This window comes from Pholis gunnellus (genome assembly GCF_910591455.1).
Source record: "Pholis gunnellus genome assembly, chromosome: 12".
Classification (NCBI taxonomy): Eukaryota; Metazoa; Chordata; class Actinopteri; order Perciformes; family Pholidae; genus Pholis; species Pholis gunnellus.
In genome coordinates this window covers 9,440,983-9,512,743 of record NC_136539.1, presented here as the reverse complement: position 1 = coordinate 9,512,743, position 71,761 = coordinate 9,440,983, and the positions used below count along the sequence as shown (strand labels likewise).

The 71,761-nt window shown below is 42.9% G+C and overlaps 4 protein-coding genes across 4 annotated transcripts; 2 read left to right on the top strand and 2 right to left on the bottom strand.

Annotated features, from left to right (window-relative positions):
• Nucleotides 1-13,488: 13,488 nt before the first annotated feature.
• Nucleotides 13,489-28,968, top strand: dcbld2 (discoidin, CUB and LCCL domain containing 2). Its single transcript, XM_079170024.1, has 15 exons — nt 13,489-13,836; nt 16,565-16,789; nt 17,461-17,598; nt 21,382-21,433; nt 21,543-21,615; nt 23,830-23,963; nt 24,189-24,229; nt 24,387-24,602; nt 25,000-25,124; nt 26,172-26,322; nt 26,419-26,568; nt 26,659-26,752; nt 26,836-26,885; nt 26,953-27,087; nt 27,193-28,968. The coding sequence occupies exons 1-15, from the start codon at nt 13,734-13,736 to the stop codon at nt 27,588-27,590; spliced, it is 2,085 nt and encodes a 694-aa protein (XP_079026150.1). The 5' UTR covers nt 13,489-13,733; the 3' UTR covers nt 27,591-28,968.
• Nucleotides 28,969-29,111: 143 nt separating this feature from the next.
• On the bottom strand, nt 29,112-32,445 carry tmem30c (transmembrane protein 30C). The gene is made up of 7 exons (XM_079170026.1): nt 32,087-32,445; nt 31,715-31,831; nt 31,338-31,445; nt 30,607-30,697; nt 30,391-30,534; nt 30,098-30,310; nt 29,112-29,911 (listed from the first exon to the last, which is right to left on the bottom strand). Exons 1-7 carry the CDS (start codon nt 32,282-32,284, stop codon nt 29,724-29,726), a joined length of 1,059 nt encoding a protein of 352 aa, XP_079026152.1. The 5' UTR covers nt 32,285-32,445; the 3' UTR covers nt 29,112-29,723.
• Nucleotides 32,446-32,841: 396 nt separating this feature from the next.
• Nucleotides 32,842-60,376, bottom strand: cmss1 (cms1 ribosomal small subunit homolog). Its single transcript, XM_079169648.1, has 10 exons — nt 60,302-60,376; nt 35,526-35,662; nt 35,150-35,221; nt 34,921-35,053; nt 34,770-34,829; nt 34,575-34,677; nt 34,423-34,483; nt 34,235-34,322; nt 34,060-34,148; nt 32,842-33,141 (listed from the first exon to the last, which is right to left on the bottom strand). Exons 1-10 carry the CDS (start codon nt 60,348-60,350, stop codon nt 33,058-33,060), a joined length of 876 nt encoding a protein of 291 aa, XP_079025774.1. The 5' UTR covers nt 60,351-60,376; the 3' UTR covers nt 32,842-33,057.
• On the top strand, nt 51,903-56,262 carry LOC306704462 (filamin A-interacting protein 1-like). Its single transcript, XM_079170825.1, has 2 exons — nt 51,903-51,961; nt 53,389-56,262. The coding sequence occupies exon 2, from the start codon at nt 53,693-53,695 to the stop codon at nt 55,913-55,915; it is 2,223 nt and encodes a 740-aa protein (XP_079026951.1). The 5' UTR covers nt 51,903-51,961; nt 53,389-53,692; the 3' UTR covers nt 55,916-56,262.
• Nucleotides 60,377-71,761: the final 11,385 nt, after the last annotated feature.

The following is a 71,761-nucleotide window of genomic DNA, read 5'->3' as shown; positions in this document are numbered from 1 at the left end:
CAGTTTATCCAAAACTAAATTTAATAGGACATCAAAAACAAACGAAATGACTTCGTCAGGTTTCTCTTTAAGGAATGTTCCCTGACCAAGGGGACTGTGAGAATGCGTGATGGAGTGCCTGTTTTATAGAAATGTCCCATTTTGGGAAAAATACACTTATTTGTCTGTTTTATAATATTGGGATGAAACAATTGCTTTATAAGTTGACTATTATCACATTTTATCTCCGTATCTTTACCTACACTGAGTCAAGTCATGTCACAGCGAAGTTGCCAGGTTTTATACCATCATGTCTGTAGTGAGATCAAAACCATTGAGACACCATTATAGCTGTGGGTGCGGTAGACATACAGTACTTTTTACTTTGGACAGAGCCAGGTAGCTGTTTCCGCCTCCCTCCAGTCTTTATAAATGAACTAAACATGTCCCAACTCCAGCTCCATACTTATGCTTAGTCTGGTCATATGGGAGTTACCATAATTACCAATTATTGAATTACTTATCACATAATCAGGGTCATGTTAAAAATCAACTCCAGCCAACGGACTCGAGCCAATGGAGTAATTATGAGTTGGATTTTTCGGAATGCTTCGGTACTCGAATAACACAGAAGTGCCTACACTCACAGGACCAACTCTGGTCAGGAGTTATCTGATGATGTCGTAAACATGGGGTACTTCCTCATCGCTGCCCTCCATTGATTGATATATATGGAAAAGGGTAATTAAGCATGTTTCCCAAAATGTTGAAATATTTCTGCGTTTCTGCTGCCGTGGCCCCTGTGCACAGGTTTTTATCGTTGGAGGGAATCTTTATGGGACTGTAAAGTCACACCTGCTGGATAATCCAAAACACCCTACAGTCACACATATGTACAGAACCTCCCATACGCCCTCATCACACTTTGGTACTACCGCCTCATTCCTATACATCTGCATCCACAATGTGGCAAACAGACTCATAAGACTGATATACTGTGAGACATGTCAGAGGGAGGCAGACAGTCTGCGGACTCCTGTCACGCTTGATGTACTGTTTTCCAGCCTTCCAAACGATGTTCCTGTCCTCTGATATTGGTTTATCATCTGTCCTTCTCTCCTGTGGCGTTTGCTTGTAATAACACATTGTTTGTTTCCTCACTCACCTGACCTTTGACATCAGAAAGAAAAAGTGCATTAAATACTATGAATCTGCTTTCTTTGATTTGGTCTTGTCGAGAACTCTGCAATTCTTTTGACTAAATCTACTTAATAGTGTTCATAGCAAGGGGTCATAAAGGCATGAGCACACACATACACAAATGGCCTCACAAGTAACTTTTTTTATCCCCTTGGTGTGATTAATAGTTTTCATAGCTTTGTGCCAAATCTTGCACACTGCGTGTATTGATTTTAGCTCCAACAACCTATACACTCTGTTTAGGATTAGGATTAACACAGACTGCCCGACCCAAACTGTGGAGCATTTTGGAGCTTGACCGAATTGGGACATTTCTAACCATTCTAAAGTTTCCTTCAAAGGTTTTTCCAGAAAATGTAAACATTTCCGTCTATAACTGTGATGCTATATATTAACAGCGGGTGGTCTTTAGGCCGTTACAGAAGAAGAGGGCGTGACAAGACGACGTAATTAAAAAGAGTGCCAGTCAAATATCAAATGAAGGAAAACATAATTGAAATTTGGCTTTTCTGTTTTCTTCAAGAATGAATTTGAGAAAGGTTATCATCTCCTTGATGCTACACACAGATCCGACGATGTCATCTGCCGGCATTTTTCATTAAATCCACTGAAGAGATCTGCTCAATAAAAGGCTACAGCCTGCTGATGGTTAGCTTAGCTTAACAGCTGGACTGGCTCTGTCTGATGGTAACAACATTTGCCCAATACCAGCTCCTTATCTCATCCCTTTAACAAAGTCTTACCAAATAATAAAAGCCATATTCCCCACTGGGTGAAAGGCTAAGGCATTGGGCCATAAATACAGGTGCTTGGTGAAAGGCATTGTGGGTAGGGTATTCTGCAGTGAGGTGTTAGTATGTGTGGAATGTTCATAGGACTCGGTGTTGACCTGGGACAAACAGATAGCATGCTGGGATGCAACATATGGAGACAGGACAGGTCTGGCTTCAGCAGTTCGCCGTACCTCATATGTGGTACTCACCGGCAAATGTAAGACAATCAGCTTTGTAAAAGAGTGGGGGAACTATACCTCAAGAAAAAAACAGCATTTATGCATTCGGTACAAGAGACAAACATCATGTCAGTGACAAATGGAAAACAATACACGTATCAAAGTAACAGACGTGTGTCTGCTTTAACATTGACTAAAAATGCGTAGTGAAAACGTGATGACAAATGACGTAATCGATAGATAGAAGTCAAATTCAGCTCAAGCACGTTCTGACTCTGAGTCCGAAAGAGGGCCACATGCTGACAAAACAACCAAACCGCACACAATAAGTGAATTTACGGTCAGCCAAACTTTATTTCATGCTCTGAAACCCACCCACCCATTATGGTTTATGTCAACTGGTACACTCACACAAAAGCACTATTTAGTATCTGCCTTGTGACTGAAAGCACATTGAAATAATCTGTATAATGACTGTAAATGTTGGCACTCATGGTAGCTGGGGAGAACAGTTAAAGTACAGTCCATAGCACATATATTAAGCACATATTTATTCCACCCTACACACACTGTTGCCATCATTGATGTCAAACCATACGACACATGCCATGTATATTATATATGAAAGAAATGCAGTGCCAAAATGTATTTACAAACTAAACTTTACACATGTATTTACATAATGGAAGAAAAAGGATGTCCAATGAGTTTAAAGATGATAGTGACTAACCATCAGTGGTGGAAAAGGTATTCAGATCTTTGACTTAAAGCTACTGTGATGAACTTTTAACTGGTTATGAAACAGTCTCAATGTATCTACACGAGAAACACCACCGCTGCAAAGTAAGTAGTGACTAAACTTGGAGTTGTGGAGTAAAATTACAATATATGCCTCCAAGTAAGTGCATACAGTACATACAGTGTAGTACTAGATGTACTTTGTTCCTTCCCACCACTCCTTCGCCATCCTCTGCAAAGTTTAAATACACAGCAGAAGATGCTATTTGTTGGTTCCATTGCTGTAGATCTCAAACAGGATGGCAACGGTGATGAACTATTTACAAAATATTACTAAGATGTGTCAGTTGTTAAGCAGGAAGAATGTGTTTAAAGAACATATTGAACAAAAGAGGTTTGGGGAAAACCAAACCAAGCCCAACTGTGCCGGCGTCTATGCCAGAAACCCTCTCTCCAGTTCTCAGGTGGTGTAAACAGTTGTAACTGTCCTCTTCTCAGTTCGAGTGCAATCTCACCACCAAAACCAAAATATCTGACTCAGTCTGACTCCACTTCTCATGTGGAAGTATTAACAGATGAACCACCGCATTCATACAGCGGTAAACCACAATACTGCTCAAGTTACAGAAACATGAAGTCAGTGTTGTTACCACAGAAAATTACCATAAGGCCTGATTTATTTTCTATAGACCTTTAAGCTTTGAGAAACCAAGTTGGAATGGGATCCACCAACCTGGATATGAGCCAGACCAAGTCTTTGAATATCAAAGCATGTCAACATGTATGAGTAGAATCCCGAAATACAAGTATGAGCTTGAAAAGGAGCACGATTGGTCTCCTTTAGTATGTGTTTCCTTTTTATGAACACATTTACTGTGCCATGTTAAATGACAGTTGTTTTTAATATGTGTTTGTGAGGACATGTGGCTCTTTTTGTTTTTAAGATGGAAACACATTGTCCATGCCAAAATTCGAACAATTGGTTTTAATTTAGGTATTTCAAGTTTTCCATATAAAAAGAAATACTGGATATAAGATATACTACTATAGCAGGAGCAACAGGTTACTGTCTGACTTCCCTCCACTGTTTAGATGTCTGTTTTGTCATTCTCTATTAATCACTGATGTATTCTTGGTGTTGCTACGTGGGTAACTATACAATAAACCCTGCTTTGGAAACAATGTGTAGTGGAGGTTCAGTAAAACACATATTAAAACATTCGACCACACACACACACAGTAACACATACACTCACACATACATATGTAAATATGTTCCATATACAGTACAAGCTGGTGTGAACAGACGGACCTCCTACAAGTTGACCTTTGAACCTCAGAACAGTATAGATATTGCAGTCTATTTGCTCTGACTTGGAAGATGAAACACTGGTACCAGAACAAATGACTACTATGGTATGGCCGGCTGCCTCTGTCATTGGAAAACTGTTTCTTATTATTTAAGTTAAGAAATGAAAATTGTCCCTCAACTGATTTATTCTATTCTTCTTCTGAAGCTAGTTAGAGGTAACAGTTAAACCAGAGTATCTTTGTAAAGGAGAGGAAGAAGAATAAGATGAAGACGTCTTGGGCTGCTCGCCAGGGAGATGAAACCTTTTAGTGTGTGTTTAAAAAATGAGGGAATTTGGAAAAGTTTACATGGGGTGCTCATGCAGAATGAAAAAGAAAATACACAGCACCTGGACAAGGAATGTGTCCAGAAAGCCAAGAAGTCAGTCAGCTCAGGTTCAAGTATCTCAGCCATCAGTAAAGCTCTGGGCCTTGAACCAAGACTAGACATCGCAGAACAGTTAGAGAAGTAGAAAATAAAACTTTAAACTTTCAGCTTTAAACTCAACTCACTGTCCCAGATTCAAACCAGAACCACAATTTGTGAATCCTAAACCTCAATTCACATTCTGAGTGACCAGAGAGATGTGCGCAATGTAATGTAATCCATCGAAGCAACAGAAACGGAATCTCACTGTGCTAACAACAATTAAAAAAACGATATCTTTCACAAAGCATGTATTGTTTTTTTCATACATTTTTTCAATTTTTCTGGCTGCTCAGTGCAAAACAGTGATTTCACAACAAAATAAGCTACTAACTGATTTGAAGATATACCGATCTCCAAATTGTACCATCAACTCCCTCTAAAGTTAAAAACAATGTGCAGGTATACAGACAGCAACACAGATATAGCAAACCATATTCATACAGTGGCATTTACACATTAGTAGTTGGTGGCTGGGGGGCATATAAGCAGTACAAATTAAGACTGAAACTGACAATGTTTTTCATTATTGATTGATCTATTTATTAGTTTGATTAATTTATTAATTGTTTGATCTATAAAATGTCAGAAAATATAAAAAAATGTCTGTCAAGAGCTTCAAATTGTTAATTTTCTTGAGCCAACAGTCCAAACATATAGTCCATGAAGTTCAATAGCATTTATTTAACAATGATATACAACAGAGAAAAGCAGCAACTGAACTGCTGCTGATCAAATACAAATGACTGATCGATTAAATAAAGCTGCATGCTCGTGTGTGCGTGACACACGTGGGTGTGTACGTGTATGACATGTGGGACTGCCAACGCCAAAAAAGAAGCATGCACAACAGAAACACGTTCCTCTTCAATCGGAGTAAACACTGAGCGAGAGGTCAGGTCATGTTGGACCAACGCATCCCTCTCATGATCTACAATTCTACAAACTGCTCCTTCAGAAACCTTGTGTATGTCTGAGTTTTTACCTGCTAAAACCGAGGCGTTTTAATAAGATACATTTTCTAACTCTAAAACGTTTTCAGAAAGCTATCCACAGTGACATTTTTTGCTCTGTGTGCTACGGTTGGAGCAGCTGATTTGTGTGTTTGTGTTTTGAATGGCGGATGTACATTCTTTGGTGTTTCTTTGCTGAAAAGGTACAAGTGTGTATAACCCTGATGAACAAACACAAATTCCTCTGAGCTCGGAAAAACATTTGAAGAATGAGAAAAAGAGAAAGAGGAGGAAGATGTCAAACTATTCATTTAATGCAAACCGTGGAGCAGGAGACCACTAAACCTGTTATATTTCAGCTTTAAACTTTTTTTAACTTTCATCATTCTGTATCGTTTTCTTTGCGTTTTTGCACGTGTTTGTGTGAGCACATAATGTAGAATGGGCTCCTTGTCCCAGTGTTTATTGGTGTGTGTTCCCAGTGAGGATGAATCCCAGTTGAGGCAAAATGACACCCGTCATTTACAGTTACCCCTAGTTTGGAGGGTCTGCTTTTGATTATTTAGCCTTCAGATAAAAAGAGCTTGTTCCCAGAGCTCCCATTGAAAACTACTGCAAATTACCCAAGTCAAAAGACAACCATCTGTGCGCCGGGTCTGATTACTGCCGCATGTCTTGTATAAACTGTCTATTTGTATGAGGAGGTATGTACATACGTCGACTGTCCCACTGGAGGGTGCTGTGGTGTGGACAGGCAGTGTGGTTAATGGTTATAAGGCGGAGGACCACCAGCCACGATCTCCCATGAGGCCATGGGAAGGATATTGAGACTGACTTATCAAGTCACACGTGTTTATTTAATGGAACAAAACATACGGAACGTTTCCTTCCACGTGGCTTAAACCACAGAGCCTGAGATACTTAAACTGTGCTGTTCCTCTGCCTAACGTCTGTGATGATGGATGGAGGATGACACATAACTCACATGCTCTTGTGTATATGCCCAGACACGTGCACACAAACATAGTTACATGGATGGAAATCACTTGCTGATTCAGTCACTGTCACTGACTGAAACACACACACACGCACACAAACACACACATACACACACACACACACACACAGAGCTTCTACTGTCTGAATAACCAAAGCTATACGTTGATTATGTTGAACATGTCTGAGGTGAAAAAATAATCATGTGGATCACACACATCGTGTTAAGATTGGATCATATTTCTTTATAAATTGTTAGTTAAATCTGTAAAAATGCCACATTTGATATGAGTTCATCATATAGTACCACATGTTTTATATGTGACATCATGTTAGTCACACAATTCTTGGATAAATGTAATGGAGTAAGAAGTGTATCTGAAATAGAAATAGATATAGTATACAATCGTGCACAAAATGGAAATACACAAACAGTCATGTTTTCATGACCTTTGCGGACATTACATTGACTTACATTTATTTCCTGGAGACTAACCCAAAGTAACCTTTAACATAACCGTTACCAGCCTAACCCTAACCCTAACCCTAACCTTAACCTAATTCTAACCTAACCCAATACCAAGTCTTCAGCGTAAAATTATTTACGTAATGGGGACGTGCATTTTGTCCCCAAAATGAAGGTGAGTCCCCACAATGTGACTGTGTAATCAGATTTATGTCCCGACAAGGCAGGTTAAACGCGATCACAAACACAAACACACATGAATATCCATCAAATCTATGATAAACCTTAAACTCAAAGCTACAATCCCCCAACATTCAGGGAGAAGGGAAACAGGTGAGTGATTTGCACTTATTTGTGCCCTACACTGACTCCCAGTGGAGATGGTAGTTAGTGCACACATTTCACTCCCAGGAACAGAATAGATTATCTTTAAAAAAACCGACTTACAAGACAACAATAACTGCCACAACAACACATTAAATGAAATGTATTGCTAGTCACTGATTTTGTCAACACTGTATGTTTACCTGCTCTTGAGGTTACTTATTGGGAATAAACCAGTGAGAGTCGTGCGTTCAGAGCCCCCTCCGGTTTAAGTCACCATGGAAACTCTCGACCCTTTGGTCGCTGTCACAACCTTGGCTGAATTCTTTGAAGTCCGATCCTCTCTTTACAACTGAGTGTGTTAGAATACCAATCAGGTTTCTCCATGCATCTGTTGACCTTCCCAAGCTGACCGGTCGAGAACAGCTACATGCTGAGACTTCAAATGTTTGCCGGAAATTCCATTAATTTCTCTCAACAACTGATCAATAATCTTGTATAACCTCGTGCCATATGGTCTTTGGTTTGTGTCCTTCAGAGGTGGCCATGCTGTGTCCATTTCTACATAAAAGAGGGAACTTATATATAGAGGTATAATTGATTCTTACAACATTGCATTGTTTGACTTCTGTGTGCTGCTCAAACACAATGCCCGTTAGCGTTATTTAATCCAATCAGTGAGCAATGATGTTATGATTAAATGGTACACAATCAAAGAGAAACATATTTACTGCAACAGAGATATCCTCCAAAAGGTAAAAGAAAGTTTGATATTAGAGAGGAAATTAAGGAAAGTGTGAGCACTCTTCTATTTTGAAGTATTGTAGTAGGAGTGGTCTGATCAATACCTGAAGTATCAATACAACGAAGACTTGTTTTGAGTGTCGATACCAGCGTAAACCTGATGAATCCAAAAATCTAGATCAGTTCGATCATATCCTGGGCACCTGAAGTCCTCTTAGCGCTGGCATTATTTCATACTTTTCTGTTGCGCAGTGAAAGTTGCAATCAGAGAATTTATACAATTTAACGTTACAAACTGTCCTGTGTTTTAAAGTGCGAGGGAGTTTAGTTGAGCTACACCGAGGCCGTCCACGGGGAAGGTGAAAGAGACTATTTCATGAGAAAGCTCAGATCCTTCAATGTGTGCAGCAAGATAAAGCTTTTAACAGTCTGTTGTGGTAAGTGAATGAGATGATCTTCTTTTGCACTTCAGACCCTCACTTATGTGTATATATACATAATGTGTATGCACAATGTAAATCATTGTTAATATACAGTATGCTACAATATAATAATCATGTTATTGTGCGATACATGAACAGTGAATTTTGTTTGATATTATATGAGGATTGTGCATGTTACTATACAGCTTTCAGCAATATTGCCTTGCACTAATGTACGTTATACTACAGTAAATAACTGTTATTATACGCTGTATAATCAGTAGCAGTGACACGGTAGAGTCACCGTGATAGTTTATGGTATATTTAGACTAAATATATAGTACATTTAATTTATTTTATAAATATTTAAAATACTTATTTTATTATATTGGACTTTTATATCTCATTTAGTCTATTTTAGTTTTGACCGTCTAATATACTTGTATCTGTTCCTCTCTTGTTTTTCTTTTTGTGATTTCTGAGAAGTAGCTGCTGTAACACTGCAATTTCTCCTTTGCTTTAATGAAGTACCCATGCTTTTGTGAGCTACCTTTACAGTGCAGGTAAGCCTGGTTTTGCCTATTGTTTCCTGTTTCTGGATCAGCAGGTACAGACATGACCATGGCATGTGATGACTAAGCTCTCACTAACTGACTTCTTTCTCCCAAAAGGCCGTGCCAAGCTTTGATCAAATCATCTGACATGGGAAACGAAAGAAAAGACTTGTTAAAACTCCCTCACTATCGAATCCACACACAGTTTGTTAATCATGATAATCATGGTAATATGAAACACAGGCCTATAAAACAGGTAGTGTGATACAAATGAGGGAGTGATAGAAGGTTAGCATAAAAACGGCCAGCTGTTGCCAACTTGTTGTAATACTGTGTGACCACCGAGGGGCACAAGCTAGTTTCATCAGTCCTTTCTCACAGGGTGCAAAGCTTTCCCGCAGAGGTCCTCACTGTAACAGTTGATCACAGTCTTTATAATGACAACTGGTTATTATTCTGTAGCCAGTGTCATGAAAACCCCCGAAACAAAAAAAATGTCTTTGTGCTGGCAAAAGTGGCATTATTAATGTACAACAATGTTAAATGTGAAGAAGACGTAGCACAACTGAAGTAATGGTGGAATTCTGACCCATCTGTTAATCCGCAATATAATGCAATGTGTTATAGTAACCCTGCAACTCTTACTTTTTTAAACATCTAAGCTTATAATGTTGGATATTTGTTGAAAAATAAACAGCGTTATCTTATTTAGTCCAATACAACACCACCATAACTAAGACCACACAACCATATGATCATATCTACAGTTGAAGCGACGTGGAGTGTGAACCCTAATGTTCTACTTCTTATGTTCACATTAGCAGCTCAACAAACACAAAACAAAAACACACTTAACATTCATTTATCAGCTTGATGCCTCAGACTTTTTATTTTAAGAGAATTGCTTATAAACCTGATTATGAACTGATTAAATGTTTCAGAGGAAAACATGATTAAAAAGAAGGGATTTTCACTTTCCTACTGGCCTCTTTATTAGGTACACCACTACAGTCTAATGTAATTAAATAAAAGTGTTCTGCCAGTAAGCCTACTCGTATAATGTCTATAATGTTCCGTTTTTTGACATTCACATATAGGTGTTAACTCAATTATATGTTTTATCATTGAGGTCATGTAAGTGGGGGAGAGGAGTTTCTAATATTCGGCCTCCCTCGTGTATGAGAACAAAAACACCTTCGACTATGACGTCATATAAATTGATTTACACATTCCTGACAATGTCAACACAAAGTGAACATTAAACACTTTGTAACTTTGTTTATGGCAGAGCTGTTGCATTAATTAAATGGCAACAGGAGTCGACTGAGTGTATTTGTTCATGCATAGTCCATATAACATAAAATATTTCCCTATTTGGTGTAATAATGCTTTATGGTCATTTCTGTATTTTGTCACCATCAAATGTGCAAGCACGGGTCCCCACTTTTATGGGTTTTAACAAAGTAACAAAGAAAGACATTTGAAGAGGAAAATAAAGGTTGATTGCTTTGTTTACTTGTACAATTATTGCCATCTGTGGGACCTCAATCATTGAGGATGTAAAGCAAATGTCAACAAAAGACAAATGTTATAAAATCTACGATTTGCTGCAGGGATATTCCATTAGATTGAATGATGGTACCCTACATAATAGTATGTTATCTATATTGGACGTTTATGAGAATTTGTAAGAATGTCCCTCGGGGAGGCATCTTGATAAGCCCGTTGCTTTGAATATATTGGAGTTCCCCTTGAGCCCTTGTGCAAATGTGTCATAGAAATACAGATAGGGAATGCAAAAACAGGCCGAGGGCGTGTATGGGAGAGAATGTAGAAGTGGACAATTTCAGCATGAGTGACTATTTGGCTGCTTCTCTGCACACTTTCTTACACCCTCGTGGACATCTGCCTACAGTCTGCACACAGAGATGTAATAACACAGTCACAGACACACATCCAGAATAAAAAAAAAACAACCTCTGGATCATCCGACATATTACTCACAGGCTACAGGCTAAAACTGTGTTTGTTGCTACATGTTACTATTGGTTACTCTTGGCATTTGCATCACATTCAAGCTCTTTGCCAAGCGAGGGTGTATTGTAGAACAATAATAGGTGTCTTTACATAAATGTATTCTCAAGCCTGGACATATGGTGTGTGTGCCATCCAGTCATCAATCAGACAAAATGAGTTCTGTACAGTCTCACTTAAATACCTGTGTGTTTAGGTAGCCTTTTAACAGCCCAGTAGATTTTGGTGTGGAGGCAGAGGCTCACAGCTGAAAGGACAACACTTTAATGGAATAATAAAAGGGCGGATGGGATAATGAATGTATTAGCTCATACAGACCTTTATAAAACAACCAAATTCCAGGAACACACTGGAGTCATTACGTAAGTCCCAGTGAATGACCAACAACACAATGGTTAGGTTGATTTTACTGCTGTCATTCACCAATCCAGCAATGCTTATTTAAGTACAGCTTTATTAAGTTAGATTTTATAAGACTTCATACTTGTATTTGTCAACATTAAAGGGGGGAATGTAACAAAAAAACTACTTTTTATTACTTTTACTCCTTTGCAGTCATCAGATGGTTGGATATAGTACTTTGCAGATTTTATGCTGCATTGTTTTATTGTAGGGAGCTCAAAGTACATAAAGATAAGATAGGATTGAATCAACCTTGAAGGAAAAGTTTGTGCTTAAGATCCCCATTATACCTGTGGAGAATGAAATATACTATGTATTGTTACAATATAGGCCTATCATATATACTACACATTTACTATGTAATATCATTGCTTTAGAACATCTCAGCAAAGGACTGCCGGTAAAAATGTTTTGCTTGCGGACAAACATTTACCAAATGTTGCATTGAGTGCATTGTTCAGGAGGAAAACAGAGTATACATACGGATCAAGTAGGGCTGCGCAATTATTCACATTTTTTTGAAAATTGCAATATGGCCACGGCAATTTTCAAAAGGCAAGGAGATGCAATATTTGTTCAAGGTGAAATGTCTGTCGAAATATCTTTTTAAATTAAATATTGTTGTGGTAGTTTGGTACAGAAACCCCTCACAAAAAATTCCACCATAATAAGTTTTAATGTTTTTCAATAAAAGTAATGATGTTCCTTCTAACATTGCAGATCTCAATTTAATTATCAATAATTAATAATCTCAATTAGATATTTTGAAAAGCTTTCAGACAGTGATGCTATGTACAAATGAGGTTGCAACGTATTGATGGGTAACATGTTTCAAATACTATATAGCAAAGAATAAACTGTGTAGAAAGATGAAAATGTGTCACAATGTTATGGGTATCAATACGGTTTTATTATTTTTCATCTTATAAAATACAAGCATAGACATATGCAATATGCACAGAAAATTAAAAGATCTGATAATAGTGCACAATGATTCTTATTCAATATAATGCTTTAGTTTAAATAACTATGCAAGCAACATAATGCAGAAGCCAATAAATAATAAAATGTACACCTGTTGCTTTTCTTACCGATTATAAGCGTGTCAAAATGTCTTAATAAAATGAAAATAAAGATAAAATCTGTCCTCAAAAGGAGTCTTTTTGAGAAAAAGAACGCTATTGGGTAATAAATCATCCTTCATTATGGGGTCCGTTATCTAAACTTTGATTATGTTTGCATTGGCGACAACATTGCAAGAAGTAGTTAATAGCAGTGGTGGAAAGTAGCTAAGTACATTTACTGTACTGAAGTACAATTTCGAGTTACTTGGACTTTACTTGAGTATTTTAATTTCCTGCTACTTCCCTACAGTTCAGAGGGAAATATTGTACGTTTTACTCCACTAAATATATGTTTTACCTTCCCTTACTTTGGAAATTCTGATTAATAATACAAAATACAATCAACAAATAAATGATGATGTATTATTTATTGTAGATAAAGATAAGACTGCATGATTCATTCAAGCTACCTGCAGTATACATAGAGAAAAATTATATATATATATATTATAAAATAACACAATTTTCACACCAATATTAATAATTCAATAATGTAAATAAATCATTCTGCAATGGACCATTCTGCAGAATGATTACTTTTGGTACTTCAAGAAGGCTACATTTTGATGCTTACACTTTTGTACTTTTACTCAAGTCACATTTTAAATGCAGTACTTTTACTTGTTTTGTACACTGTGTTATTGCTACTTTACATCAAATAAAAGACCTGAAGACTTCTTCCACCTCTATCAAAGAGTGACGTTAAAGGGAGTGTTGGTGGATCTGGGATCATTCAGACCACTTGGGGGACTCGGGTATCCCAGTCCCAGATCAGGAGGAGGAGCCTCGGTGGAGGAAGTAGCTCGCACAGCTTGGACGTGTGTGTATCTGTATGTGTGTGAGGAGCAGTTACCTCCATAGTGAGAGTGTCGCTAACCACTGGATTGTTAAAAACGACAAGCAAAAGACATCCACGGGGGGAAACCAACACGCGGAGTCGCTCTCGAGGATCAGCTTTTGTATCCCCACAACACCACCACCACCACCACCACCACCCCGCGGTACAGGTTGAAGCGGTGCAGCTGGTCCAGGAGCGAGCTTTATCATGCATTCAGACTGCAGGCTGCTATGGGCAGAGCGGTAATGGTGGGCAGGGAACCGACAGGGGCCGGGGTTCTCGTCCTGTCGATTCTCATCATTCTCACCGCGGAGGGCTGTCGAGCGCAGAAAGGTTGGTGCCCCCCCCCCCCCCCCCCTACACACACACACACACACACAGCTGCGGTGACAACTGGAGGAGTGTAACAACTGCACAGCGACATGCGGCCATGCTGGTTCTCAAAGTGTGAACGCGGACCTTTTTTGGGGGTGTTTTGGAGATGTGCTTCAGGCGACGGGACGTCGTTATTGTCCTCCAAACTTAAAAAAACAAACAAAAAAACCTACCTTACATGGCCGAGTGTACGTGCAGTTCCGCTCGGGTTTGCACCGCCGCCCGTTACGGTGCAAGTCTGGTGTAGTAAAACCAGGCAAACTGGTTCTGGGGAGAAAAAAAGATAGAGAAAGTAATAACGACTGCTTGTTGTGGTAGTTGCTTGCTCCATTAACTTGTGGCTTTTTAAAAGTTTTTAAAGTCACAATATCTCTTTTTTTTTTTTTTTTGCTTTTCCCGATAAGCTACCTTTTGTTAAATTGCTTGTTTTTTAAATGGAGTCTGGGTGTGAGGACTGTGTGTACGAGACAGCAGCACAGTTAGGAGCTTGTGGCCTTGTTTCTCGTCCCAGGTAGCCCACTTTATACCCAACACACCGCCAACCCACTACTGCATTCACAGGCAGCAAACGGTGTTGTGACTGTGCTCGGGTTTGCTCTACTCACTAATGTACCTAAATGCGAGTATTTGGAAGTTTAAGGAGCCCACAGCCGACCTCAGGTGGTCAGAGATTGGGGGTGGGGTAACGTTAGCAGTGGGGGTATCTCTGTAAACACGTGGACACCGTTTGTCATAACTCTACATTTCACGTGCACTTTAAAAAGGGTGTCTCGTGGTGTTTTGTGTGATCATCTTACTCTTCTGAGTGGGTCTGATGATAAAACAGTTGGGTGGATTAAAGTTGTGTTCTGCTTTTGTTTTTTGAGCATTGAGGGGTAACTTCAGGAAGGTAACCTGAACTCAGAGTTGAGGGAAGCGGCTTGTGTTTTTGTCCTGTTCATCTGGACAGTGTCCACTGAGAGGCTCTTGCATAACTCCAGGCGCACAGAACATCCACTGAGCACCATGAGGCGTGACCGAGTGTTATCTCAGAGCCCACAGCATCCACGCCACCGCTCTCTTGACAGCTCAAAAACAAACGTATCCGTAAAAAGTCTTAAGGGCCATTTTCTCCATCGATTGTTAAGTCAGTTAGACATCCAGATATCTTCAAATGTCCTGCTTTTGTTTGACTTACAGTCAAGATTTACCCCCAAATATTCAGTTTACTCACAAGCCAAAGTTAAACTGCAGTTCATTACGTTTAAGAAGCTGGTACTGGAGTATATATTAGCATTTTTGTTCAACCGATGACTCAAAGGATTTATTAATTGTCAAAATAGTTGCGGTCGAACTAACTGAAGGATAGTTTCATCTCTGATCCAGAGCAGTTTATAGTTGTCTCACGTCATACTCGCAATCTATATCTGGCTTAAGGACTCTGTGAATTGTAGACAGAAGTTGATCCTCCAACCGTGTGATTTATAGATACATCGCTGTTATCGTCTCATCTACTGGCGCTCCAGATATCACTTACATTTAACAGATGGAAAGGCCCATTTTAGTGAAGGCCAACTACGTTTAACAAATCCCCAAGCGTACAACGCTGTGAAAAAGACACACAAAAAAGAAATGTTTCTTTATTACACTGCTTAATCCCTTTCTGTGTGCTAAAGGATCTGCTGATTTATAGAAGAACACGCATATGTGCTCTTAGGTAGATCCCTCTCAACCCGTGGGAGTCTCAGTGGGGACAATACAAGACACTGCATTGATTTAGTCTGTTTGGGGTATTCAATATAGAAGACAGGAATATTTTAAGTTTACTTAAAAAAAAAAAGGCGTAGTCATTTCTTAAACAGCTGTGCGCTGTAGTTTTCTATCAGAAGTATGAAACCGAAGGAGCATTTATGACGAGTTTCAGCTGAGGATTAAAACGCATTTCATGTTGTGAGTATTTATGGCTGCAGGACGTTGTTGGTGGAGTTCACTCAAAATGAACTATAGTCGATTTAAGGAGAATGATTCAACTGACAATCTCCCTGCCAAATCGTTGCAGTTGGGCATAAATATCAGTCTATCAATAAAACTGTTAAAATAAATCAATCCTCTCAGGGTGAGTAACTCATCAGCAGCATTGTAGCGATAGCTTCAGAAAGGCTAAAAGACAACAACAACTTCTGTTTCAAAATCAAACAACACAATTATTTATCAGAGCACTCTCGTATTTTTAATTTATGAACGATTCTCCGTCAAAATCAGCAGGAGGAGGAGGAGCGTAGAAACAGCTGTTTGCGGCTTGCAGCGCCCTCGATGTGACTCTCTCTCTGTCTTTCTCTCTCGCTGACTGTCGTTTCCCATCACCCGTCGGCCGTCTGTGGATCGCTACAATGGGGGAAATGGAGCGAGGGCCGAAAGTCACAAAAAGCGAGCAGGATAACCGTGTTCGGCACTGTCCTGAAACAACAGCTAAGCGATAGCCACGCGTCTCAGCCAATCATTTAGTTATAGATGTGAGAATCCCAAACAAAGGGAAATCTATGAGCACAAAAACCAGAACATGATTCAATAATCAGTCGACAGAAGGCAAGACTTGACCAACCACATTTGTTTTGTGTGCTTTCTCAGTGGCGTCCTCCTCCCCCCCCCCCCCCCCCCCCCCCCCCCTCGCCCCCCCCTGACACTCTGTGTTTGTGTTGTCCTGCAGGTGATGGCTGTGGCCCCAGTGTACTTGGCCCCAGCAGCGGGACCCTGTCCTCTCTGGGTTACCCGGGGACATATCCCAACGACACGGTGTGCGAGTGGGAGATCAGCGTGCCCCTCGGCAACAGGGTCCACTTTCGCTTCGCCGAGCTGGACATCGAAGACAGCAACTGCCAGGTCAACTACCTCCGCCTCTACAACGGCATCGGGCCCGAGAGGAGTGGGATTGGTGAGAGTGACAACGCGGATACTCGACTGATTCGGGGGAAGCAACCACAATTCGAGCAATAGTTTCCTACCAAACTGTTTAAATACATCAGATGTTAAACACACAGTGAGGAAGGCCTTCTAGTCACAAGTTAAGGTGCCAGAAAACTGCTTGTGGGATGGTCAAATAAAGAAAGGAGCCACAAGCTAGCCCATAGCCTGTATGCATCTCATTAGCCTCTTCTGTCTATGTTTGCTGCACAGTCGGAATAAAAAATATTGGATACAGGGCCAAAGCGAATCTTTGCACGGTTGACCCCGCGATCCTGCAAATATCAAAGTATTTGTTTGCACAATTATCAAGAAATCAAGCGGCTGCAGAACGCCGACAATGCCGGGTTACTGAAGTGCATGCAATCGCAGTGGAAGACCTCGGCCACGTGATTCAGCCTACAGTAACAGTTGTTCTCATGCCTGAGTGCTGCAGGGCTTCCCAAGAGAGTTGCTGGTAATGAAAGTTAAGCTAAATAGTAGATCGATAGATTTGGTATAGTTACAAATACAGCTAGTTACACCCTCCACTAAACAAGGACTAATATCTAACTTAATGTGTTTTTGTTTTTGTGTGTTAAACTGAACACACTTGTTTATTAACCAACCAGAATCTCTCCTCTCTCCTGTGTCGTTTTACAGTCAAGTACTGCGGGTTACGTATGAAGGTCAAAGAGCTGATTGAGTCCACTGGAAACCAGGTCACTGTCCAGTTCATGAGTGGGACCCATCACACCGGCCGTGGATTCTACCTGTCCTACTCCACCACCGAACAAACGGGTAAAGCTTCTTCTTTTTTATATATTCCGTGAGCTCCGAGCATGTACGGAGCGTTTGTGTTCTATGTGCTGTTTGTGGCGTTATCCTCCGAAACACCAGAGGACGCACAAACAAAATGAACGAGTGAAACCCGGAGATATGCCCACAGACCGTACGTGTAACCGGCCAACCTCCACAATGCCGAGGAAGGATTGTAATTATCTGTAAACTCGTATCTTATATTCATACTTTACGGCCGGTACAAGCCCCGTAAAGAAAGAAGTCAAGTATTAAAAGCATTATAAAGAAAGAAGGTTAAATATCCTGTAAACAATTTAATTTGGCTGGCAAAGTATTTACTCAAGTGTAGATTTTTAAGACTTCCTTTTTATTATATTATTTTATTTGACAAAGCATCTGAAAAAGAATTGGCCTTCTTTGTGTAATCCCCAGACATGTAAATCGTGCTTTTTATCCGTGAACGTTTTTGCGACAGTCACGGGATCACGCCGCGTTACAAATATTCAGAGGTGCGCAACCAAGTGCCTCCAGCCGTGATTACGTCACTATCTGGCGTGCGCGACTCGCGTCGGCTTCACTACGGCGACTACAAACTAAGCTTAACAAGGCTGGGGCTGTAGGTCGCGAGGCTGTATTTAGGCATGCCAACATGCTCACAATGACACCGCTAACATGCTGACACAGAGCAGGTATTGTCTACAGTCTTTATTTAACGTGTTAGCGGGCTAACGTTTTCCAATTAGCACAGAGCACAGCTGAGGTTGACGGGTATGTAATTAGTTTTTGCAGGCATCTTGTTACAGTCAAATTTTAATCCTGCTGGTGGCACGAGAGGAAAAGTTCATCATCACCAAAATCAGTCGGAGTAAATCCTCTGGGGACCATGAACGTCTGCACAGACTTTAATAATTCAGTCTGGTGGGCCGTGCTGCTGTTGGCGGTGGCTGACAAACAGTGTTTTTGAGGTGGTATGGAGAGCGTTTACCGTTCTGTTCCTGCATTAGTGTTCAGGTCTCATTTATTTTTGGGTAAAAATAGGTTTCCTGGTTCGTTTTGGATCGGACCCCTGAGGATCTCTAAACCACATTTCAGGAAACGCAACATGACGTGTTTTTATAAAATGCTGTTTTCTCTTTAATGTCTCCTATCCAGCGGTGTCAGGGTCGAACTATATTACCGGAGATGATAAAACATTTCCAATTATCCCGTCTGCAAACAGTGTGTGCAGCTCATGAATAGAAGAAAAGAAGACAGTAACGGTCAAAGAGGACTCGAGTTGAATGGGGAACTGTGTCTCGTTGCTCGAGGCTAAATGAGAGGAGCGTTTACGACGTGGTGTTTGCTCGCCGCTGAAGAGCTTATTCAAACACACGCAGATAAAGAGCTGCTCTGCTGCGAGTCGTTTGGTCCGATCAGCCACATATGTGGAAGTCCAGCCGCTGTGTGCAGGGTCATCATGCCAGTGGGCATCGCCTCAAATCAATGTGTTTTGTTCCCCTTTAGTGTGAGAACAGACGGTGTTGAATACAGACGAGTGGCTCCAGCAGATGTGTTTGTGTGTGTGTGTGTGTGTGTGTTGCCTCTGCTCAGCCGTTTGGTCACTTTGCAGTTTTACAGCCCTCCATGTCTCAGCGCAAAAGATAAACCGTTTTATTGTCGCTGTATTTGTGGTTTTTAAGTTGTGACTTGTTTTCGATGGAGTGTGGCTGGTATAACATAGCTAAGAGGGATAGAGGAGACTGTGGACAGCAGGACATTTAGGAGAACAGGGGCAAGAGGAAGCGAGTGATTTAGAGAAATCATATTTTGTGGTTTTATATTATACTGCCTGTTAGAAGCTGTGTAACCTTCCTCTAATGTGATGTCATTACAGAAGAAGTGTTTTAATAAGCCGCCTTTGCTCTAGTTTATGCTCTTAGATGCTTGTTTAATAAAGGGAGATGCACTTATGACTTCTGGTGACTAGTAGTTCTCTTGAATACCGATGTTGAATACACTTAAGTCGCTAGATGACTGTAATGTAATGCAGCAACCAGCACTATTTAAGAAATGAATATTTAGCGAGGCTTGACATGCAGCATTAGAGTTAACACGGATTAAATGAGGGTCCCAACTTAACGTCCGGTTATTTGATGTTTGTACAAAACAAGCAGCAGAATTTGCAATCTTAACAATGTTAAATGATGAAATTGATGCTGAGAAAAGAAAGTGTGTGTGTGTGTGTGTGTGTGTGTGTGTGTGTGTGTGTGTGTGTGTGTGTGTGTGTGTGTGTGTGTGTGTGTGTGTGTGTGTGTGTGTGTGTGTGTGTGTGTGTGTACTTCCACCTGTTAATAATGAAAGGCATGATGTTGTTGTGACTGGTTTCTGTGGGATAAAATGTTTAAGATGCGGTCCAGCTTTTTTTTAAATCATTGTATACAAATAGCACTGACAATATGCTGTTCAGGATATTTCAGTGTGCCAACCGCTTCAGGATCAAGAAGTCGGTTAGATTTCAGCAAATCTGCTGAAAGATCTCTATTTTCTAGGTCTGCTGCTCACTATTTGGAAAAGATGGCGTCTTCAGATTCCTTATTTTGTACAAAACCCAAAGACAATAAATATACAAACTGTCGTTTGAGAAGCTGGAATGATTGAACGATAGATAATCACTCATCAAAGTTGTTGGAGGTACATTTTCTGTCAATCCACTAATAGTTTTAGAACTATTAGCATCATTTGCATACTAAGATTTTCCACAGACTTCTCTGCTGCCTGTGAGTTTAAATACGAAAAAACAAAATAGTTCATGATAATTGATGCAACAGACATAATCCATTTGATAAATGACTACTGTAGCTACTCGATGCTGAAGTCCATGAGACACAGAAAACCGACTCTGAAATGCATTTTCTCCTCAATAAGAATGTCGTGACTGTGTAATCGTGACTCCAGCCGGCCGCGCTCTGTCATGTGGAAAATCTTCAGATAAAAACGGATAATTGAAGCCACAAGCAGAGGGAGGGCAGTGACGTCATAGCTGCGAGTGGTCGCCCCGGTACAACCGAATCACACTGAAAGGCAAACACGGCCGACCAATGGACCCCCGACTAGACTTCCCCCCTTCAAAGAACCGACGTGTGTGTTTTTCGTGTCGTGTGGGCGGGCGTGGGAGGACAGTTTGCACAGCTAAGTAAATCAGTCATCATGGCGACTTGCGGTGGTTTGGGGGGTATTTGTCAGTCTGAGTCACTGGTTGGTTTTCCCAGATAAAAGTGTTTTTTGTTTTTTTTCACAATCTGGTGGAGACTCACCGAGACTGACCACCACAGAGGAGGGTTTACATAGAGTTCCCAGCAGCCCACAGCATCCTGTCGGGCATATGTGGTGCGCCTCGTTGCCAAGATGCTCAGACGTGTTTGTGCTGCATCACTTTTTGACGTGTTCGCTGAGTCGCGCTGAAATCGACGGGACGATTGTGAATATTTTATAGCTTTTCTCAGTCATGGGTGACAGTTTCCAGAAATCTCCAGAAGTTCAGGGCAACAACCCGACTTGGTTAAGTTGAGTGAAATCATTCGGCTCATGTTTTGGGTTAAAATGAACCGTTTCTGCCACGAAAAGCCCTGAAAGATACCAGTGAGCGTTGAGCTGTTGGTCAGTGTGAATGTGTCATGCGTTTGCCTCTTGAACATTGTTTTTTCAGAGAGCAACAGGAAGAGAAAAAAAGGGGGTGATGGGTTAGCCGGAGAGCGTGCAGAGAAACCACTTATGACACTTATGTTTGTTTTGGCCTTTTTGCAGATCTAATCACCTGCCTGGACAAAGGGACTGATTTCCCCGAGGCAGAGTTCAGGTAAATAACATTTGCTTTGTGTGGATATGTGTGCAGTGATCACGCTGTTCAATATTCATCGTGTGTGTGTGTGTGTGTGTGTGTGTGTGTGTCTCTTTCTTCTTCTTAGTAAATACTGTCCGGCCGGCTGCTTGACATCCACCGAGGAGATTTCTGGAACTATACCTAATGGATACAGAGAGGTGAGGACTTGCAGTAGGCATGCGTTTTCTTTTTGTGGCGTCCTCGGCGTCACGTCCACGTCCGAGTCACGGTGCCCTGTGGTCTCGCGCCGTTTTGGTCACCGTTGCCCCCACAGGGTCCACCAGACTGTCAAGCATCTGCTTACTCATGGATTCGTGGCTCTGTTTTTGTCTCTCCGCCGACGCCCATTGCCGCGCTTGCGAGTCTGCACATCTTTCCGTGAGAGTCCTCTCTTTCTTTCCTGTGTAAACGGGCCTCTGCGCTGTGGTATGCGAGTCCTGTTCTGATGACCTCACAGCACCCCCGCTGCGCGTGAGGTCATGGGCGCCGAGGCTCTGGCTGATGACTTCATTGCTCGGAGCTTTGGGGGGGTTTAGTGGAGGGAGGGAGTGTTGCTGGCTGATGGGAGGACAGGGAGGAGCGTTTTGGAGGAGGAGGGGAGGAGGGGGGGGGGGGGGGGGGTGCTTCAGGGAGTGAGGTGCCCCACAGGAACAGAGGAGGGGCAGGGTCAGCGGGTGAAAGGGAGGTGAGATAATAGTTTGGCTGAAAATAATAAGCCTCTAATCCAGTCCAGCTGCAAGAGGGCGCTGAGCTCGGCTGTGTGCTGAGTGTGTGAGACAGAAAGCTGCAGAGTTGAGTCGGTGTGAGTGAGAAGCTGGAGAGGACCTCTGTGTTTGCATGCGTGTGTTTTCTGTGTGAAGTGATTCATTCATGCTTGTGTTTCAGGTGTGTGTGTGTGTGTGTGTGTGTGTGTGTAATTTGATAGTGACTGTGGAGGCATACTTCATTCTGCCCCACCCAGACCAGACTCTGCAGCTCACTTTCTCTTGTTTTGTTTTTTTTCTTACTGTGATCCATTTACTGGTTTTTATATTTCCACATCCCACATATCACATATCATGTCTGTGTGTGTGTGTGTGAGAGTGGTTTCCTCTGTTGGAGGCAGGGTGCGGCGGTTCAGAGCAAAGCTTTGTGTTTGTGTTAGTGGTTTGGTATGAAGCTCTTTAGGATGTGCCGTGTGCTTTTGGGAAGTTTAAGAGTCACAGGGCAAGTGTTGATTGCTTGTGGCAGCATTTGAATGGTGTGTGAGTGAGAGATTACATGTGCTTAGTGGGTCACCAGCGTTTTTTCCCACAATCTTGTCAGCTGTGAATTCCAGAGTGGCTCGTTTCCAGGAATAAAATTCCACCTCACTTGACCAGTTGTTGGCGGGCCGGAGTGGAATCTGTGTTTCTGTCCGTTCCTCGGTGATGTGGCAGCAGGTCCGGACAGGAATGCGGCCAGCAGTGAATCATTACCGTCAGTGACCCTCAGTGTCTTCTATACGGAGAAGTGACATCATGCTGACTCATCAGCCTTTTTATCTGCACCGGTCTGAAGGTTAAGAGCCCGTTCTCCGTGCTCACACACTGAGAGACAGTACTGCCTGTTGCTGCTGACTTTTTTTTTTTTTTTTTAGGAATTCTGGAACTTTGCCGGCATTTGAACCACAGACACTCGGCACCAATTTTGATTCCTGCCAAATATTTGAACTAAAAAAAAAAAAAAGTCCAGAGGTCGTTCTTCGTGGTGTTAGGGGTGGAAGATTGCAGATAAAACCCGCCATTTTATAGGCAGTATAAATCCATATAAATGTCGTGTAATATGTGATACTTTTTCAGGAAACTCAATTTAGAAGTCGTATCAAATATTTATATAGTGATTTTTGGGGGTTTTTAAAAAGCCGAATAATGTCCTATTAGCGAATAACTGTTTTAAAAACCGCTTGACCACTTTGAGCAATTGGCAACCAGTTCGTCATCAAACTGCAAAATGTACATCCCCAAAATATATACTTGTTGCACGAGAGATGTGTAAATATTGCTGTCACAGTCGGAACCAGACAACACTGCATGTTTTTGGAGACGACGGTGAAGCTAATGGCTTTCACTACGGGGGTGGAAAGGTGGATTTGTTAAGTCTTTTGGAGTCAAAATATCCAGGCACGCTTGAGCTGGAAGAGAAACTACACTGCAAAGCGTGAATAACACCGTAATAAGTGACGCATCAAGTTCACTAGTCCAAGGTAGCACGTTCTACACAACCACGAGGCCGGACAGACCTCATGAGATGTGCTGGAAATTGACTTTAGTTACCGTTTGTCGTAACGGAAATGGAATAGTGCGTAACCAGCGTCCCATAATCTCATCCGGTCTCATCCTCTCACTCTGCAGTCCTCTCCTGTGTGCGTGGCAGCCGTCCATGCAGGCGTGGTGTCCAACGCCGCGGGGGGGAGGATCAACGTGGTCAGCAGCAAAGGCATCCCTCACTACGAGGCCACGCTGGCTAACAATGTCACTTCTACTGGGTAAGACATGGGGAATCCTGGGTACATTTTAATCATGGCTTTAAAAACCAACTAGGCAAGACAGTCAAAAATCAGATTGTAAGAAAAAGAAATAATACTTAGAGGTTTTAACTGCGTTTTGTGTATTTTATTACTTTAAAGGAGTCAAAATCCAGGCAGTTTTCAGTGATTATTGGTAAAATTGGTCCCATCTATGCGTCTCTAATCGTACATTTCTCTCCTCAGAGGAACGTTGTCCAACAGCCTCTTCACCTTCAGAACCAACGGTGAGTTTATTCATAAGCACCCGTAGGAGCTGTAATATCTTTGTCCCGTAAATGAAATGATTAAAGTCAGCATCTGTCATTTGGAATGCGAGTGTGAATGTTGCTGTAATGTCCGTAACGTTTTACGAGGCTGCACGGCATCCGTCTGTGCTCGCAGGCTGCTACGGAACGCTCGGTTTAGAGTCCAGCGGCGTGGCGGACACTCAGCTGTCGGCCTCGTCTGTGTGGGAGTGGAACAACAACCTCGGTCAGGACAGTGTGTGGGCGCCATCGGGGGCGCGGCTTAAAAAGGCGGGGCTGCCCTGGGCATCTTCTCAGATGGACCAGCAGCAGTGGCTGCAGGTCGATCTCAAGAGGGAGAAGAGGATCACAGGTACACGACCACATACTAACACGTGCATAAAAACAAGACGCGCTGAAATGACTCAACAATAAAACCATTATCTTTTAATTTGACTGTATGCCTTGAATGAGGCTTCCCGGCAAAACCATACCTGTGCTCAATTTTAGTCGCGCGGATTGCCAATTAATTTTGTACAGACATTCATGGTCCCCAGAGGAACAATCCGTATGACTTTGGTGATCCCTTGACTTTGTCCTCTAGCGCCACCAGCAGGTTATTTGTAGCTTTTAGTGCAACATCTGAACGACTATTAGATCAGGATGAATAGTAATCACTCCCCTGACTTCTCATCACCATGATCTGGTCAAAAATGTTAATTACCTCCAATACACGACCAGAATCTTGTTCTGTCTGTCGTCTCATTTAGGTATCACCACCACTGGCTCCACCCTGAGAGAATACCAGTACTACGTTTCAGCATACCGGCTCCTGTACAGTAACGACGGCCAGCAGTGGTTCATCTACGGGGAAGCTGATTCTGCACAAGACAAGGTAATACAATCACCAAATCAATAAAACCCAATGTGCTCGACTATTACGTCATGGGGCTTTTAGTTTTCCCTTCTCCTTCAAATTAGTGCAAATGGACCAAAACGTCCCTTCAGACGGCTGCAGGGGCACACACTTGCACCGTTTCCACAGCGACCGGTATTGACCAAGAGCTGTTTATGGCAGGAAATGATGACCGTCAGTGGTTTGAGTTAAGTGCTGTGATAGACAAGCCAGGACACTTGGGCATTAATAATGAATGGATATGGATTTAGTGGCTGAGCTGCTCTCTGCTGGGATTCTCAGACGCTCTCAGTGACTGATGCACGAATACTCACTATTGTTCAGGGCGGAACAATAGTGTGAATTGGATATGGGTCGTTAAAACAGCATTATTCTGCATGGATGTTCCTAATTAGGCCTCCACATGTTGCGTTTTCTGATTAGGACATGCGCGATACGCTGAAATCATAAACGTTTTAGGAGAAGTCTTTGGATATGTATACGGTGCATTCAGTATACGCATCTCAGCTGGGGTTTTTACTACAGTTTGCGACATTTGGTCTCTTGCCTGCCTTGCTCCAAGGCTGGGAAAGTGTTGCATGGCCAAAAGAAAAGCCCCCGTTTCTGTGCTGAAGGAGAAACGTGCATACTTTAAAACATTATGAAAGACTTGGATAGCAGGCTGCCTGCTGCCACGGCGCTGATAAACAGGTTTTGGGATATGCAGCCGTAGGACGCAATTCACGGGGTTATGCATGGCTGCACGTAAATGGGAATATTAGTGGAATTCCATTAGCCATGTAAACTGCTTAGAAGGACTATTGTGTTTTTCGCAATAAGGGCAAAATTTTAATATTCTGCGCGTGTAATCAAAGTCATTGTGTAGAGGAAAGTTATTATTAGCTTGCCATGTTGGAAAACAATCAGCTTATGGTTTATAGTTCATTTGTTCAGTCTGGCACAAGTTCTTCTAACACTACTCGTACTGGGCTACAGTTTGGTTTACATCTCCGCCACAAATAACAGTTCGTTCTCATTTGACGGTAGATTTTCCAAGGCAACACCAACTACCTGCACGAGGTGAGGAATAACTTCATTCCCCCAATCGAGGCCCGCTTTGTGAGGATAAATCCAACCCTGTGGCACCAAAGAATCGCGCTCAAGTTGGAGCTGCTTGGCTGCCAGAATACAAATACAGGTTGGTCGAAATTGTTGGTTTGCACCTCAACAAATGATCCAGTGAAAAGAGATTCGTAAGCTCCTGCTCAATTCCAAATTCTCTTGTTTTTGACAGTGAGGCGGAGGACAGAGCAGAGGCCACGGATGTTTCCCCCCTCTCGTCATACTCCACCTCCTGCCGGTACAAAACGACCCCCCCACCTCGGCGGAACCACACACACCCCAGACATTAGAAACACCACTATGCCTCCTCACACTGGCAAAGGTGCGTCAGATTTTTTTTATTTAAAAAAAAGACTGGTTTGATCCCAAATACAGACATGGTGATGTTTATTGTCGTGTTCTTGCTCTTTAGATGTGGCACTGGCGGCGGTTCTGGTGCCCGTGTTGGTCATGGTTCTGACCGCCCTCGTCTTGATAGTGGTTTGTGCTTGGCACTGGAGGAGCAGGTGTGTGTTCTCTCATCATCATGCAAAGTAGAAGAAATCCGTCTGAAAGCTTTAGTTTGACTGTATTTTTCCTCTCTTGGTAGGAAAAAGAGTTCTGAAGGAACATACGACCTCCCTCACTGGGACCGCACAGGTATGTAATCCGCCTGCATGCGTTTGGTGAGCGAGTGCCGTGCATCTCATTGTGCTTCTCGCTGCAGACTGGTGGAAGAGCATGAAGCAGCTGTTGCCCTCTAAGATGGTGGAGACGGAGGATTCGGTTCGCTACAGCAGCAGCGAGGTGGGCCGGCTTTCGGGGAGAGGCGCTGTACCCAGACTACATGCTGAACCCGCAGGTAAACCAGCTGTTCTTACCGATTCCCGGCATGCAGACACGTTGTGTCTTCAGAGATGATGGCTTTGACAACACAACCAAACTCCATGACCTGCTGTATTTTCAGAATATGCGCAGCCCCTGGTGAGCGGCGTTACGACGTTGGGTGCCCGGTCGACCTTTAAACCAGACGAGGGGCCCGACCCGGGGTACTCTGATCCCGACCTGTACGACGCTCCCATCTCGCCAGACGTGTACCACGCCTACGCAGAGCCCTTGCCAGCCTCGGGATCCGAATACGCCACGCCCATTGTGGTCGACATGGGCTGCCACCCGTCGGGGGGCTCCTCTCTGAACCAGCCCCCCGCAGTGTGTGGCTTCATGGGCGCACGGACAGACAGCGGCCACTCGGGGCGGTCGGCTTACGACACGCCCAAAAATGCCACTGGACAGGTCACGCCCACCGAGGATCTGACCTATCAGGTACCTCAGAGTAGCACTCAGAAGCCAACGGGAAAGAGCTGAAGAGTCTGGATGCACATGGCCTTAATCTGCCCCCCATCCCCCCCCTCACTGCCAACCCAACAGACAAAGATAGAGGGTTGTTAGCGGAGGAGGTGGTGGAGTGAACCTGTGAGCCCTGGAGCCTGGGCTCGAGTCTTGAATGAACACTACCTTAGCTTTAGATTCATCTGGAGATGTCTGTATTGCCTAAATGTTTCTGCATGGCCACGATCTGCTCGTGTAGTGCCATTACAGTCCTATCACTGAAACCACAAAGATGAATGTGTTTGTGCCAGGTGTGAGCGGCGTCGATGGGGGAGGGGGCGTGGACGAAAAGGAGAAAGCCGACTACTGTTTGATAAAGACTTTGTCCCTGTTCTGTGATCCGTAGTAGTTCTTGCATTCTGTGAAACTGTGATTTCCATTGTTCTTCTGTTACATGCTGAATGAAATGTACCTGATGAGTAACATTCATCAAATCTAAAAGGGTCCTTTTTAGTGAATGAACTGCATGTTGCATTAAGTGTTCCCACATCCACGGTGAAAGAATTCCTCCTAGTTTTCCACGGTACGTCTTTTGTCTTATTTTGTTTAAAAAGCATGACTTGAAATTGTGTATAGTTCTAGTAATCCCATTACTGCAAACCTGTTTAAACTCTCAGATGATTTACTGATATTTATTTTTATTTCACATCCTGCTGATGAGAAACTCTTTGTTTAAAAGTAGCCCATCACCACAGTCACTGATTAGACGTCCAAGAATTGTGGTTGCACTGTCGTGGAGACCTTTCCGGACAACGAGTAGGTTTTTATTCTTAAATTAACCTCGTCAGAGAGATGTTGTATGTTAACTTGAAAAGGCTAATCGGGAAGATACTTTGTCATATGAAAGACCAAATGTTGCCTTTTTCTGTGTATATGCAATGTTATCCTCAACAGAACCACCTTTCACGATTGTGCCAATAAGCGCAGGTTTAGCCAAACCAACGATAAAGCAGTCTTAATGTGTGAAAAACAGTTTTTAAAAGGCCTAGTTAGACAAAAAGGTACAGCGAAGAGTTAAGATGGGTTGATCTGTTACAGCCGATGGTTTCCTGTGTGTTTGTCCTGAACTTTTAGATTTTATTTGTGCATCGTGGTGATCGTCTTGTGTTGAAGTGGGTGTTCTTTGCTTGTATCTATGTGCATCAACATCTGTATGTGTGGTTAGCCGTCTTTTGTTTTTGGACTGGTTTCGATGCGGCCGATAGTTGTATTGTAGGATGTGTTGAGTCGTCGTCTGTAGCACCAGTTGGACTGCATTCCTCTCCACCTGTGGTACTAATCTGACCAAACACTCTGTGGCAGTTGTGCAGATGGAAGACGCTGCTTTATAACTTTACAGAAGAGCAACCTCGCCTGGCGGAGGTGATGTTCACACAGCTGTGCCACCAATCATGCTTTGATTATCCTCAATAACCAGGGTCATCGACATACGGTTTGGTGCTCCCTGGTCACAGAGGGATTGTGTTTATGTGGCTCTCACTGACTGTACATAATAAAGAGTTTTAAAAGAAAAATGGTTTATTACAATCTTCAGCTGTTCTCGTCGGCCACAGCAGAGACCGTACAAATGGTTGATGTCGGCGAATGTTTAGAGCATACAGACATGCTTTATAGCAAGGCTAGTTAGAATTTGCACTGGCTAACCTTCATTGTGCTTTAATTACAAAAACATTGTCCACAAAATTACAAATGAGCATCACAGGGTTTCTCTGGCAGCTGTATTATGTTATTAAAGTGTAGTTTCTTTCACATTGCATTTTCTGAGACATAAAATACAACTTTTAACCTCAGTGAATGGATAGTAAATTGTTAATTTAATAATTCAAAAAAATATATTATGTTAAATATTGACAGTGCATGACCAAAATGGTGTGTATTTTTAAAAAAAAGCAAAAATTCAAGTAAAATCAATACATAAGGAAACCTCACAATAAAAGCCCTGATATGTTCGTATAGCTGGGAAAGTCCATCACATGCATCAAAGTTCTTGTCATTTCCGATTTGTTGTCTCTAAAAACGGCTCCTTACAGCACGTCACTTGTCACTTTTCACTTTTCAGCCACTCGTGAGTTCTTCCACTCCTCGGCATCCCGGTGCACCCCTTACCCTTCATTCCTCCATGTTCCTCCCGTTCTTCCCAAACTTGCACCACGCCACCGTGAGGACGACGGATATCAGTAGGATCAGGCAGCTGGTTACGAGGTAAGCGACCGGCAGGAAATGGTTCTGACCTCCGAACCAGGTCAGCGTGGTCAGCACCACTTCCTTTCTGCCCCGGAAGTACTGCACGGGGAAGTCTGGAAAGCCGAGAGGTCAAGGATGAAAATAGGTGATCACGAAGAACAGCCGTAGCTGTAGTCCTAAAATAGTCCCTGTCCACAATGCTTGCGTTTAACAGGAGACAAGACAAAGGACACTATCGCACACAATGGGACATGCGTGACATACTTTAACCCACGCTACAGTTAGCAGTGAAAGGATACTGTAGGATATGTTGATGCTGTAATTCCCTGCAGGCAGACCCTTAGTAAAGGGCTTTTGGGCTCGGTATAAAACCCCGTAGAGCTTCTTGAAGTTGGGGAAGGCCGCCTCCCTCATCCACACGATCAGGTCGTCATTGATGAAGCCGTTGTTGATCGGGTCGGGGGTGTCGAGCTCGTACACCGGCCTCTGCCAGTACAGAGGCTGCGCTGTGCCTATGTGGTAATCACAAATCAAGTCACGATGAATGACGACAACGAGTCGTGCGGTTTCTGTGCGTTTCGTCCCCATTTACCTTCGAACACTTGAGCGAGTGTCATGTTGCCGTCCTGCGGGTTGCGGTACTTGATGTTTTTGTCCGTGTACCAGCTGAGGCCTCTCCGGTACAGAGGGACCCGAACAGGACCACTGGAGCCTCGGTAGCTCAGAGTAAAGGAGTCTGGGAGAGCACATGCGAGGTCAGAGGTCGGAGGGTGGATGTGATAAGTGATGTGTTACGAGTGGTGCTTACCGTTGAAGATGCTGTTGGCCACAGCACCACAGGGGGCAATGGGGAGTCCGTTTAGGCCGTTTGTGAACGGCTTGCAGTATGTACTTGGGTTCTAGTCAGGAAACACAGTTAGTGGTCAAAATAAGTATGAAAGCAGTGGTGTGCTGTGTACATTTAATCTAGTACTGTACTACAGCGCAATTTGGGGTATTTTTTTATACTTGCATATCATTTTTTTTACTACTTTCTGAACATTACTTTTCACTGTCTTTTGTTTGTAATGTATTGATATTTTCATATCTTGTTAAAACATCTTGTCAACAGTATTGTACGTAGTTATATCTCATGCATATTCAGTTTATGTTCATTGTAATATTGTAAAATGTTAATATGATGTAGGTGGAGGCTTCAAATAAGCCCAGCTGGCTTTTTGCCTCTTCCTGCTCGGTGATATTATTTCTCTCTCTTACGTTTGTTTATTTTATCGTTTAAATTGTGCAAAATAAATAATATTTGTTCATTTTACAAAATAAGATTTTTTTGAAATCATAAAAAATATCCATTAGTCCATAAAGTTGTTAAGATTAGCGTCACCGCCACACTCACCTGTTAAAGAGTTAATACATCGTCTTTAAAGTGTCCTCATCCTTCAAGCTATCTGAGAGCATGTGTTGCAGTATTTGAAGTCAACATAATACACCGGCAGTAAAGAAAGTGTCCTAACAATGTTATTGTGAAATACTCTGGAGCACCTTTAAGTTAGTCTTCCTTCCAACCATTTGTCCATCATCTCTGGAGTCCATGTATCTGCGGAGGTTCTGATGGAAGTTCTGGAGGCCATAGTAGAAAAAGACGTCTCCCTGGAACAAGCAGCAGGACACACCAGCATAGTTCTTTCAGATTAAAAGCACGCAACAGAATTGAACGCACCGGGTCCTGTCGAGTTAATACTTGACATTGGACTATAGCAGTTTTGACAGAACGAGCTTAACTACGACTCTCTTGGGAGCTTTCAACCACGCGTAGAATAACTTGGGTGTCTAGAAAAAAAAAAAGCTTGTAAGTGAACCCCCAAAAATTCAGATTGCTTTGTTACACCATGTTGTCAAACTTAAAGAGATCGTTTTACCTTGAATGCTTTTTTAATTTCAAACTCCACCGTGCAGCTGCAGGATTGTGCCGCGTTGCTCACATTTTTACGCAGTTCAAAACATTTATTGCATGTCCCGGCCTCTGTGTAGTCCAGCTGAGGAGACAAGAGAGTAAGTTAAAACGTAGAATGAATCGAGAATAAACGCTTCCCGTTTACGAAACTCAAAACATAACCTTGAGTCTTTCCTCTCTTTGTCACTCCCTGTTTTATTGCCCACGAGGGCATTCAGTCTCTCTTAGTATCTCTCACAGGCATATTACTTTATGCATTTTACAAACTTATTTTTCCCATATTAAAGAACGACTAAATAAGAAAAGTGCAATATCTTTCAGAAACACCCACACTCACCTTTTTTTCCTGTGTGCTCTGCACCGTGAGCAGCAGCCATACTCCCAGCAGCATGCACAACAGAGCCATAAAGTAGAAGAAGGGCAGCACGGTGTTCGCAGTTAGCATGGGAGACCAGGCGGGCAGCCTCTGCTGTTTGAAAGCGGAGTTGTCCGGCCTGCGGGCCAGGGGCCCGGACTTGCCCTTCACTTTGCCCATGAGAGGAACCGTCGGCTACGGACAGAAGAGGAACTCGAGACAGCTGGAGATCCCGAAAGAGTGTGTGTCAGAGATGGCGCTGCTCTATCTTCTCTTCCTGTTCTTTATTCAAGCGTTATCTTCCTGCACATACACACAAACACACACTCATTCTGCTTGCCAAGAACATTTCCCAGAAGGCTTTGCAGGGCGGGGGTGACAGATGTGGCCTGTTACTTATTAACCACAATCCTTTACTTGACTACCTCTTCCTGTTTTCTCTTACTTCCGTGTTTCTTTGTGATGTGATGCTTTGTGCTTCCTTCTTACAAGACACACAGGTTCCTGTTTGTTCACATCGAGATGCCACAGGCGTGGGTTTATTGTGTAATATATCTTTATTCTAATTCGCTGTCACAGATAATCTGTTGCCCCCCCCTTGCTTTAAAATGCTTCATCAAAGCATGTTATGAGAAATGGGACTTCCTTGTGGGCACGTAAACAGATGACCTCACACTCTCCGTAGGAGGGACGTCCCACGGTCAGACTAAACAAACAAAAGAGGATGCTGGTTTCGTTCAGAGTCTGTTTATTCAATCCATCACAGTGGGACGTCGCGTTGGACAACAACAGCGAAACAAACCGAAAATAGTAAAAGCACGGCGCAGGTTTCACGCCGACACAAAAGGGAGAACAAACAGGATGAGGCCCCCCAGCATGGAGGGAGGAACATCGATCTGTAGCTTTAAACATCAAGGCGTCCTTTGGATCATCAGCACATCAACAATGTGCTGCTAAAATAGTCCAATCTTCACTTTGTCTTCTGTGCAACCTTTCAGGATACCACCCTGCAGCAGCTTCATGAAGTCCAGCTTGACCTGAAATAGACACGTGCGCACGATGTAGAACACAGAAATGTAAAGAAAAAAGAATAATGACATGTGTCTAATAAGGTGTTTGACTAAAACGTTATAAATTACATTTTAGCTCCTCCCTAATTGACAAATCCAGATTATATGAATATGCAAATATTGTTCCTATCAAAAAATGTCACAACTGGACAGAAGACGTCTCCTACTTCACTGTGAAGTCCATCCTCACATCACGCACACAACATGCATATTGGACCATGACACACAGAGTGTCAAAATACTCAGTTACAAGTAAAAGTCCTGATTTATAATCTTACTTAAGTAAACGTACAGCGCCTCAACGTGTAGTCAACCTACCAATAAGCACTCATTATGCAAATTACTTTCAGATATTTTTTAATTCTACTACAGGATTTTAATTAGTGATGGATTCTTTTTTTTGTAGATCACATTAATGTTGCAGCTGGTAAAAGCTGGTTTATCCTATAATAATACATTATGATCTATTAGTTGATTTATATGTTGTATTAATCTGAATCTGCAGATTAATTAGTAATTTAAGCAGTCAAATAAATGTAGTGAGGTAAAAAGTTTTGCCTTCAAAATATAGTGGAGTAAAAGTTTAAAGTAGCAGAACACGTTAATTGGTAAAGCACAGGTTCCTCAAAATTGTACTTAAGTGATTGAGTAAATGTATTCAGTTACATTCCACCACGGATTAAACTGAAAAAAACATCCTCCCCTCAGCAAATAGACAGAAGAACAGACTTCTAGTGTCTCTGCACAGGCACAGTGAAGGTCTAACACCCGATTGAAGTAACAATAAGAAAAACATATTACTTTTCATACTTCATAAAGCCGTGCTGTGTGATTAGACAAAACAAGCTGATTGTCTTCTCAGTCCAGCAGGGGGCAGTAGCTCACCTCGGGAATGTCCACCATCCTTCTGAGCTTCTGGTCCCTCCAGTTCCAGTCCAGAACCACGTGCTTCAGCGCCTGCAAGCTCAAACCCTCTGGACCAAAAACAAAGAGTTTGCACAGGTCAACTTTAAAGCGCCTGGAAGTATCAAACAGGGAGGACCGTTGAGCCCACACATACCTTTCTCAATAAGAGCGCTGATCCTGCCGGGCGTCCCTACTCCTATGTGGGTGACGCCCTTTTGCAGCAGCTTCACCTGCTCCTCCATCTGTTACGGTCATAAAAGAGAACCGTTGAGTTTGTTTTCCGACAAAACCCGCCGTCGAACACAAAGCGCATGCGTCATGATGACCCGTCGTCTCTACTACCTTGATGTGTTTCGCGAAAAGTTTTACTGCTTTGGCTTCACCCTTGAAGGCGGTCATCTGCCTGGGAGTAACGCAGAACAAATAGTGTGAGTGCAACTTTAAAAAGTTGTAAAAGGAAGGAATTGAACAAACGTCTCTGGTGCGTCACTCACTTGATGAGCTCAATGGCTCGGAGGGCGGAGCTACAGACGACGAGCAGAACCACGGAACTCTTCTCCGTGTGCTGCTTTTGAATCTTCGACCACTTGGGGCAAACTAACAGGGGAAAAAGGGGGGAAATAAAAGTGAGACGCGTGTGTCAAAAGTCAACAGCTAATAGGAGGTTTGTAGTTTAGAACAACACTCACCCTGTTTCAGATACGAGGAGAGGGTGTGCGTCAAGTCATTGCTGGACAGGAAGCTGGAGTCTGAAGATGTGGGAGAGCAGACGGTGACCTCAGTGAATCAGCAGATATTGGCCGAATTTCACAGTTTAAAAGGGGACTTGCCCCGACTCACCTAGCAATTTGAACTCCTCCTGCTCGATCACAGAGAGCTTGTCTGCGAAATGCTGCGTGACCAGGGTCTGCAGGTCTGCCGGAGAGCCTGGTTTGGGCTCCGAAGACGACAAGACATCCGTAATCGTCTTCTTCTGATAAACGAAACACAGCAATTTACAGTAATATTCACAAAGCCCACTGACTGTTGTCCCTCTTTAAAAAAAAAAAACAGGTGTCACCACACTCACCTTCCTCTTTCTTTTGGGTTTTGTTGACTTTTCATCCTCGGTGTCTTTCTTTTTAGGAATAATACACTCTTTCTGTGAAAACAGTACACGTAGATTCATGAGGATAATCCTGCATAATCCTCAGGAATAAAGATCTGAGTTCATTATAACCAACAAACAGTCCAAACTTCAAAGATATTCTATTTTACTTATTTATTGCAGAATTGTTCCAGCTCTAAAACACAAACAAGTCCAATACATCACATTGGTATATTGAAAATGTTACTATTTTACTAAGATTACAAGTTTTGTGCCATTAATTTGATAACACTACCTGATATCTATTCAATCTAAAAGAATACCTTCCTGATCATTTTACAAGAACACAGTTTTATACCTGTTGAGTCTTTTTCTTCTTCTTGGCCGTCACTGTTTCCTCCGTTACACTCTTCCTCTTCTCTGGTTTTTTCGTTTTCTTTGTTTTTTCTGTTGGCGGTTTCTCTTGTCGTGTCTCCTCCTCCGCCTCAGACGCATCTGGAAAAAAAAAAAAAAAAAAGAGGGAGAATTTTCCTCATTACACTTCTTGATATATGGGTTAACTTGGAACTGCAGTGCAAGATGAATGAACTATTAAGATCAGAATCAGCTTTATTGGCAATGTATGTTTTTAGGATGAGAACACACTACAGGTTTTGCTGTTAGTCATAACCCATGGTTATAGGCTTACGGAGTTATAGAATCTGTTTCCATAGTTTTGATTTGGCATTTGCACATCATGTTTTTAGGCTGTTTGGTTTGCTCACCAGGTGTAAGTGTTCTCCAGGCCGTACACTTCAGTCAATGCAGAAAACAAAAACTTTCCCCGAGATAACAATCACGCAGCAGTCCTCAATCCAAGCATGTGGTTATATTTAGCTTCTCTGTTGCTACCACTTCTCTGTGCACACCTCTCGTCTCATGCTATGAGGTCACGTTCAGCCCCTCTGGCGTATATTCAGGCTTGTTCAAAATACCTTAAAAAAAAAAGATGCCAGAGCGAGCTGTGCAATAAATGCGTGGATTTTGCTGCAGTGCCCTTCCTGAGAGTGCATTTTTTAAATTCCTACTTTTTCTTTGTAGTTCCTCCAGTCTAATATATCGCCTCCATCTTCTCTAAGTGGACACAAATTAGTTTCAAGTATGTAAGAGCCAAAGTTTGAGTTGTGGTGGTGACGTCTGACTACTTCTATGAGATCTTCAGAGGAATCTGCTTGTGTGTCTGCAATGGGTTGATGGTTCAAGCAAAGCACGTAGTACTGCTAGCCAAAACCTAATCAGAAGCACCAAAACAGGTCACTAACTACTGATGGAAAACACCTGCTGGGACTCACTGATAGGGGCGTGGCCAGAGATGCAACAAGAGCTTGACCCATAGGGGCGTGGCCAGAGATGCAACAAGAGCTTGACCCATAGGGGCGTGGCCAGAGATGCAACAAGAGCTTGACCCATTGGGGCGTGGCCAGAGATGCAACAAGAGCTTGACCCATTGGGGCGTGGCCAGAGATGCAACAAGAGCTTGACCCATAGGGGCGTGGCCAGAGATGCAACAAGAGTTTTCTACATTCATTGATTGAGTACAATCTAAATGTAAGGGCTGCAAAGAAATGGACACACATGGCTGTATTAATTTAGCCATTACAAAAGATAAACTAAACAACAGTTTACTATTAATAGTAAACTAACAATATACCATCTCTTTTCGGGAGATAAACCTTTTCAATGCCTATATAGCTTACAGATGAAACAGGATAAGTGTTTTCTGAAATAGGTAGTTGAGGGGAAATTAATACATTCGTACCTCTAATTACGAGCACAATACAGCATTTTAATAATTGACCCAAACTTCCTTTTATCATTTGCACAATATAGCGATAGTGAAACCTCTACTGAGTTGTTTTGACTCCTGTAAAGCTTTGTATACTGGCCTACCAAAAGCAGCCATTGCAAAACTATAGACCATTCACAATGCTGCTGCCAGGGTTTCAATAAAACCTAAAATTAGTTAATATGTCATATAACTCCTGTTTTACATCAACTACACTTTCCTCCTTTATATTTTAGAATTCATGTCAAAGTGCTTCTCTTAGTTTTTAAGGCACTAAATGGCCTCGCCCCCTTTTTATATCTCCCTACCGTTTTACGATCCCAAAAACCTTAAGAACAGCTGCTCTTGACTGCTCACAGCGCCCCAAGAATATGGAACACTCATGAGGTGGCGTGTGTCCGTGAGTGAGCGTGCACCTCTGTGTCTGTCCATGACTAATCTAGCATCCTGCTGCAACAAACTGCATGATATTTTGGGCGTCCAGTTAGCTGCATGCTCAAGGACCTTTCATGGTTGTGGTGACTCACGTTTTATAAAAACACCTTTTATTGCATGCGTTATACTGATTCTGTTTTTTCCCGCTGATTTGGTGTGAATGCAGCCGTAACACCTGACGCCATATGTTCTGCCTTTCTAATTTCCCATCTCACAATCGATTCATCCGATCTTCATCCATACACCACTTTATTGTTGGTGTTTTCAATAGAACTTCCTTGGGGGCATTGTAGTCTTACTCTCTCGTTCTCTCTAGCAGGTCGTTTTCATTCTATTATCCAATAGCCACACCCCTTCTCCACATCAACCTAGACCTTCGTCCTCATTTGTTCGTCATCTGTCCAGCAATACACTCCCTTCTGCTGAAAGACCACTCCCACTATTGATGGGTGAAAGCAATAATTTACCACTCTCTTGCTGTGCTAGAACTCATCCCTTTCGCCCTCTCATGCTGAAGGAACGTGAGGACACACAGGTGCCAAAGACCAGGAAACAGAGGACGAAGGGAAGAAGGAAGACTAATCACACGGGAGGACTTCAACATACTGGAGATTTAAATGGATTACAATCAAAGCAAAGTCCAGTATATATGACCAGTAAGCGGTTCACCTGTCCTGCAGCAGGTACGTCTATATGTTCCCTGCTGGTACTTACGGGTAGGATCGGGCTTTGGGCTACATGGTTGCGTGGCTGTTTCGTACTCAATGAGCTGTGAAGCACACATCAATACAATACGCCTGTGGGGTTCAGAAGATAACCAAAACCCTCAGATGAGTGGAAGCTGATGTTAAGCCCTGACACACACTTTCAATTTTACCGTTAACACTACGGCAAACTTAACACACCGGTCAAGGAGCCATTCAGCAACACTCTAAAAGGTGATGAGTCGTTTCAGCATGTATTTAATTTGGTGTGTAGGGAATGACTCATCAATTACAGGGTTCTACTACTCATTTAGCACAACAGACATGAAGCATTATATTCTTGTACCAATACGTGTCAACAATGTAACATCACAGGAGGTTGAAAGGCGTCACGGGGGCTGTTTTCTCTAATGCTCACTAACAATGCAATCAACCAGACACATTAAGTATCCGATTAGATATTGCAGTTTGACCAAAACCGGATAGTTTCCTGTACTATAGTATGCAAGATAAGAGAACACTACAGGTCATTAAGAAGTTAGGGGTTATAAAAAAAAATAGCTTTGGGTTCCTCTATCTTTGTACATGCTGTCAAACACAACATTTATCTGGAGAATTCTTCATTTATGAGGGCCTGGGGGCCCCAATTCATTTAAAGTCATCAAATCTGTACATCCAATCTGTCTTTAATTAGCACTTGACATATTAAAGCCTTACAATGGATGGTGAGAGGCACATATCACTGATTAATCACACGCAAAGTGCACGTTTTGATGACAACCAAACCGGGCTGAGGATGGTGCGCCTACCTGATCAATAATAAGGGTTTGCAATGAGACCCACAGGGCTTAGTGAATGAGGCTCTAATGGGGTTCTATTCATCACTGCTGGAGTAAAACACATACCCGACATACACTGGGTAACAAATTAAAGGGAAACACTAAATAAAAAGTAAGGTGTTTGGCTGCCACGGGCATCTGGCTTTAAACATTGGGTTGACCAGATATGTGCTCATGCGTTTCTTGGAAATAAGTCATTCAGCATTAAAAAGCAGAGGATGTTTATTATGTTTCTCCACTCATTTATTCAGATTTCTTTAACTCGTTATATTGAATGATAGCACTGGACTGTGCAGGTTTGTAGTAGTAAAGTGAGAAAGGAAGAGAAAAAAATCTCTCCTCTGTGCTTCGTAGTCCTTGCTGCATAACTTTGCATTCAGACTGATGCCAATGCAATAACCAGGGCAATATAAAAATCAATAGACTACATTTAAATTGCAATACAACATGATGATTAAAGGGCTTAAAGAACCGTTACACCTAGGACGTATGAAAAGAACCAACAAATGATGCATTAGCCAAGAATAAAAAGGACGGTGAATGAATGGAGTCTGTGGCAACAATGACAGCGGTTGAGTAAATGCAGACTTGATAAGTAAAGCAGTAGAAGAAAAAAAAAAGAACTAGAGAACACTGATTGCACTTATGTCTTTGTCCACTTTGACTGTGATGAAGACGCAGTACGAACAGACTAATGTGTCGAGTCCACTATTGAAAGCTGCAAATCAATCCGTGTGCTCCGGTCCCTATTTTCTCTTGGAAGTTTGCTGTCCTCGAACGCGAAAAGCAACCGATTCAGCTGAATGCTGCGGCGGGGGGATATGTGCAGAGAAGGCCGTTTCAAGTGATAATCTATGAGGTCAATATCTTATCCCCCAACCCCCCCCCCCCCCCCCCCCCCCGATGGTGGAGCCAGTAGGAGGAGACGAGTACGCTCTCAGTCGCGTACGAGGCGACGGAGCTTACAGCTCAGCTAACCGTAGATCAATGAAAGCCAAACGGCTGTGGAGAGAGGGCTCAGATGTAGGGAAATGGGGCAGCTCGGCCATCTTTTAATGGTTGATCAATAGAGGCGACTGGTTTTTAATGGACGGTCAACGGCGCTGACTGGATTTGTAAAGGAGGATCAATCGACCGGCGCCAGGAAACGGTTGATTGTTTCAGTTTCAGACAAACGGCACTCGGATTTGGTTATTATGTTTTTTTAACGGGTGCTGTGCTCACTCGTGTCAACTGGCACTGTGCCTACACAACTGATCTCTTCATCATCGACACAGTTAACTCTATTAGTCTGAGTAAAGACACCACTTTGGGTTGCGGGAGGATAAAGGGTCACTGATCCCTCTACACAGGCCAAAACACGTCACGTTACAGGAATGGAGACGCCCACCGCCTCAGAGACACTGTGCAACGTTTCTGTTGTGTGCGTCCATAAAAACAATATGATACTTTCCCATGAAATCAATTCAGCGCTTGTTCAGACAATCAATAAACTCATCTCAGGACATGTAGTATTGACTGATTTGGGGAGTGGTGCGCGTGTGCATGTGGCTGTAGCAGTTATTGGTTTTGGAGGCCTGCAGTTTCCTCTCTAAAGCCACAACTTGAGCATGTGTTATTGTTAAATCAATGGGGACTTTAAGGCGGCATGCACAAAATGAACAAGCAGGCTATGGCGGAATGGCAGCGAGGCCGAGTGGAATACCGTTCTGGTTACAGATTCATCGGCTTCCAACACGTTCCCTGTCCGACCCGTTCAGTCCAATGTCGCTTGGAGTTTGTACTAAATGACTTATTTCCATGTTGATTGTTGCTAATCAAGGGATTTGTAGTTACACTGGATAAGTGAAGTTGAAATAAAGATAAGTCCGGAGGATTCACACTGTCATTGCCAAATTTACAAGCTTGCCCAATGAGGGGATGGGAGTAATTGTTATTGGGCTATTCTTGTTAGGGTTTGACAGGACATGTAGCCAGAGCTTGAACATGACACAGTGCAGGAAGGTAGCATCACCAGCAGGGGGAGTGTTGGATGCACAGTGATTAACTATATAGGATTCTTGCAACCATATTTTGAATGTGCAAAGCGGGACGTCCTGTACAACTCTTGTGACAGGCGTGGTGGTGTGCTATACACACACACACACACACACACACACACACACACACACACACACACACACACACACACACACACACACACACACACACAATCCAACCGTATTAACATATGGAATCTGGATCAAGTGCTTTTCAATTTCCCCGTCAATTTTTTCACATGAATATAAAGTGAGACCTTGAGTTTGTGCATATCTATCCGATGTCTTTGCACGTGTTATGCGCGTTATCACACATCAGCTGGTCCTCTTCTCTGTTACAGTTGAAGCAAACGTCTGATCACCAGATCTATGATCTGACCTCTGATGTCTGCCTCTCAGGAGTGGTACCTCACAAAAAGAATTATGCTAAATTGACTTGTTTCGCGCTAGCCTTCATGTTCTCTGCATAATTCATGTTCTTATATGGTAAAGCCCCCCCAAACATAAATTGGGTCGGTGACATTCACATGTTCGAGTCGAGCCGATCCGAGGTGGCGGAGCGTGATAGGAGCTCCTGATGATGTCGCACAGGAGGTGCTAATCAGAGACATGAGGTTTTGTAAATAACCCAAAGCTTAAGCTTTCCCGAGAACCAATTGAGGAAACCCGTGTCTCCCGTCGCGCTGCCGGCATATTGCAACTTATGTAACGGGGATACTGCTGTTGGCCAAATGTTGTCCTCATCATTGCATCCATTCCTCCGGAATGTGGTTTCTAACATCCGGTGTCAAAAAATCAATTCAGCGAGCTTCTGTCAAGAAGTTCTTGCTCAACATAGATCGCTTCTAGTGGACAAACATTACAGCATTACAAAACAATGTTGACCCTATCTCATTACATCATTGGTGTACAAAAGGCTGTTTTGCTTTCCACAGCTATGCTTACCATTTGATTTATAGGCCTCAGTCACTATAATTTAGGTCATTCAAAACATATGACCAAAAGGCATCAATTTGGAAAGACGACAACAAGAGAAACTACATTTATTGAGACGATAGGTCTAATTTCAACTGTCTAGTTACTATAAATATTTTTAGAAAAGTACCAAGCACAGTACTGCATTATCTTATACTGTTAAAACTAGTTTTTATTTTAGTTCAACCACCAACACCACCACTATGTAGACTTCAAAGATCACTTGCAGACTGACGGTGAGTAGGAACATATTGATTCCAAGTGTCCAGATCACAGGAATCTATATCGTTACAAAATGTTTGTGCTCTTTCATCAACATTCAGTGGTCGTGTAAACCTCGAGCACTTTAAAACAGCACAGGCGGCAGGAAACACTGCCACATCTGGCACTTTAAACTTATCGATGGCAATAAAAAAGGAGAGTTGGAGCCCTACTCAAATATTTAACATCTTCTGTCATGCGCATCAAACACAAACACACCCAAATAATGAAAGGGAATGATGTTTAAGGCAGAAAATAACTAAGTTTATAAATCATCCTTGTGCTTTGTAAGACGTGCACGGTTGCTGCCAAAGCTGACAAGATTTCCAAGAGCATTCTTTAGTTTCTTAACCCTTCTCTGGTAGCAATAGAGAATGCACGTTAGTCAAGACACCCGAGTCAAAACTAATTTGCTGAAAACTATGGTAAATTCCCTGACCATGAAAGTTCATTAGTGGTTGATTGCCATCTAACGCTCTCTGTCTTCATGCTAAAGTCATCAGCGTATGAAGCGTTTAGCAATACGTGCAGCCTAACCACACTCATAATCATAAAGTACAACAGCAGGAATCCTGGTGACAAAATAAGTTCATCCCCCGCTCTCTCTAGCTGGCCGGCTAGCTGCATCATTGCTCCGTTGCAACACTCTTACCGGCCATGCCTGCGGTCCTGTGCTCGTGCCAAAGCATACATCAGCCATACGGAGTGCGTATTGCAAAGTGCTGCGCCAACTTGACCCTGGAAACGGGAAGCCGAAGAGGACTCCGGGGCATAGGCCGAACCAGCGTCCCATGACAGGTGGACATAAAGTGGCTATGAGCTGCTCGTGGAGAATGAATTGCTGGAGCAAGGGGGGGGGGGGGGGGGGGGGCGGGTTCAAACCAAAACTACCCGGGGGCCGTGGGGGCCAGGTTGTTTGCTCATGTTGCTAACTTCTCTGTTAAGATACCAAACTGTGTAGCATGTGTAGACCAGTTTGGGGTTTGGTAGGGATGCAGGCACGCTGCCCTGGGCAGTGTTGGGATAAATAAACAGAGGTGGCCGGCCACATGTGCGACTGCCAGCCTTGCCTGCCGGCGGACGGTCCTCAGTGGGGGCGACCCCTTGCAACCATTATTGAGGCAGACTCTGGCTCTGAGCCAGAACTCGGGTTTAGAGGTATTTTTCACATGCCTGGCATCGTGTGGGAGCGTGCGTGTGTCTGTGTGCACGTGCTTGTCTAGACACTGTGAGCACACTAAAGACGAAGACAGTCTGACTAATGCCATCAGAGTGTGTGTGTGTGTGTGTGGTAGAGAGAGAGAGCATAGTGAGCTGTTCAGACACCATCTACATTAGTCAATTGAAGGCCAAGGGCAAGGACACACAGGCATGCATCTCGACTGCTCACATTAACGACACCGTCGGACGGGCAGAGAAAGTAAATGCAAGTGGCCCCGGGGCCACCAAAGACAATACAGTACACGCCAAAGATCACCAACCCACATCAGCTCCACCACCCGTCGCCATCTTTATCTGTACCAATAACAAATAAAAAGATTGCATTAGGGAGTGGTGCTGTGCTGTGTGGGGAATATAAGTCCTTAGTGCAGCAAGTTTTGACAGTTTAAAAGTGACCTCATGAAAACTCCTCAGCGATTGTGTTGAGAGCTTTCATCATCCCTTCCTGTCGCTGAAAACAAGTGGAGTAAAAGCAACGCAGGGACAGCTAAGACAGCTTCATCCGTCTCCCTGATTGATACCGAGAGGGCGAGAGGAAGGGGAGGGAGGCGGAGATCGCCGCTCTCCTTCCGCACAAGAGAGCCAGGAGAAAAATACTTCTATGCAAACACAATCTATTAAGTAAGCCAACACTCTCGCAGGGATTCAACGGCTGAGGCACAGTGTTGGCTACAGTTTGAACCGGCTCAAAGGGTCGCTCTCTGCTCGGGGTTTTTTCTTACACAACGTTTGTCCCTTATGTGCTCGTGCTGTCCGTCTTGTTTAGAGAGGCTCAAGGTTGCTCTTGAGCCATGTTGACAACAAGCAGATGCTGCCTGTCTGTGCATACGTGTGCTGGTGTAAAAGAGAGAATGACAGAGAGGGGGAGAGGAGGAGGAGGAGGAAATAGTCTCATCGCTTTCCTGTTCAGGAACAGAATTTCTCAGAGGAGGTCTTAAAACAACTGCAGTGACATGACAGGTCTCCAGGCATTGTTATTTTATATACTTCCCCCTAATTGCTTTTCGCAATGTCCAAAAAGGTGGGAAACACAAGGGGCTAACTTATCTAAACAGACCAACAACTGAGGAGTCAGAGTTGTTCCCGGACACAGAGCGCTCGGACCAGAGAAGCAGAGCGATGACATCATCCTTCACTAATAAGAACCTGCTTGCTTTCTGCCTCGAAATATGGGATGAGAACACCAAGTCAGAGAGAGTTGGCTAGCTAACACTGTTAAGATCATGCGATTTGCTTCACACACACACACACACATCTATTGTCCATAATCACGGTCCTGCTTTCTGGCAACCTTCAGTCCGTTTTGTCTGCGAAGCTGACAGTGATTGTTGTAAATGTGCTAAGAGTAAGACTATGAGATGACATAAGCCTCAAACAAAGTAATGCCAGGCGCAGGCCTATCCAGTTCAGTAACACCAACAGTGATGATTAGACGCCTTCTGATTTTGGATTAACCCACAAAAGGGGTTATATAATCTGCATCAGACGTTCACTCATGGAAGCTTCAAAATAACCACTTGTACTGTGAAGACGCCACAGGACTATTCATACACGAGATGTTATGTCGCGCTGCTTTAAAATGAAAAAAATAAATATGCAACCCATTTAAACAAGGGCAAATAGACGATAATAGTATAAAAAAGACAGTAGATGATCAAATAATGAGTCTTTGATCTGAAGCACACATCTGTTTGTGTTCAGCTGTCACCTCCAATAATGTATCATCCTCTAGGTTGACTTAAAGCCATGCACCCACTTGGTAAAAGCGTCAACGGTGTTTCTCGGAATCAAGATGATGAAAAGAAGCCTCCCTTCCACGCCATGCTGCCCCCAAAAACCACTATTCGGAGGGCCAAGGAGGGAGATAAGAGGGAGAGGAGGGAGGGCCGACACACAAGAGAAGACCTGTCCCGTGATGACTTGTTGTTCCTGCTCAGTGTTCTGGAGGGAGAACTACAGGTGGGATCTTTTCTTCACATTAACTGTTTTGAGTGACTGCAGTTATTGTAAGACACTGAGATTAAAGCCGGCGTTCTACTGGGATGTTTGTCACTCCAGGCCAGAGACGAAGTAATTGCCTTGTTGAAAACGGAGGAGACAGATTCGGCTCTACTGGGGGCCCGATATGGTTTCAGCGGACCGGAGAAGGTGCTCCGGGCCCTGCGGGGAGACTCCCTACGGGCCCAGCAGGACCACCTGCAGGATGTGTACAAAGAACCCGTTGCTGAGGTACCAACAGTGAGAAACCAGACACCATATGGAGCGGCTGATCAAATTTAATGAGGGGAATGCATTACTGTCCAACATAAGAGCATCTATTACGCCCGCATCGCTGCACAACTGCACACATTTGTTATTTTTGTACTACAGGTGTTACAGGCGCTGGAGATATTTGTCCGCAATAATTAGAAAATCGGTGAATGTATTCCTCTTGATTTGTGCAGTTTTAGTCTTTAGGACAAGAGAACAAGTTATCCAAAGTAACCTGTACATAGTTCCAATAACATTCATTTACTGCGCAGAAAGAATCTTATCTGAAATCTAAAAAGCTTTCTGGATTGCTACACCACCCCCTAAGGCTAAAGTGGAAAAAAATGCATGTTAACAGTGGGGCACTTCTGCAGATCTCTGAGTTGTTTTCCCTTTTTCCCCCCCCCCCCCCCATCAGCTCAACAACTTCGTGGAGGCCCAGAAGCGCTCATCCGAGCGGATGCGGGAGCAGCTCCAGGAGGTGTCCCGCTCCCACAGCGGAGCCCTACGCAGGCTGGAGGAGCGAGAGAGGAGCCACGGGGCCTTCATCCACAAGAGCAACCGCCTCACCGCGCAACTGCAGGAGGACAGAGAGAGGTCGGTGCACCGAACCCTAGCGGTTCAGATGAACGCCAGACAAAACATTGATATTCCACGCCGTATCGGTAGCCCGCCTTGAAGCTACACTGATGCTAAACACCCCGTGCCTTTCAGAATCCCCCCCGATGTAAAAGAGATGAGGATTTACAGCTAGCGTAGAAAGAGGCTAAGGGATTAAAGTATTTCGGCACTCTGCAACAAGCCAGATCTGAGCTCTGTGATGTACACTTGTGCAGGCTTAAACTCTTTTAGTCTATGTTGGTCTCTAATGCTCTTCACGGCTGAGTGGGAGAGCAAAGGCTCTCTTGGCTGCTGCGATCCTACCGCCCCCAGTGTATGCGACCTCAAGGCTGTACTTAGGAGCTACTCCACTCAGACACAGTCCCCCTTTAGGTTCGGGACTTGGTTTGGACCTTGCGGCCAGCCCGGCTCTGTTCACTCTCCCTTGTAAACACATAAACATACACTCACATGCAATTACGTGTACAGTCTAAATTGGCACCCTCCTGCCCTAATTCAACAACACCACACAACACAGGACAAGGCCCGCTCCTAAACCGAGTAAATGGGCCGACGGTTTGCTTGTGGGTAGAAACGTTCCCTTCAGAAATAGAGAGCACATTCAGATGTGGCTATGGGTACAGCTAGGTCTAACATGAAGGAGGTCACTGGCCCTCCTATGCAATTTGAGGCCTCGCGACGGGGGCCGCTGTGTTGAAGTCTCGGGTCGTCTCGGCTCACGTACCGCCAGAGTCCACTCTGTAATCTAGACTGGACCCGCACTGGGCTCGCAGCCTTGGGAGGAGACTAGTTGTCTGCCAAAGTGAAAAAAAAGTTTACTGATCCACCACAGGCGCACACACACACACACACACACAATTAAAGACCAGAAATAGCCATGCCAGTAGAGCGATTAAGTTTACTAGAATTCTGTCTATTCAAATACAATGTGGAACCCTAAAACATGCACACATAAAGGCTTTGTGGTTAATCTCGTCCTAATGATGATTAATACATGAGTAGACAGCATGTCTGTGGTGCAGTGTGAACCCTGTGTGGCTCAAACATTCCTGGCTCTTTGAACACAAGAGGGGTTTTTCATCTCTTTTATTGATTCCTTCAATAGTCTAAAACATCCCACGTGAATGTATCACAGAATCTGAAGTTGCAGTGTTAGGTTGGGCTGTGTGGTAACTTTATATGTTTGTGTTTGTCTCAGACCAAAAACAATCAGAGGAAGTCGCCTTGGACTTTTAAAAAGTTATGATGGCCGTTTTTTAACCATTTTCTGACATTGTATAGACCAATCAATTACTTGACTTTAATTGGGAAAATCATCTGCAGATGAATTGATAATAATAGTAATTGTTGCATCCCTGAAAAACACAATAAATGAGCTACTCCTCATTGCAAATTCACAATCAATCCACAGCTCTTTTGCCTTTATAAATGTATTTGTGTTCTAAGGCACACTTACAAAAAAAAAGAGTTTACATTCCCTTCCTTTGTGTTCCCAACTGATTTTCAGCTTCTTTGAGCTTGGCACAGAAAAAGATTTGAGCTGAGTCAATGCTTGCATTCATCCACAGGGTAAACAACACACGGCACATGGCGATACAGCCGGTCCCTTTCATCTCTCCTCTCTCCATCCTGTCTTTCTTACATTTCGCTGTGCAGTAGCCTAAATATTTAACTGAAAGAATTTCCACTCCTACTCCAAATCCACTTGAACTATCTTTCAATCTCCCTCCCTGTTTCTTTTTCAAAGCGTACGCTCTGAGCTAAGAGAGACACTCAGCCGGGCTTCAAATCCCCCCCCCCTCCCCTCTCTCTTTTTCATTTCCCTACAAAAGCAGTTCCACAAGGTGCCATGTGCGCAGCAGATGACCCGTTTCAGCAGTCAACTATAAGGCAAACTCCAGTCACGGCATATAATCACTTTATGCCATAGCATGATCCCCGTTGCGTGTCAGAGGATGATTACATAGCGCACATCACAATGCAGCGATCGGGTTGTTCCGACCTCAGCTATCAGAACAAGCTCTGTGTGTGAGTGTTTCCTATGGGCTGTCAATGGGCTGACAGCATCTCGGGCATTAACCGCACACACATGTTCGACACACCAAAGACAGCCATGCGCTCATCTGTTCACCCCGGTTCTGAATCAAAAAAACTAAAAAGCCACAAACTACTTTTAAACTAGTTCCCGTTTTCCCCTCCCCAAGTGATGTGGCCGGCTCAGCAATACATCATCACCAGTAAGTGCTACGGATGCAGCAACGGAATGATCTAGAAGTATGACTTTGAAAGAGTTTACGGCCGTGCTGGAGGCTATGCTAACATGTTCACAGTGACAATGCTAACCCATAGGTATAAGGTTTAGCCTGTTCATCTTCTTAGTTCAGTGTGTTAGCAGGCCAACACTTGATAATGTGCTCTAAACACAAAGTACAGCTGGGACTGATGAACATGACAAGTATTTAGTCATAAACAAAAGTATTGGAGAAATTAAAAATGTTGCCCTGATGATGAAAGGCCAGTGGATCAACAAAGTTATCACAGTTCATCCTGAGGGGAGCATGAATGTCCGTGCCAAATTTCATGGCAATCCATGGCAATAGTTGTTAAGAGATATTTCCCTTAAAATCCACAAATGCCGACCTCATGTTGTGGCTAGAGGACCATGAATGAATGAATAAATCGCCTACATAACTTCATGGCGAATGATACAACAATGGTTGTGAAGTTTCACTAAAATGTCAACCTGCTGGTGGCGCTAGAGGGCCGACAGACCAGCGTCGCGAGCCCTAAAGCCGCGCCACTAACACGGTTAACAAGCAATCAATGAAAAGGGAAAAGCTCTTTCTTTAACATTAAACATGGTGGAGGAAACATTTTAGAAAAACAGCTTGAAACGGACAAAGTAAACTTCGCCGCGTCCATCCCTTACACTCGACACACATCCAAAATCTGCCGGCCCAGCCAATAATATGTCAGAAGAAGAAGTGCTTAAATCACCGTAAGAGTCTGGCAGAGCATCACTTCAGAGCAGAACCGCTGTTCTGATCACAAGCTGCTGGGCCTCTTTATTAGCTACACAAAGCATATGAGGTCAGTTTAGTCACCGCTTCAACGTTATTAAATGTGCTGGTAAATGAAGAGAAGTAATCCGGGGCAGCCGAAGCAGCTGCTTTTCTTTCTGTTTTTTTTAATCTTCAATATGCCTTTTCTGTGACCTTATACAGCATTAGGCTCAGCACATCTGGAGGATTGGAAGAAGGCAGCAGCTACAAAAACTCAATATTCCCAAATTACACCCCTGGGTGAAAATAGGAGCTATGACAACGGATCGGAGAGTGCTCCCCTCATGTAAGGGGGCGATGTTTTAGGCTTTTCCTGGAAGTGCCTTTGAGGGATCGTACTTGTAATTGAGGAAAATCGCTGTAGATTGCCAACCCCTCCTCTCAGCGAAAACAGGACCTCGTGAACTCTGGTTTGGGAGTTGGTCTGAGCGGATCGGAGTTGTGAGGAATGAGGAGGACTTCTCCCTCACATTCCACAACCAGAGAAATATCTCATCTTACAGAGACCTTTCCTTACAAAAGACGACTTCAGCGTCAAAGCAGATTAGTCCAGCGGGGTTGATATATTGTCTATATCTATCCACAGCTGATAATCAATTTGCAAGTGCTTAGGGTGAAGAGCAGCAAGAGCAATTTCCTAATTATTCAAAAACGCATAATAGCCTTAAGATAAACAACTAAAACCATTCATCATCAAGTTATCGCCGTTACAAACAAAACCACTACGCTATCAACCTCAGTGATCTCTGGCTTTGAGACGGGCCGCCACAGTTGTAATCAATCACTTAAGGGATTAAAGAGAATGCCGTACATCATTAACTTATATAACCGGCGTAGTCAGTGACTCTGTGTCGAGGCTGCACAGTATGGGATGTACGCTGTGTGGACCTACTCTCTACTTTGCACTATAACTGTTGGCTTAACAAACCGCAAAGCGCTTTACGACAAAAACGAGTTTGTGAAAGGGACGCGTGACCAAGCGATGCAATGAGAGTCGTAGAAACTATTCTGTGAAATGTGTTGCGTTAGCACAGAGCTGCTGGATCTGGAGCTGACAAAAACCTCCAATAACCGTGAAGACATCGCTTGCGTATTTATGAACTGTGATCGGACTTTTCTGTGGCACAAATGTTGGGTCACTGTTGTGCAAAGCTTTCCTTGTTTTCTCTGAACATACGAGCAATCTAGAGTCCCACGCCTGTTGTGAAAATGCTTGAAAAACATGAAAATGTTAAAGAAACTGAAGTTGAAGTGCGTCTTCTAGGCTGTTTTGTACATTCTTGTGCGAGGACAACATGGCACGGAGAAAATAGCGCTCCTTTAATTGGACACTAGATGGTTTTTGCTTGACAGAAAGAAATACCACCGGAGGAATATTTCCCACAGAGAGCTAGAACTGGGAGCCACAGTGCAAGTAAGTGCTCCCTCCTGCAGCGCTGGCGGTAGTATCATCTAGTGAGATAATATATCCTTTATTTTCCCATTATCATTTTTGGTATTCATGTTGTGACAGACGAGCCTAGCAGTGGGAATAATGAGAGCATAGTCTGTCATCCCTCCCTACTCCACTGAGCTCATGCATTCGACTTGACTGATACCATCAGAGAGGGATTCATTAGAAAGACGCTGGCAGTTACAATTAATAACTAAAAGCAAGAAGGTATGGTGGAGAAGAAAATGAGAGAGCGAGAGACAGATGATTCTTGTATATGCTTTGTTCATGCAAATAAATCCTTTTTGAACTGATAAAGAGAGAAAGAGACAGATTTTATTAATTGCACCGTGTTCTTTTTTTCTTTATAATCTGATTTACTTGATGCTTTGGCAATGTTGTTCGTGTTACATTTATGGCAATGAAACATACTGAATTGAAAAATTTGAATAGACGGGGAGAGAGAGGCCGACATATGTTTGTAATTGAGGGCCTATGAGCTGATGATGTCATCTCACAGTCAGGTTATCAGGCCCCAGGCAAAGCAAAACTCACAAAACATGTCTCTCTTCTTAAACCACATGGGAACACCACACACACACACACACACACACACACACACACACAATACAGTGTGTATGAGCTACAGGCCTAGCAGCACTTATGCAGCATAGTTAACATGTTTGCTCAGGCTAACCCTGCACACAGACTGTTAGCCATTCTAGTTTGAATTGTGATTAAAGCTTTAGCTTGCTACGCACACACACACACACAAACACATTCTGTCCTTCCCATTAGCCTCTTTGGCATCGCTACACAATGACCTCATCTGGAATGGGCTGAACTCCAGCAAAAACACACACACACAAGAACACACACACACACACACACACACACACACACACATCAGTAGAGCCTGTACAGTCCCATATAAGGACTTGCTGATGATGTAATGGGCGCCAAGGACTGCGAGTGAGACTCCGTGTGCAGCGCACTTCTCATAATGTTTGGTTTTCCGGATGGAATGTCCACATCACTGGGATCTCCGGGAAAGGGAGAGGTAGAAGAGTGGAGGCGATTTATTCGCTAAGGATTTTTAAAAAAGGACAGAGGCCAACGACACGGCACAGGTAGGAACAGTCCAGAGACTTGTGACCAGCGGAAAAGTTAGAATGTGTATTTAAAAAATGTATTAACCCACAAAACGAATTAACTGCAAGATGAGTTACGGGCAAATTAAGTTCTCTCCAGTCCCGCAGAGTTCCGATAGAACATCTTTCATGTTGGCAATTCAAAGAGGCGTCTGAACTGTATATTTAAAAACAATAAATGAAGAATCACTGAAACCGTTTCACTGAAAATGCAATTTTTACAGTTTACAATTCTGTTTGCAACTCTTTGCTATTTAAAGAAGCATTATTGACAAGACTCACAACTACAAGTGGGACCAATAATAACTAATCTTGAGGTTAGGTAGTGTAACCTATTAATCTATGTATTAGAGCAATAGAGTGTCAACTTTCAGACCAGCGACAAATCCAATTCGGAATATGATAAAAAATATATTTAACCCTTTCACCCACACACATATGGTATGAATCTTAATGGCAAAAGTACAGATGCTCTAAATGTAAAATGTATTAATCCTTAAACACAATGTGCAGACTCGTATTTTACACATTAGTTGCTCTAAAAGATCTCATCCACAAACCATTACTTACACACAAAGCTCTCCACATGCTTCTCATCAAATGTTAAGAGAGGACATTTTCTAACATGGAAAACATGCATCTAAGCATGTCGAGCAGACCTCTCAGCCCTCTGGATGCCTCCAGTACTCAACGTCCACACACTCACACGAGATTGATTCCAATATAGTTCAAATTGACTGGTGGGAGATCACTTTGAAGTGCGCCTCACTTGCAATAACACTTGACAAAAAAAAAAAAAAATGAAGAATGCACAGTGTGTATCAAACGCATTTGTACATTGCAGGCATGCATCTGGGGAAATGTGGGGAGTGACAGCACTTGTAAATGCAACCGGTCTGTAATTACTTATGGAACGGGGGGGGAATTCCTGCCGCTCCTCGCTGGGAACGGGGCAGCGTTGGAGGGGCACAGGAGGAGGGTGATTTGGATGCAGTGCCGAGGGTACTCAAGGGTAGAGGAACTTCTTAATTAGCAAACACTCCCTGCCAAGGGACCATCTGCCGTAATAGTCTAAACATCCTACAGAATGCAGAGCGACGTGGAATTACATGGACGTATCTTCATGTTTTACGGTTTACAAGCATGTACAAAGAAGAAAGCATCACTGGCTTCTGTAGAAGTTTGAGTAAGGAGGAAACTGATTCAAATTCTTCTGAAGATTATAAATAAATGTTTGTGCTGGAAATACACAATTTACGAAATTGCTTGTGTTTAAAAGTTGTGGCCAAGAGGTTAAGTATAAACACTGCAAAGCTTCCTTGGAGGCTGGAATGAGAGACAATTACACAATAAAAGCATGCCAAAACAGTTTGACATCAACATCGTTTGTTTCTCTCTCTCTACAGACTCAAGCTCCTCATCGTAAAGGAGGGAGAATTCCAGGAGATTAAGGAGAAGAAAAGGGAAAAAGAAGTATCGGCTCTAAAGGATGAGCTCACCGAGCTGAAGGCCTTTGCACTGCTGGTTGTGAGGGAGCAACGGTGTCTGAGCGAGCTGCTGGAGGAGCAGAGGCGCCGCGTCAAAGAACTGACCGCCGTCACTGACCGCATAGAGCGGGAGGTCGGCGCCGCTTACCCCGGCGCAAAGAGGGACGAGCTCAAATCCCCGCACCACAATAAAGCCTCCATCTTCCACCAAAGCCAGGACGCCATGACGGCCCCGAGCCTGCTGTCCGAGGTGGAGCTGCTGAGGAGAAGGGTCGTGGAAATGGAGGGAAAGGACGAGGAGCTGGTACGCATGTGGGACCAGTGTCGAGACCTGGACCGCAGCCTGGCGAGGGAGACCAGCCGCTGCCGTAGCTTGAGGGTTGAGGTGGATAAACTCAACGGGAGGATCAGCGAATTGGACAGGATAGAGGAGGCTTTAGGTAAGAGCAGGCAGGACTGTAGCGTTCTGAAGGGCAGCCTGGAGCGAGAGACGGAGGTTAGCGAGGTGCTGGCGGGCGAGCTCGATGCTCTGAAAGGTAGGGTGAGAGAGCTGGAGGCCGTCGAAGGCCACCTGGAAAAGAGCGAGGCGGTGATTAGACAGGACCTGGCCAAGCTCAGGTCACTGACGGTCGCTTTGGTGGAGGACAGGAAGACCATGGCCGAGAGGCTCCGGCAGGCCGAGGAAAAGCTCAACAGGAAGGAGGGCAAAAGAAATGAGCAAAGCAATTTGGCGACAACGACAGAGAGACTGAGAGAGGAGAGGCAGCAGGCGCTGAGGTCCAAGGCAGATTTAGAGGAAAGGATTAAGGGCATAGCGAAGGAAAAATATGAGCTCCAAGACAGACTAAAAAGCGAAGGGGAGAGGAATGGAGAGCTACAGAGTAAAATCACTATGATGAAGAAAAGGTTGCAGATCTTGGAAAACAGGAAAGAGAAAGAGAAGTACGCACACAGCTCTATTCCAAACAACGCCGACCACCGCTGCCACACAGAGGACAACAAAGTCAAAGAATTGACCCTGGAGCTAGAAAGGTTGCAAAGGAGACTACGGGACAAGGAGGTGTTGGAGGAGGAGCTGATGAAGGTGGAAAGTGACTTTGAGTCGCTGCAAAAGAGGTTCAAGGAGGAACAGAGGCGGTCCCGGGCTCTAACAGAGGAGCTGGAGGAGGCGAAGAGGGAGCTATCCAGGTACGAGCAGGCAGAGAAGCAGGAGGTCAACCAGGAGCACCTTCTCCTCTGCCGCCTTCAGAAGGAGCAGGTCAAGTCCAGGCTGCTGGGCAGAGAGGTCGACACCCTGAAGCAGAAGCTCCACAAGCTGATGGGAACCGAGGAGTCCATCTGCCGGGTTCAGACGGATCACTCCACGCTGCGGAGGAAGCTGACCCAGCAGGAGGCCAGCAACAGAGAGCTGGCCAGAGAGATGAAGGAGCTGTGCAGCGAGCTCGACAGGCACGGACAAATCAAGAATCTTACACCCGGTGCGAACAAACAACGCTTTGCAGACCTCCATCAGACCGCCAAGGAGGTTCAGACCGAGCCAGCAGAAAGCCTGCCGCCCGACTACAGCGAGAGACTAGACGAAGGAAACGAGGATGAGGAACCAAGCCGCGACGCGGAAGTCATGAACAGAAGAAGCTCTCTGGTCAACAACCTGAACAGCTTGAACAGCACGAATAACAACGTGAGCCAATACGGCGGCCGCTCGGCCAATAGCACGGAGGCGCACCAACCGGTTAACGGAGAGGTGATGATGTTAACGCACACACCGGGGCAGCCCTTGCAGATCAAAGTAACACCGCATCACATCCTCAACACGGCCACGCTGGAGATAAGCAGCCCCAACGGAGACACGGCTACGTCCTACACCAGCACGGCCGTCATTCCAACAAGCGGCGCCTCGCCTAAACAGAGAATTACGATCATCCAGAACTCAGCTCTGTCTGCAGTTAACACTAAAACCCCACCTTCCAGCCCCGACCGTATCGTGTCCCCGCTCGACGGGGCGCCCATCTCTCGGGTGTCGCGCTCTGTGACACCCGACCACGGCGGCTCCCCCGTTCAGATCGTAACGGTCAGGACCTGTTCTCCGGAGCCGACGGATGCTGCGAATCAGGCGGTCTACTGCAAGACGCCGGAGCGGCAGAGCGGCTGGCAACACCAGAGGTCCGGCAGCACCGACACGGGTCCCAGTATCGTCGCCACGGAGGAGAACAAGATCCATATCCATCTGGGGAGCCCCTACAGCCAGTCTCTGAATGGTATGACCCACAGCATGCCACAGCCCGTTGGGCCGTACTATCTCCGACATGAGCAAAGGACTCAGGTGCTCGCCAATGGCTGTCACGTCAAAGGTGTTGGCACGATTACGAGCAGCATCACTATATCCCCTGCTGCCTCTTCAGCTTCACATTCCTCAAACATTACAGTAAGTGGCCTTTTTGATTAGGTGAAGATATATTCTCAGCTTACTGTTTTCAGTAAGGACCAAACAACTCAAACAATTCACTTTGTCTAATGAGAACCAAGAGTTTTGGGGATTTTGTAACATTCATGAAATAAAATGCTTTGTGGTATTTGTCATATAGGAGCCTTTGTATATCCTATTTGGTGTAGTTAGTGTGTCCTTAGACTGACTGACTTCAACAACCCTTTATTGACTGTATGACATGTGTGTCTAGTACCCGTATGAGAGCTAAGCGAGACAGCATCGCAAGCAAATGTGTGATGTGCTTTTTTCAAATGCTTCTGTTTCATCAATGTTTATTTTCTGTTTATTAAAAATGTTTGTGTTGACTTTATTTCTTCACCTTGAATACTTTTGAGAGTGTGTCGGCATCAACACAGCTAACAGGCTGCCGGACAATTTAAATGCAAAACAGTTCAGAAAAGACCAAAAACCTGGTTTGATGCCAACTAAACACTGCGAAGCACAACACACCAGGCACATACCGGTTTACGTGACACGTTTTAAATTGAATGGAGAAAACTAAGAATGACTGGAGAACAGGTAAGAGTTGTACCTGGTACCAACTAGTTTAAAGCTTCATTCATTACGTAGACATCTATTGTCTGTTCATTTTGTTTAAACACTCTTTTTGCACAGCTGCAGATTAAGATTATGCCACTAATATTATAATATATCATTTGTAGAATAAGATTTCAGTGGAGGTTGTGTAGCATTGTTTTCAACCGATGTGATTGAAACATTTCCAATAACTCCAGATCATTGTAAAGTCAGAAGAACTAAATTTATTGGAAAAAAGACAAAATATTCTGCTTCAATTCATATTTGTTGGCTTTTAGCCTTTCAAAAAATGTTCACTGTGAAACCAGTTTGCTCTCACAAAGGGAATCAGTAGCACCAGCACTGGAAATTATATAACAAACAATCATAATTTTCCATTTGTTTAGGGTGATAACGTCATAAAACAGTCACTTTAGGCTTGTTTCTAAATCAATACAAGCTTTGAATGTAAATAAATGACATTCTGTAGAGCCCTAAAAGACTGTTTGTGTGTTTGATTCAACAGTTGAGTCACCAGCTATTTCAACCACAGCAAAATTCCTCACAACTGTGTGCGTAAGTGTGAAACCTCCTTCAAATGTGCACTGGAAAACTCAGCTCATGTTTCTCTGAAACAATTAAACTTGGAACACCTAGCGGTGGTGAGTCTGTTAACGTTTTATGGTGGACGGACTATTAAAAGCCTTTTTCTATTTGTAGCAAAAATGATAAACGGTCAATTGTAATTACCATCGTCTTAACACCTTTAAAATGGACAAACAACATACTTTTAAATACTTTTTCAACTTTTACACAACCCCGTAAAACATTTGCTCAGCGTTTCCTCATTCACGGTAACAAATATAAAGCAGCCAAGAGCAGCCATTGACATGCCAATACTGGTCAGTCATGTTTTGTTAGCCAACAGTTGGTCATCTCCTGCCGGCTAAACCTCCCATTGCAGACCAGTGATGCAGCTCACTTCATGGTTGTGTTGATTTGCTTACATTATAAATCTATCCTTGTGTCCATTATCAGATTTTCCTCTTTGTACAATGCATGTGAAACATGAAAGTACCAGAGTAAAAAAAAAGAAGCTTAAATTGCTCAAACTGCACCCTAAGGCATGCAGGCGAAGTAGACCGATCCAGAACATTAAGAAAAGGTGAGATGGATTTGGCAAAAATATGTAGCACACTAATGAGGAGCATCGTTTATTTTTGAGAAATACATCATCACAGTATCCAACTTCCAGAATACCTCATACCCTAAATCCTAAATCACAACATTCACGGCTCTTAGTCAACAACAGTTCAACTTTTGAAAAAGGGTCAAAACCACTAAATATATAAATATATGGTTAGAGTGGCAGAAATAAATGGCCTGTTATTGAGCTATAATAAAAGCTGTGATGAGCTGTGTCGTCTAAATAAGAAACTAGCTGACAGTTTGGGGGGGACACAATGGGGCTTACTGTGGTGGGAGAGGTTGGCAGAGCCGGAATATGACGACAAACTCGGGAGAAACATTAACCGCGCTGACATCACCGGTTGGCAAGGTAAGAAGCCAGATGAGGCAGTTGATGAGAGTTTAGGGCAGACTGGAGTTTCCTCGTGAGAAACGGTGTCATTACTCTGAGCATTTAGCCACAAGAAGCATCACCATAAAAGTCATAGCGCTTCTTACGATTCTCCTCTTCACTCTTGTGACTTTAAACTCAGTCCCACGCACTAAGAGACTTCAAGTCTCCCTTTTCCGTCTTGTCAATTGTCAGTCGGCCCCTCGGCCCTTTCTGTCAAGCCGCTCTGTGAGACAAATGTACGCACTGATGGGATGCCAGTCAGTCAAAAAAGGGGCCAACCTAGAAAGCCAAAGAGCTGTAGACATCTCTCAATAGAGTCCATAGATTTATATGGTAATGATGTAAATGTCATTACACCGTGGTGCAGCTAAAGTGTATAAGCCGGCAATAAAAGGTCATATATTCCACTTTCAAAAGTGCGACACGACGACATCTTTGCACAAAAAACAAATGCTTCACAAAAAAATGTGAATGATCTAACGTCAGGTGAACAACTAACAGATACGTATGCCTCCTTTCTTTAATCAGAGGTCTTCAGGGTCACTAAAGAAGCCTGGTCCAACAAGGACTCACAAGACTAAAGGATCAACTCATAAAAGATGCAACAGAGCTCTCAATACAGGACAGAAACATGGGAAAACTCCATCAGTGCACACACATTAAAATGTGCAGAGTAAATTCAAGAATTGTGATTATAACCACGCCAGGGAGTATCAGGGGGATATTAAAACAAAAACATGAACAAGCACTAATAAATGATTAATTTAATAATAGATCAATCATAAGCATTTGTCACGCAGAGTCAAACAACCGGTTCAATTAGGACTGCCCCCGAATGTTCATTTCATGCTGCTGCTCACCTGAATAGGTAAACAGCTGGTAGACCGTTTACTCTCGAGGTAATAGGGGGACTTTTCTAACCCACAGAACAAACGGTTGCTTATCTTACCATCATTAAAATAGAGCACTTGTAAAGCATAATCAAACATTCTTCTGAGCAGTTTGACTGAAGAACGTGCTAATGTGCTAAATTCAAAATTCAGATCATTTCTACTGCCTCAACACGGCTCTTAACAGGGCGATGGCGGAGCCGGCAACTTGCAGTAACGGTGGTAAAGCTGCGATATGAACGCTCTGAATCCCTGTTATAAAGAACCTGTAACATATTCTACTAATCATATTGTATTTCCCAGAGTCGCGTTCCTCCTCCAAATAAATGTAAATAAACAAAGTAATATGCTTGGTGAGTATCTTCATTGTATGTGCTTCTATCAGTGCAGTGGTAGTATTTAAATATTGTACACATATATATATATATATATATATATATATATATATATAGTATAATATTTTTATTATGTACATTACTATTTGGTAGTTAAATCCTTAACATCATTTTAGAAACTCGTGTAGCTAAACATGCCAAAAATCTGTTATAGATTAGATCTGTTATAAATAGTTCAAAATGGAAATACTCGAGTAAAGTTAAAGTACATCAAGATTATACTTAAGTAGCCAACAGTGCTTTAGTAAATGATAGTACATTTCCACCACAGGTTTGTGTAACTTATGCAAGTCTGTTAAATATAAACGTTTCATTTCAATAACGTACACACTTTGCTGTCCAAAACAATGAGACCAGGGCACATATAACAGGACTGCCCTCTGTTGGTATGCAGAGTGCATGAAGCTGTGGAAGAAACAGCCGCAGGGAACTGACTCTGTTCCTGCACGAGGATGAGGATGGAAAGAGCGGAATACATTGAAGAACTTTATGTATAAATGGGCGCTAACTGTAAGGTTTAAGGGTACGACAGACAACGTAATCATTTACTCTAATGACTCACACCAACACACGTGTTTACACATCCTCACTAACACACGTGTTTACACATCTTCTGCTCGCGACAACTCCTGCTGCCCACGATAACTTTCCCCGTCCTAACAAATCACAGGTAGGCTGTACAAAAACCTGCTGGTACTTTGAGAGTGTGTGTGTGTGTGTGTGTGTGTGTGTGTGTGTGTTACACGTGCCGGCTTTGGTAACGCGTTAACTTTCACATATTAGCTCATGTTAACAGTACCTGCTGGCTAGCTAACGTTAGCTTACCCGTAGCCAGCGACATTTCTCGCGAGAGCTACAAGCTAATGTTAAGAGTTAGCTTATCGGGATAAACCAAACACCTCCCGCACCACACGTTTCAGAAACGCTACAAAATAAAGATACTTAAGTCAAGCAAGATTACCTGACTTGCCCTCGTGTGCCCACCACTCGTCACCCAAGTCGTCTCCCATTTTCCTCAAGCTAGTCGTCTGTCCAATCCGAATCTACCGCTGAGAGAGCACGCTGGGGGTGTGTTCAAAAGCAGCACGTTTCAGAGCACGCTAGGGGTGTGTTCAAAAGAAGCACGTTTAAAACGGAGCGTGTGGCGTCAACGGGACACCATGGAAACTAACCTAAGTTCTCCCACAGCATAATTTACATGAGAAAAGATAGATATATGTTGAGTTTGGCAGAGACACGTTTTTAGGAATATACTCAAATGGTGTGGTAAGTAAGCCGCACCTTCATGGCACTATACTGTAACGTTTTCCATTTAAAAATGAAAAAGTCTCATGAGTGCTATTTTGCTCTCCTTTTAACTTGTCCTTTTTTTGAAGGCATAAATCTAATATGAACTTTATCAACCGTTTGACCAAAAACAGCTGTTCAAATAAAACCAGCACATGGCTTTGACCCACACATTAAATGCTGCTGCTACAAGTTTCTTTTTTTTTTTTTACTTCATCATGAGATGAACAAGCAAATTGGTGATGATGTGGTAGAAACAGTGGAGCAATGTAGGGTTGATATTAGAGGTATTTAAATGGAAAACTTCATGACAAAAAAGCAACGACAAGAGCTCGACAACTGCTTGAATACATTTTTTTTTCTCCTGTTTCCTTTTTTTCCCCATTTGATCTCTTATTTGCACAAGCAGCCCCGCTCCACAGGAGCACCCCACTGTTTTGCCAGACACGCTTTGCCAAGGTATTTCTGAAGTGGCTGTGCCTGGAGAGACGCGCCTTGGTGTGATCTCGGCCAAAAAAACGGAGCGTGTCTTATAGCAGCCTGTGGCGGCCTTCGGTTATTGCTGTCAATGAGAGGGAAGCGTTTTGCGTTCTGCTTTTCCCTTGCCGAATGTCATGTGTTATTTAGCTCTGTTGCATTTTTGCAGGGCCGCCCTAAACAGCGTCTGATACCCGGAGCTTTATGACTTTATCAACCATAGTAACCATGACCTGAACAGGAAAAAGCAGGCCTTGGGTCAAATTAGGGCAATACATTTCATCAATTTAAACTGCGCTATTAGCTGTTAGGTAGCATGCCGTACATGGTTTGGGTTAGTCTAATGGCAGCACTCTTTACACGCTGTACGGTGCCAGAAACAGTCTGTGATAACGAAAATACATTTTTTTTTGGAAAATTTGTTATAAATCAGGAGAAATACGGTAGAAATGTGATCCTTGGGAGGAAACCCGGAGTGGGAAATGAAAATGAGAGTCTTCAGGAAGAATCGAGATGGTTGGCAAGTATAACAATGACTGTCTTAGCCCATCTTCCATTACAAAATAATTGTACTTTTTACAATTATACTTACTATTACAAATATTGTGATGACACAGCCATACTCTTCCCCCTCACAGACTGGGACTCGGTCACAAACTACAAACAATGCGTTGCCCAGTTCAACCAGTGGTGCCGGGACAGTCACCTCCTCCTCAACGCCACCAAGACGAAAGGAGCTCATCTTTGACACCAGCAATAAAATCAGTGCCACACTTCCATCAACAGCCAGCCAGTGGAGATGGTGGAGAGCTTTATGTACCTCGGCATCATCCTGGACAGCAAACTGAGCTTTGATCAGCATAGCACAGGCATCCATAAACACTGTCATCGGCAAACTCAGGGCTCTCTCAGTCAAACCCCACCTCCTGCTTCTTCTATATGACATATTATTGAACCCATCCTCCTGTACTCTGACACCTGCTATTTCACCATGCTCACCCTCACCAACAGAAACAACTCCTGAAAATCACAAATATATCTTCTAAAATATGTGGTCTCCCCAATCCCATGCCAACGCTCATTGACACTGTCATTGTTTCTCGTAGAGCACTGGCCACACCACATGACCCCCGCCACCCTGCACGCTTCACCCTCCTCAGATACAGACAACCAATCGGCCATATCTTCTTTAAATAGCCCGGGCACACTGTAATAGACTTGAGTTGTGGTTTTGTCCATACCTTGTTTTGACTGTTATTTCTGTGTACGGACCATAAAAACAAACTCCCCATATAGACGGACAATAAAGAATGAATCTGAATGTGATTGAATGTGAACTCAAAAGATTTACTGAGGCTTAAGCCCACAATCCAACAATAGTTTACACCAAGCACAAGATATACAAACATATAGTGACTGTAAAATAACCAACAGACGGTCGGACATGTCTAAGCCCAGTGTTCCCTCTCAGGGGCTGGGAGCACTAAGCCATGCGGTGCCTGCCTCGATAAGTTTGTCCGCTCTATGTGTGCTTTTATTATTTGTGTTTGTGCCGAAACAAAATTTCCACTTCTTTTGTTATTTTCCCATCCTGATCAGTTGGAAGCCCCACTGTATTGGCGTTGTAAGTAATGAGAATGATATTTAGAGACCATTTCGGTGCCATCCAATTTGACACATTCCATGATTTTTCTTTTTGCCAAATATAGTAGCCTCGAGATGGCAGATATATATATTACATCAGTTGTCTGAAGATGGACGAGTCATAATCATGACCGTTGGGTCCCGGTAATCGTTTTAGTTTTGCATGTATGCAACGCCCCCCTCTCCACCGCATAGTGCCATACCATAAAACATTATCTGCAAAAGAAAGAGGAATAAAGGCAGATCCTTTTGTTTCAGTTACTTTTGTTGTCTCTTGACACTTAATTAGATGTCAAACATAGGCTCTCTATAATTATATTTAGTCTATAAAACTCAAATGTTAACCTTTTCACAAATGACATATGCAATTATAGGATAAAATCCTTATTATTTATCATAAGGAGACGTTTCCATAGAGGAGGAGAGTGTTGAGTACTGAGTGTTTCTCCATAGAGTACATTACAAAACACATCCTTACATCTTCTGTCATTATGGCTTGGCCAGGGCGGTCTCATTTTCCAACACACAGAAGAAAGGAAAGAGGAGGAGGAGGAGAAGGAGGAGAAGGAGGAGAAGGACGACGTGTTTGGAATAGTGCCCTCTTCTCTGCAGCTGTAGCGGAGAGGAGGGACAGGTCCTCTGGGAGTAATTGCATGCTTTTTTGTGTTTCTGTCGGAACAACACATTTCTGGCTGGTGGAGGCTGTGTGAGATGTTTGATTAAAGCTTTGCCACACAAAAAAAAGAACAGACTGATTACCGGGGAAATTATAAAGGGTTCAGAACGGTTATGGTGTATGACCCTCAAAATGGGGGGAGAAAACAAATCAAGAAAGAGAGAAAGGAAGGATGCAGTCAACACATTGTGCCGAGGTCTGCCAACGTTCAGGGAGGACAATGGATTCTAAATGGCAGCTTTGTATGTAATTAAGCATCATTCCTGTAAAACACAGGCCTCTTCCTCATTTGCTATTCTCTCTGTTCATCGTTTGGCTGCAATTTCACTCGGAACAATATGCTGTACAAAAGCACATTGCTTTTTCTCTAGACCCCAGGGGAAACTTGTGAAACTTTAAAATCAGCATACCCTGCGTTAATCAGCCAACAAGGAGAGAGAGAGCACTTTGAAAAAGGGTGAACTGCACAAGGAGGTTCACTATCTTATAAAATACGCATGAAATAATCTCAGAGGAGCATTTATTAATGTTAAGATAAAGATGGAAATTACCCTCGAATAAGATAAGATCAAACTTTATATTTCTCCAAAGGGGTGAGGCAAAGATTGTGATGGTGAACATTTAATGATAGAATATTGAAAATATCAATGTTTTCAAATTTAGTTTTGCATTTCGGGAAACGCACAAATTCAGATTCTTGCCCAAAGTTAGATGAGAGGATCCTTACCACTCTTTGATTGGCGTATTCCACCATAAAACCACAACTTGTTACTTTGACGCATCTGTTTTTTTCAGGGGTTCTGAACCTTTCGTAACTTAATGGCCCACTTATGTTTGCTTGATACGATCAGAAGACCACAGATATCTGAGAAAAAAACATAACTTAAAAAAAGGCAGAAAAAAAAACTGGGTTGTAAATAAATGTTATTACTCTGTCAGCTGTAATGAGCAGAATAAATATTCTGCTCACCCTCACCCATCATTGCCTGCCTGTTTGAATCCAAACAGAAGCCTGTTTGTGTCACAGCGTCTGAGGGAACATCAGTTAACCGACAGTAGCAAAACACGTGTGTCTCTCCCTGATGATGTGTCGAGGTATTTAAACGCAGACTGACTGATCACTGAGATTATGCTTGAAATACTGTCTTTTTTATTTATGTAAATTCTTTGGCACATCGAGGTATATTAACAACTGTCTTTGTAAATTACCCAAAAATATATTTTTGGATGTAATCTAACCATTTGGCGGTGACTCTGCGGACTACTAGTTGGCGCTCTGAGGCCGGTGACCGGTGGTTGGAAATAGCTGGATTAAAATAACAGGATAACAGGTGTAAATTTGTAACTTTTCAAAGCACCAGTAGAAGGATTCTTCTTTTCTTTTTATAGTTTGGACTAAGCCATAGGCTAGTTATTTCCCCTGTCAACCAGCTGCTCTCTGTAGCTTCAAATGCAACAGACAGCTTTTAAAAGTGGTATTGATCTTCACAGTTTGAGTACTGCAGCAACACAGGATAATAAAACAAAAATCAAGATGCAAAGAGATCTAAAGTGAGACAAAGAAGAAAGTTGTGAGAGTGCAGAAAAAGAGTGAACGAGAAGATGAGCATCACTGTAATTAAAGGCGGACAGCTGTCTCCTCTGGCCTCTGTGATTGCACACTGCGGAGCATTGGTGTTAATGTGTTTGTTTTGTTGTAAGCAGCTGTTCTTCCACTCGTTTCTTTTTCTTCTTCTTTTAACGATCGCAAGAAGATGTTTATTTTTGGTTTCCTTTTTTTGGTGTTTTCTTTTCCTGCTGAATGTGGAGAAAGAGAGGGGGGGATAAAGCAAGTGAGAACGGACACAGTTTAATTACGGCTTTGAAAAAGTTCAGTGCTGATTACCACACATCTCAAAAAGGCATCCGTTTCCAACCTATTCTCATGCCATGGATCCCCACTGGGATAAACGTACACCTTCTCTTCTTTATCTACGATCGGTACAGTGACTCTTTTGATCTCTTCTCCTTTGTCTTACTCATTGAAGAACATATAATTCAGTTTTGTTCGTTTGTATCTTTGAGGTTGAGCTGTGCTGAGATTGTCTGCCTTTTTCCCCCCAAACCAGCTAACAGAAGGGGGGGGGGGGGCAACGTGATATCGCTTTTTGTAGTCTAAAAGGGCCAAATGATGAGTTGGATGACAATAGATTATTTTATTACCTGCCTAATTGTGGTATAACCTTGTCTAATTAGGAAACAACCATCCAAGAAGAATAAAGTGTCTACGAAATAGCCCTCGCAATTTGAATGAGGGTTGGAAAAACTAAAATGATGATTCAAATGAATATCGAATGAAATACAGTAACCGTCATGTTGATATGCCACAGCTAGAACGGGGGGGTCAGCAGGGTAGTCAGCTGGCTGACAGCAAGTATGCGACCAGGTGCAAATAAACAGGAAGTGACCTTGAGCTTTCCAAAACTTCTCCACACATATAAGCTTCTCATGCAGGACTCCAACTTACAACTGTATTCATGAGCATCTGGCCGAGGCTGACCTGCATGGAGACGTGCTGCATTCTAAACACTAACATCTATTTGTTGCAGTTGCTCTCTGTCATTTCTTTTTGTGTGTGTTTTGTTTTAAAGGCTATAAACGCATATTGACACAAATTTGATATGCTGAATACATTGGAACATACATTATATACATCAGTATGATGTATTTCTATACAAGCACCAGTTTGTTGTCACGTGTACACTGCAGGCAAAACGTGTGTGTGCCCTCAGATGAGATTAACATGCCTTCCTGTAGATGTGTCGGGGGGGGGGGGGGGGGGGGGGGGGGGGGTTATAGGTAAGACAGACGGTATCTCGGAGCGGGCATCGTTATGGCGAAGGTCCCAGTTACTGTCAACCTCACCAACTGTCTAACCACATGGCTCTGGCCGCACCTGATGGAAGTTTTAAGGCCACACACTGCCAAGTGTGCCGGACAAGAAACGACAGCTCGGAAGTTACATCATGACACGCTGTCCGGTCGAATCTTCTAGCTACGCGCCGGCCTTTCAAAACACGATAGGGTCGGTATTATTTGAGTTCTACTCCTTTTCAAACGTGTAAAGCCACCGCTGATGCAATGTTGTCTCGTGGTTCTGTAGCGGAGGTGTTGCTGATGTGACCGAGCACAAGCAGAGCTATAGCCAGCACAACCACACCACAAATGCTAAGTCGTTAGCTAAACCTGCTACAGAGCATCTTCTCCTCTTTTGATGAAAGCAATACTGAGTAGGATTTAAGGGGATTTATTGGCAGAAATGTAATATAATTATAAGTTTTTATTAGTGTATGATCACCTGAAGATAAGAGTTGTTGTGTTTTTGTTATACCTGAGAATGAGACCCGAATCTCTGATTAAATTGTTGGCGGTATTGTTGGTAATTAACTGTCCATGTTGAGACAGTGGGGGAAGTATTTTAATGTACTTGACTAATACATGTTATACAATGTAATGTCCAAATTTCCCCAGAAGAACCTTTTTTAACACATTTTGAGTTTTTATTTTTTGAGTATTTGAAAGAAATCCCCAAATTTTACATTTACTTATTAATTGAAGTAAATCATTTCAAAGCCCCCGCTGCCTCTGTCATTGATGCAGAATAATATCAGTCAGCCTTAAAAGGCCCAACATGTGCGAGTTGATGTGAGTGATAGCAAAGGGCCGAATTGTAATCCCAAATCACAAAAGCTTTTCAGAGTATGAATGGTGCTGCTAAAACTTCCAACAGTTCAGCACAATTGTTGCCATCAAAATGACTTAGTCCTCAAGAGATCTCACATTTGAATGCCAAATTCGTGTTCGCACTCCTACCTTTTTGTTTCCAGCAGATGGAAGAGAATAGAAGTTCCCCTGTGTGAGACCTCTGAATGTATGGACACAGCTTGTCGATGCTGCAGACAGCAGAGACTCTGCAGTGTGGGTCGAGTGACATGACATCTTGCCCCCTCTCTAATTATGTTAAGTGATCAAAGTGATTGTTGTTAGCTGCAGAAGTGACAGCGCTAAAGGGCGGAGGTCCACCCACGCAGCTGGGAGCTCAGCGACACATACATATTTTGCCTCAACACGCACGTCACCGAAGGGACACGGCGGCACAAAACAAGGTGAGAGGGGATTTCTGCGTAATGCACCTGTCAGATAGGACCTTGCTGCCTGTGCGCTGTTATGTGACCCAGCAGAGCAAGGCCAGGACAGTTGGGGAATGAAAAAAATACCTGTGTTGTTGGCTAAATGAGATGTGACTTCTAGCATATGCAGTATGAATTGGCTATTTTCTGTATCTGCAGAAAAGGTTAATGTAATGTTATTTGGATCTCATTTTATGACATCAAATGTATACTCTCTCACCCTCACATCTGAAAACGCAATATTATTTGGATCTTGTGAGTCTTTGCTCAATATAACCTTAATAAAGATTCAAATGAATTGAACATCAATCACAATTCATTATTACTTTGAGAAGTAGGAGGCTTTTGTGTGTTCTTTCTATTGTGAAAAGTGTGTCAAAGTTGAGGGAACTTGATACACACACAATCACCCCCACATTCAAATCATAGACTGTATAAAAATTTAAAATTTCATCAGCAGCAAATCTACAGAACATACTGTTCGAGCTCGTTATCAGGCTATCACTAGCCATCAGTACCAATTGCTCAGGAACTCGGTGTGAAGATTATTGAATTTGATGTCAATTGTTAGGTCAAATGTCTGCCTTTATCGATTGCTCTACGATGGCGAGTTGATATTTCCCCAAATCTGATTCACTCCATGGTTATGGAATCCCTCTGAGTTCATGTTCTCTGTTAGGGTTAGGGTTAGAATTGTAGCAGGATGGATGGGATTGTATCTGTTAATGGCAGGTTCATGCTACTGCAACAGAGTACATGAATTCCTTCATGTTAAATGATCACAATGAATACGCTTTTGTGTCAAGTCAGACTTATTTTACCGGAGTTTACTACTTAATGCTAGTAACAGAACAAGTACACTTATTTTACGTAACAAACATAACGTACTTATTTTAAGCTAAACCACAATCTTTTCCTCAGCCTATCCAAGTGCTCTTGTTGCCTAAATCAAGTAGTTTTGTATCGTGAGTAAACCTAAAAATAATACGTAAACTTGCGTTGGAAGTTTGTTTTGAAAAGAGACTTTCCATGTAACGAGCAGATACTGTACGTTTCCCGTGAAAGTTTATTTAGAAAAGACACTCTGCATGTATTTGTATCCAGAGGAAAGCTACACGCCGTCCCTGACACAGACAAAAGTGATGCGAGACGGGTACCTTTAATGTGAATGTCCCTAGTTTTGTGTGTGCTGAAAATTACATACAAGATGTATGAGATGCAACATGACACATAATTTTGAATTTCCCAATAGAACACCTTACAGGTAATTTATTTTATAGCAACAAAATGAAATAATTAGCATTTAAATTAATGTTCTCCATCAGTTGGATTTCTTTCATTTCATTTCAGAAACATTTAGAATGATGACAAATGGTGAAATAAAAGAAAATTGATTATTAGCTTTATTTTACTTGCAGTAGAGAAAGAACACGTATGGTGACTGGAAAAGATATGAGCTCAGATTGTAGTACACACTTGATACATTTGACATGTACTGGAAGCTGACTTGTGTTCACAGAGCAGCAATGACGAGGAACCTTCAGGGAGGAACACTGTGTTTTAGTCGGGCAGATTGATTGTTATGCTGGTTCAGCCTGAAGTGAAGCTAAGCCTGAAAACTAACTTGACCGAGACCAGTCTATAACTTTGCATGGTAACGTAGTTCAGGCTGATCTGGCTTTAAGAAACACCTCTCAAGTGTCATTAATTGACTCTATTAATAAACTTAACTGTGAGTACATATGAAGAAATATTATAAACCTTTGTATACTGTAATGTTACTGGACTGCAAGAATTTGAGGCAAGCAAAAATACGAGAACCATACGATGTTGACCCTGCTGTCACTGTGAACAAAGACTGAAAAGATGTTCACTTGACATCTTTTTCTAGTCAAAAGGAACGTAGCCAAGAGATTTATAGCCATTTATAGCAGGGGTTCTCAAACTTTTGTATCTTAATGCCCACTTGATTGTTAAAATAAATAATTCACAAATAAATGACCCCCCCCCCCCCCCCCCCAGAAAAGGAGAAAAAAAGAACTGTGTTTTTTGCCACCGTTAATATTTTTTACTGGCGCAGTGTTGACCCCCACGTCAATTTTTTGTTAAAAAAAACAATCAATTTTGTGTTGCTGCATCATAAGTAACGTTAGTTAGCTCGCTGTTTTTTATTAATGTGTTATTGAGCCCATTTAGATATGAAAATAATTTGCTTCATAAATTACAATTTGTGGTAATTTATGCTATTTTGAGTACGAGATTGGCAGCCTTTCTATTCCCTCCCAACGGCTCTCAACGAACGGTGATAACAGTGATAACAGTGATAACAGCGCTAACAGCGCAAACAACGCCAACAACGGCGAAAGTGCTGACAGAGCTAACAGTGTTTACCTGAGGGGGAACCGGAGAGTGGGTGCTCAATTTCGCAACTTTCGGTTAGGGGCGGCATTATCATCTGTAATCGCCGTATGAGAGCATTGTTGAGTTGCGGCTGTGACTTAACCGGTGGGGCACGCTCACGTACACAAACGTGCATTAAAAGCGTGCGTGTCCGGCCCGGCTATGTCAACGAATCAAGGAGAAGCTCGGATAACGACACACACAGAAGGAGAGCGACTTAATTCTCTCGCTCGAGGTAGACATTGTTCCACTATATCTTTACATAGCAAATTGTTGTTTGATGATTTATTACTGCTCCGAATATATTATATTGCACCTTTTAATCAAAACATTTGGCGGTACCTCCGCGGCCCACTAGATGGCGCTTAAGCTGATCTGTAGCATGGTGCACAGTGGTAAAGCTGTTGTGGTTGAAAGTGATTTATTTCATCAGAAGCTGTATCTGGGCTGTGGTTAAAAGCCTTCTTTCACTTCAGAGTCTGGACTGAGAACAGCAGGATGACATTAGGCTTTCAGTAGTGCAAGATTATGACGAGGAAACAAATATGAAGAAAGCGATTTCCCTCTAACCAAGCCATGACAACCTGAATATAACTTATGCAATGCGCTACAGACATGACATAGAGAACTCGTTTGGAAAATCAGTTTGTAAAGAATGTCATGATTTTATAAAAACTATTTTAAAGCCTAATTGACTAATTGAGCTTGCACAGGATACATTAAAAAGTTTTATGTTTCATCAGTAACCTTAATATATAATACAGTTTGATCTAAATGCCCTTATGTAATGTAATTGTAGCAACCCATTTATTTGAAATATCTGCATATTTAATTTCTCCAAGGGACATTACTTACATAAATGTATAATAACCGGTAATCATAATCATAAACACATACCTGCTAATGCTCTTAGGGTTTCCTCTGCACCCCACTCCCAATTCTGCACTATATACTTTATGTAAATCACTCATGAATGCACGAGCTTAGTGAGATATCGCACATGGGGATGATAAGACGGGAAATGAAAGAATGAGGAGAATGCAAGAGAGAAGCAGAGAGAGAGAGAGATAGAGAGAGAAAGAGAGGATGGAGGTTGAGTTTAACTCGGAGCAAAGCAGTAAGAGGGTAAGTCAGGATGTCCCGCAGGTCATGAATAAAAGACGAAAAGAATAATTTGGGCGATTCTCAGCCTGGTACAGAACGTCGCAGTGTGGATATCAAAGAGATTAGTACCATTGAATCACATCTCTCTCCCTTTGTTCTCCTTTTTCTGAACATTATTTTGATTTCTCGCTCTCTTCTCTTTCCGTCCCTGAAAGCAACATACATATACTGTTCATTTTCCCACGACACCACAGACGCGCGCCGAACATTAATGTGGTTATCTTGTAGGTGCAGTCACCACGGGGAATTTGCATGGTGCAAATTAGGTTAGATCTCATCCTTAGAGAAGCTATTAGCCCTTCACTACCGCCCTCTGTGACTGTGTGTGAGTGTGTGTGGGTGTGTGTGTGTGATATCAAGGAAATCTCTGCTCCTCCAGTACATCATGTTCTCGTCATCAAAAAAAAAGAAAAAGACTCTCATATGCTCACAAATGAACTAAGTTTCTTGACTGAAACAAAATGCTGGCGTGAATAACTTTATCAGAGCTTGTTGTGTTATTGCTCTGATAAAGTAGCCCAGTGTGTTGCTGAAGGACTGTTGGAGAAAGGAGGGAATCCTTTACGCGTACAGCGGCAATTCATTTTCTGATCTAGGTGGAGAT

Coding starts and splice junctions, on each gene's coding strand:
- tmem30c (XM_079170026.1), bottom strand. CDS start 32,284: ATGGGCAAAGTGAAGGGCAAGTCCGGGCCCCTGGCCCGCAGGCCGGAC. Junction 31,446..31,714: donor AAATTAAAAAAGCATTCAAG/GTAAAACGATCT, acceptor TGCTTGTTCCAG/GGAGACGTCTTTTTCTACTA. Junction 30,311..30,390: donor ACTCGCTCAAGTGTTCGAAG/GTAAATGGGGAC, acceptor ATTACCACATAG/GCACAGCGCAGCCTCTGTAC.
- LOC306704462 (XM_079170825.1), top strand. CDS start 53,693: ATGACGGCCCCGAGCCTGCTGTCCGAGGTGGAGCTGCTGAGGAGAAGG.
- cmss1 (XM_079169648.1), bottom strand. CDS start 60,350: ATGGGAGACGACTTGGGTGACGAGTGGTGGGCACACGAGGGCAAGTCA. Junction 35,222..35,525: donor AGAAGAAAAAGACTCAACAG/GTATAAAACTGT, acceptor CTGTTTTCACAG/AAAGAGTGTATTATTCCTAA. Junction 34,323..34,422: donor TTTTCGCGAAACACATCAAG/GTAGTAGAGACG, acceptor TGACCGTAACAG/ATGGAGGAGCAGGTGAAGCT.
- dcbld2 (XM_079170024.1), top strand. CDS start 13,734: ATGGGCAGAGCGGTAATGGTGGGCAGGGAACCGACAGGGGCCGGGGTT. Junction 16,790..17,460: donor GCCCGAGAGGAGTGGGATTG/GTGAGAGTGACA, acceptor GTCGTTTTACAG/TCAAGTACTGCGGGTTACGT. Junction 27,088..27,192: donor ACTACATGCTGAACCCGCAG/GTAAACCAGCTG, acceptor CTGTATTTTCAG/AATATGCGCAGCCCCTGGTG.